General features: G+C 36.0%; 5 protein-coding genes and 1 long non-coding RNA gene across 8 annotated transcripts; 2 read left to right on the forward strand and 4 right to left on the reverse strand.

Annotated features, from left to right (window-relative positions):
• Positions 1-5396: 5396 nt before the first annotated feature.
• Positions 5397-17732, forward strand: Ubr3 (Ubr3 ubiquitin ligase). Its single transcript, XM_090162014.1, has 31 exons — positions 5397-5720; positions 5780-5993; positions 6065-6201; positions 6266-6397; positions 8087-8200; positions 8259-8392; positions 8464-8692; positions 8759-8938; positions 10347-10573; positions 10644-10981; positions 11047-11326; positions 11389-11555; positions 11621-11768; positions 11826-12426; positions 12484-12907; positions 12965-13201; positions 13259-13524; positions 13590-13732; positions 13802-13912; positions 13973-14191; positions 14254-14381; positions 14787-14860; positions 14915-15023; positions 15084-15181; positions 15252-15427; positions 16170-16259; positions 16329-16451; positions 16566-16772; positions 16836-17048; positions 17372-17511; positions 17579-17732. The coding sequence occupies exons 1-31, from the start codon at positions 5504-5506 to the stop codon at positions 17694-17696; spliced, it is 5994 nt and encodes a 1997-aa protein (XP_090018140.1). The 5' UTR covers positions 5397-5503; the 3' UTR covers positions 17697-17732.
• A 1021-nt stretch (positions 17733-18753) lies between these two features.
• Positions 18754-21494, reverse strand: LOC149926169 (cobalamin trafficking protein CblD). 2 transcript variants are annotated; one of them, XM_090159983.1, is made up of 8 exons: positions 21329-21494; positions 21013-21142; positions 20843-20940; positions 20658-20780; positions 20208-20289; positions 20011-20147; positions 19123-19209; positions 18754-19062 (listed from the first exon to the last, which is right to left on the reverse strand). In XM_090159983.1, the coding sequence occupies exons 1-8, from the start codon at positions 21338-21340 to the stop codon at positions 18850-18852; spliced, it is 882 nt and encodes a 293-aa protein (XP_090016109.1). In that variant the 5' UTR covers positions 21341-21494; the 3' UTR covers positions 18754-18849. The 2 variants fall into 2 exon arrangements, with proteins under 2 accessions (XP_090016109.1, XP_090016108.1); XM_090159982.1 differs by having other exon boundaries at positions 20843-20955.
• Positions 21495-22479: 985 nt separating this feature from the next.
• On the reverse strand, positions 22480-22990 carry LOC149926170 (uncharacterized). 2 transcript variants are annotated; one of them, XR_016477088.1, is made up of 3 exons: positions 22813-22990; positions 22604-22718; positions 22480-22549 (listed from the first exon to the last, which is right to left on the reverse strand). It is a non-coding gene; the product is annotated as an uncharacterized LOC149926170 (long non-coding RNA). The 2 variants fall into 2 exon arrangements; XR_016477089.1 differs by having other exon boundaries at positions 22525-22549; positions 22629-22718.
• A 1103-nt stretch (positions 22991-24093) lies between these two features.
• Positions 24094-26446, forward strand: LOC149926171 (uncharacterized). Its single transcript, XM_090161882.1, has 3 exons — positions 24094-24495; positions 24982-25983; positions 26054-26446. Exons 1-3 carry the CDS (start codon positions 24094-24096, stop codon positions 26444-26446), a joined length of 1797 nt encoding a protein of 598 aa, XP_090018008.1.
• A 31195-nt stretch (positions 26447-57641) lies between these two features.
• Positions 57642-59474, reverse strand: LOC149926172 (uncharacterized). The gene has a single exon (XM_090161883.1). The coding sequence runs from the start codon at positions 59472-59474 to the stop codon at positions 57642-57644; it is 1833 nt and encodes a 610-aa protein (XP_090018009.1).
• An 8942-nt stretch (positions 59475-68416) lies between these two features.
• LOC149926173 (uncharacterized) lies at positions 68417-69433 on the reverse strand. The gene has a single exon (XM_090161884.1). It carries the CDS (start codon positions 69431-69433, stop codon positions 68417-68419), a length of 1017 nt encoding a protein of 338 aa, XP_090018010.1.
• Positions 69434-72089: the final 2656 nt, after the last annotated feature.

The following is a 72089-nucleotide window of genomic DNA, read 5'->3' on the forward strand; positions in this document are numbered from 1 at the left end:
GGGTCAGGGGCGCGGCGCAACCACAAGAGTGCGCTATGATCCGTGTAGATATGAACCTCAGACCCCTCAATATATGGACGGAATTTCTCACATGCCCAAACCACGGCTAAGCACTCTTTTTCGGTGGTGGTATAATTTGGCTCCGCTCTACTTAAGGCTCTACTCGCGTACTGTATTACAAATTTATTTTCCTCAATATGCTGTTGTAAAACACATCCTACACCTACGTTACTATCGTCGGTATATAAAAGAAAGGGGTAATTATAGTGGGGGGTAGCTAAAATGGGGGCTAAACATAATTTTTCTTTAAGAGAATTAAACGGTTCGGTTTGAATAGATGACCAATAAAATGGGGTATCGTTATGTAGAAGAGAAGTTAATGGGGCAGCTATTTTGGCGAAATTTGAGACAAATCGTCTGTAATAACTCGCGGTACCTATAAATCTACGGAGGCTTCTTACATTGTGTGGGATTGGAAAGTCTCTCATCGCGCTCGTCATATCCGGGTCAACCTCTACTCCGTTCTCCGACACAATATGTCCTAAAATCTTTGTCGAGGCCTTACAGAACTGAGTCTTTGAGGCCTTGATAGTCAAACCAGACTCACGTAGTTTGCGGAAAACTTTTTCCAAAGTGGCTAAATGAGTATCAAAATCCGCTGAGGCCACAATGATATCATCAAGATAAGCGCGCACCCCCTCGTCCTGCAGGTCTCCTAGTAAGTTATTGACCATCCTTTCGAAAGTTGCTGGGCGCTGGTCAATCCAAACATCAACACCTTGGGCCTAAGCAAACCCCGATGCGTGGCGAACACCGCGACATCCCTAGAACACTCGTGGAGAGGAACCTGCCAATAGCCGGATCGCATGTCGATAGTTGTTATATATTTTGGCCTATGGAGCGAGTCGAGAATGTCATCGATACGGGCCAAAGGGTGGGCATCTTGTCTCGTCTTTTTGTTTACCATTTGATAATCGATGCACAATCTTTCGGAGTCATCGCTCTTTTTAACTAAAATTGCGGGAGAAGACCAGGGGCTATGACAAGGCTCGATTAGATCTAAGTCTAACATTTTGTTTATTATTTTATCCATGGCCGCGCGTTTCGCTGGCGAATAACGATGTGGGGAACACGACGACGGGATACTATCCCCCACATCTATGTAATGCTCTATACAATTGGTTCTATCTGGTTTCAAAGAAAAAATATCACCAAAACTAAAAACTAGAGATTCTAACCTGCCCCTGCTCGGCTTTTCTAGACTAGTCATAATTAACGCCTGCTTGATACCCACCACGTCAAAATCATCCCAACCTAAACTAAAACATCGTTTCCCAGAGCCGGTTTTCGTTACAAAACTAAAATCCTTAACTTCATCGGGTCAGCGACCAACGCTTCGGCCAAAATCAACAATTAAACTGGTCTCCGCCAACAAATCGCGTCCTAAAATACAAGCCTCAAACAAAACTGTCCTACCGGGCAGGCCAAACGGAACTTTTACCGAACCTTCCGCAGCCAAAAGTGAGGAGTCCGGCTGTACTAAGGTTACTAACTTATCTATTGTTTTGAAACCATCGAATTCCAAATTAGTTTTATATTTCAAATTTATTACAGTATGGGATGACCCCGGATCGATTAATGCAGTAACTGGCGTGTTCCCTATATAAATCTCAAGAAAGTCTAGCCCTCAGGAACACGGCTTACCAAAAATTCCTAAATCTCGACCGGGGCTAGACGAAAAAAGTTTATTGACGATAGTTTGCGAGGGCAGATCCTCCACTGGACCCCCCCCCCCCCCCCGCTGGCAGGTTTCCCTGAGCCGACGAAGCGTTACCGGCCGAACCACCTGCATTGGGATTTACTCCCCCACGGCGATTAACCCTACCCGCTCCTACGCTTCGGCCTCTGTCGGGGCACTCTCTCTGGCGATGGCCGTCGCGATTACAATGGTAACACCGAATGCTACGGTTGTCAGGAGATCGTTGATTTTGACAAACCCGTTCAATATGTCCCGCCTGACCACACTTAAAACAGATTGGCCGACCGTCTCTAGTAGAATTGTTAAACTGATTGTAAGCTGGCGGCATATGAGAGTTGTAAGAAGAATATCGGGGAGGGAAGGTACGCGGCTGGTAGTTATCACGCCTAGTATCCGCGATTTTCTTACTCTCTACCTCGATTCGGGACGCGTCGTCTAAAAGATCGCGTAGGTTATGGTATCTGTTTGTCATAATGAGCACTTTGATAGTGCTTTTCATGTTCCTTAATACGTAACGTACTTTTTCCTGACCGGTGAGACTCGTGTTTAGCTGACTAAACAAGGCCTGCATCGATTCCGCGTAGTGGATTACGGATTGGTTTTCCCCTTGTATATTTAGAACAATTTTGCTCATAACAGCCTCGTCATTTGAATAATTATTATTTGATTAATAACGGAGGCTACGATTTATTACACGCGCATTCTTGAGGCCTCGGAAAAAGGGGAGAAATGAGCCCCACCCGAGGCCATGTGTGACATATAAAAGCAAAGGCTGATTTTTTAGTGCATCGCCCCCTTTTATCTAAAATATTTTCAAGAACCTCATTAAAAAGTCATAAGAACGTTTTTTCTTAAATAAACTTATCAAAATATAAACAAACGATCCAAAAAAATTATTAAAATGCAAGTATTATTATTTATAAGGAAAAAATAATAGCGTCTGCTTTAGCCACTAATCCTCTATGTTTCCATGGCGAACCAAAGGGGGCGTAGCGATAGATTTCGGTCGTGAATTATTGGTAGCGCATGTATGTTTTCTTACTTTGTACTTTGGGCAAGAAAAAAAATACTGATTTATTGCCCTTGAACCCAGTGATGCACAAAAAAATTTCTATCTATCTTTTTCGTATCTTTTTACATAGATGGCAGCAGCTATACTATACTTTCAATTTTTTCCCTCTGAAATTTCTGTAAATATCATTTTATTTTTGATATTTTTGAGCATAGATGGCGACAAAATCATTCACAATCTTTCATTTTATTCAGTTTTGGCCCTTTGATTTTTTCACGATCTTTCAAATTTCTTTAAGATATGAGAGTTTCAATTATTTTCAATTCTTTTTTGCCCTTGCCTGAAAAATTTCAGAAGAAATCTTTAAAGATTTAGATAAGTATCATTTCAAATACTTCTTTAGTTTTCATTATATTGAAAAGTATATTTAAAAATATTTCAAGTACGTTTCACGAGAAAGTAGAATCAAATTTTTTCATATCAAAAGTTCGAAGTATTAAAATGAATATTTCAATTTTTATCTTTTGATTATTAATTCAGTAGTAAACCTTCCAATATTTGATTTTGATTTTATGGATTAGAATCGATCTTAATTTTCGTATTTTCAAAAACTAAATTATGGAAAATAAATAAAGCTATTGCATCGCCACAGCCCACGCTGCCAGTTTGCAACACACGTGACACTCTAACTGCGTGGGAGCAGTGATGGGCGCGCTCGTATCTTTGGATACTTTTAGGATACGAGATGATACTTTATCCGAAAAATAAAAATTAAAATATACGATTTTGATATGATCTTCTACATTGCAAAATGATCGCGATAGAATTTTGAAGAAATAAATTCGGGAGCGAACTATATTTGAAAAGATTCTTCTCTTACCTAGCCTAGCGAAAAAAAGAGCGGAATAGAGCTAGTGCTTCCATTTTTTATATTAGAAATTACACGATAGATTTTTTCTGGTTTCTCTTCAATTTTGTTTGTATTTGAGAGGAAATATTTTAGCGCCATCTAGATATGCCGATATACACTATTTGAGCGGCGAACGTATCTCACGTGATACCGAAATATAGCCAAACCCGAAACAATGTTAAGTGATAGAAGGGAGAGGAGCGGTCAAAGGTCGCGCCGTTTTTCTGGCTGTTTTTTAACGGGGGGGGGGGGGGATAATTCCCTCTATCCCTAGGCAGACAGAGGAGGGAAAGCAAAGACTGATTCTAGCGATAAAAAGCTGCGCCGCCTAGACTGAAAGGCGATTTCAAAACTAAAACCAAAACTTCCAAAAGTTATTTTTCCCACCGTCCCAACTCCCACGCAGTTAGAGTGTCACGTGTGTTGCAAACTGGCAGCGTGGGCTGTGGCGATGCAATAGCTTTATTTATTTTCCATAATTTAGTTTTTGAAAATACGAAAATTAAGATCGATTCTAATCCATAAAATCAAAATCAAATATTGGAAGGTTTACTACTGAATTAATAATCAAAAGATAAAAATTGAAATATTCATTTTAATACTTCGAACTTTTGATATGAAAAAATTTGATTCTACTTTCTCGTGAAACGTACTTGAAATATTTTTAAATATACTTTTCAATATAATGAAAACTAAAGAAGTATTTGAAATGATACTTATCTAAATCTTTAAAGATTTCTTCTGAAATTTTTCAGGCAAGGGCAAAAAAGAATTGAAAATAATTGAAACTCTCATATCTTAAAGAAATTTGAAAGATCGTGAAAAAATCAAAGGGCCAAAACTGAATAAAATGAAAGATTGTGAATGATTTTGTCGCCATCTATGCTCAAAAATATCAAAAATAAAATGATATTTACAGAAATTTCAGAGGGAAAAAATTGAAAGTATAGTATAGCTGCTGCCATCTATGTAAAAAGATACGAAAAAGATAGATAGAAATTTTTTTGTGCATCACTGCGTGGGAGTTGGGACGGTGGGAAAAATAACTTTTGGAAGTTTTGGTTTTAGTTTTGAAATCGCCTTTCAGTCTACGCGGCGCAGCTTTTTATCGCTAGAATCAGTCTTTGCTTTCCCTCCTCTGTCTGCCTAGGGATAGAGGGAATTATCCCCCCCCCCCGTTAAAAAACAGCCAGAAAAACGGCGCGACCTTTGACCGCTCCTCTCCCTTCTATCACTTAACATTGTTTCGGGTTTGGCTATATTTCGGTATCACGTGAGATACGTTCGCCGCTCAAATAGTGTATATCGGCATATCTAGATGGCGCTAAAATATTTCCTCTCAAATACAAACAAAATTGAAGAGAAACCAGAAAAAATCTATCGTGTAATTTCTAATATAAAAAATGGAAGCACTAGCTCTATTCCGCTCTTTTTTTCGCTAGGCTAGGTAAGAGAAGAATCTTTTCAAATATAGTTCGCTCCCGAATTTATTTCTTCAAAATTCTATCGCGATCATTTTGCAATGTAGAAGATCATATCAAAATCGTATATTTTAATTTTTATTTTTCGGATAAAGTATCATCTCGTATCCTAAAAGTATCCAAAGATACGAGCGCGCCCATCACTGCTTGAACCAAAGATCCTATATCCTTGCTTGAACTAGAGTTGCGCACTCTTCTGTTTAGCCTTGACTAAGAATCCTTGTAATATTTACATCATCCTAGCTCTCAGAGACTCAGACAGAGACCCTCGGATCCTAGATTACTTGTTTTGGCTTCCTATTTACAATGTTATTTTCTTCGCTTTTCTAATCAGTTTAAAGATGGATGTGGAAGCGGAAGTACTGTTTAAGAAAGGAAAAAGATTTGCAGCGGCATATTTACAAGTAGAATGTGCAAAATCGCCAAATCCTCCATTATTAAGAGAACTCTTAGATATTCTACTGGACACCAAAAAGTCAGTAGACAGTTGGGATACCATTGATTGGTGCCGATTTTTGATGGCTGGGGGGAAAACCCCTGATGAATATGGGCAAATTGGTGCGTAATTAAAAATATCCTGTATTAGAATACGAGCACAACTTAATTATATCATGTAGTTCGTAGGTATGACAATGCTACTACATGCGGACTTGTATGGACAGCAAACTTTGTAGCCTATAGATGTCGAACCTGTGGAATCTCCCCCTGCATGTCACTTTGTTCAGAATGTTTCTTACAAGGAAATCACGAAGGACATGATTTCAATATGTTTCGAAGCCAAGCCGGGGGTGCGTGCGATTGTGGAGACACCAGTGTTATGAAAGAATCTGGGTAACTAACACTTGCATTACAAATCTCTCTAATATTCGTTTTAAAACTACCTTTCAAATTTATAACTATAGGTTTTGTCTAAAACATGGACCAAAAGCACAAATGAATAAACCTCAAGTTCCACCGGATTTATTACGAGTAGCTGAAGCTATGATGCCCAGAATATTTCTCCGGTTAATTCAACATCTCAGAGAACAGAGTCGTTTAGGTAATAAAATTTTATTCTCTTTTTGTTGATTCAACATTTTTACAAGACCAATATGCAATTCTAGATTTCACAGCTATACAAGAAGCAGACGGATTTATTGCTATGCTTCATCAGTACAGTGAACTAGGAGGTGCCATGAGAGGGGTTATGACCCAAGCATTGATTAATCCAAATGTTTATCATGAACTAGCTGTTGGTTCGTAATTTTTTATAAAGTTTATACTTGCCAACTGCAATAATTTGAAGGGGCCACACTGATGTTTGAATTTAACAGGAATACAGCTAGAAAAATGAAATATTTCATTTAATTATCACCCAAGGTTTTTCAAATGCTGGTGTTGCCCTTTAAGTGGATTTGTCCAAGGGGGGGGGGGGGGGATTTTAAGAAGTCACCACACCATGAAGTGTTTGACTGTCATTTTCTGGTTACTGAAAGAATAAGTCTGATTTCAGTTTGAAGGGTGGTTTTTTTTAATTGGAAAAGAACTTACCTAAGGCCCACACACCATTGCTAGTCCATTGAGTAAGGAAGTAGCTAAGGATGAAATTTTTACTCAATACATTAATGTGCTCACTTCGTAAATAATTTTGGTTTTCATTCAAAAATATCATTTAATTAACAAAAATCGCCTTTGAAGTACTCTAAACATACGGCCTCCAATCGTATCTTCTCGATTGTTTTAGCACCATGGAGAAATTCTCGGTACTGTTGAGTTTCATACCATCATGGTAATGTTATTAAACCAAATGTTAACTTCCAATCATTATAACGCCAAGTCAATGATCTCAGGCTAAGTTGATGGGGTATAGGTTGCATGTGGGGTGGGGTGAAATCTACCTGCAGAGACTCCCCTGATCCAAGAGATGAGAGCAACTCTGCTCCTTTAGGCGCTGGTAAAGCTTGATGGGGACGTCCATTTATAGGACAGGATTATGGTTAGTTAATATAATATTATTCTTAGTCAGATTTAATGGAAATCATAAAGTGACTTTTCAGTCATTTTTTATTCTTGTTTCTGGGTTTTTGGGTTGTGGTAGATTAGTTGTTTTTTGTAACTTTTCGAATTTTCAAAACAGGTCCTACTTTAGTCCCCAATAAATTATGTTATATTACACATTGAACTTTGAACTCTTAAATTAAACATTAAATTTTACTTTTTTAGTTTGCCTAATTTAAGGGAGAGATATGAATGATGTTTATGAAGCATACAGGTTGTTTTGCACCTCCGCTTGGAAAGATTTGTTTCATGCTATCTAGTCAATGCTGCACAAAACAGAGTTCTTACACGATCTAGTGGCATGAAACATTACTTAACGTTCATAGGATTTATCTTTTATTTGTCTTTTGACGTTTGATTCCTTTAATATCCCTGAAACTTCACTCGCGTGTATTTGTTCTGAAGGTTAAATTTTAAAGTTCCCTAATTGGTATTTCAGCTATACATTGCATTATGACCTATAGCGAGAAAAAATAAATGCCATCTAGGGGGCCAGGCTCTAAGATTATGCCTGGGGCACAAACAACTGCTAATGCAGCCCAAGTTCAACTGAAGTATTCATGTTTTTCACTTGAAACATGTACCCATTCAGGCTTTTAAAGAAATATTCCTAGACAGTAATATATACATTTTACAGTGTTAGGTCGAGTAATAAAAGCAGAGAAATTCAAGCTGTGATATACTTCCTAAGATTGATAGGAAGTCGCGTTCATTGAAATGTGCCTCAAACCTTTTAGACGATACATGATTAATTTTTATGTCCTAGATGGATACTTTTCTCGCAACTGATATATTCCGATATTTTTTAAGGAATTGTAACTTTCCAAATTATAACGCAGAAATCAGAATTTTATATACCGCTAATAATATGAACTTTATTTGTTTAGAATGTTACGACCCAAATAATCCCGAGAAGTCCCTTATACTTAAAAGAAACTATGAGTTTTATTTATCTGCCAAGGAAAGATTGTCAAGCTATGAAGTTCCAGATGATTTACTATGTAACTATTCTAAATTAACAAAAATGTTTGTATTTTAAATTGTATTTAATTAATATAGTTATAAAGGCCATTCAACCAGAATTGAAACACAATACATTTCTTGAGGAACTTGTTTTTTGGACTGTTAAATTTGAATTTCCTCAGAAACTAGTTTGTTTCTTACTCAATATGTTACCAGATCAAAATTACAAAGTAATACTAAAACCAAAACCAAATTTCTAAAAATTAATATTTAATTTATTAAACTTATGTTATGATTTTAGGTGGCATTTACGCAAACATTTGTAAATCATTATAGTCGTGTCAGTGTAATGCTTGCCAATAGTGGCAGCTCAGACACTCTTTCCAACCGGGTTGTGCACGTTAGTGTGCAACTATTTAGCAATGAAGATTTAACACTGAAAATGACTAAGGAATTTCATTTACTTTACACTATGATAATTAGCATTAAAGCCATGATGGACAAAATTATTTTGCAAAACACTCTTCAAGGTTAGTCAGCTTTTATTATCATTTCACTGACTATGATTTCTAATCAAATATGTGGTTTCTTTTCAGATATAGAACGTAATTTTCATTTTGTGGTCGACTGCAGCCATCCCATAATGAAAGATCACTGCTATTGGCCCGTAGTTAGTGATTTAAATAATGTTCTAACTCATAGACCAGTGGCTTATGAGTTTCTGAAAGATAGTAAACTGTTGGACATGTGGTTTTCTTTTTTAATGTTATTTCAAGGTACATTGTGATTTACACTAGGATAAAAATAACAATTAGTTGGTAAGGGTGTGCGAGCACTCGTTTTAAACGAGTACTCGAAACGAGTTTGAGTCGAGTACTCGGCTCGAAACTCGCTAAGCCTTCTGTAGAAACTCTCCGACCTTTCGAGTTCAAAGTTTCGCCAAGGTCAAGCTCGCTAAGAACTCGTCAGTCAATTTAAGTGTTGCCGAGTGCTCGATTTGCTAATTTATAAGGCTCAGTTGTAAATTTAAAATTATATGACGTCACAATTTTCAACCAATCAGGGTGCTTAAAAATATTTGACATCAAATTTTTTCGGTTCCCGCCATTGGTCCATGAGTCATGAGGAAGTTTTAGTTCCAGTTTCAGTTTGGTTTTGGAAAGAACTACAACAGTATATATTACTCAAATATTAGCTCAACGTGAAAAGTTGGAAAACTTTTCTCTTTTGAAACAACTTTTAGGGGGTAAAAATTTTAAAATCGCTCAAAATTTTCAAACTCGGTAAAAATTCAAAACTCTCCTATAATTTTCAAGCTGGTTAGAAACTCGGTTCTTAAAAAAAGGGTTTAATTAAAACTCGTAAGCTCGATTAGTTTTTCAAGCTCAAACTCGAACTCGGAAAGAAAAAATTTTGAAACTCGAACTCGACTTGCTAGCCAAAAAGTGATACTCGCACACCCTTACTAGTTGGCTAACATGTTTTTTGGGTTGAAATTTTCTACCAGGAAACGGTTAGCTGATACTCTTACTAAGAACATTTTCTTATGCCTTATTTTGGTGTCTAGCCAAACTTTGATGTAAGAAACTTTATTTGGTCTATTTGAAGCAAGTTTCCTTATAACTGACTAACTGAAATTTTAATTATCATCATGGTATAGTAAGAGTTAAAGCAAATTTCCGTTTTTGGTCTGAGATATTCAAGGTAAAAGTTATAACATGGGAATCCACAACAGTTTAAACAAAGTCCGGCAATTAGTAGGTGCGAACAAATATATCAAAATTATGGGAAATTTTACCTAATTTTTAATATCAGTTGCATCAAGCAAAAAAAGGGATATTTATTTGCTTCAGTGTCAGGTAGCTAAAAGACAACTCAGTTAATTTTTACTTGGTAATGCAATTTGTCCCAACAAAATCTGTGTTAACCAACAATGACTGAATATTTTATGCTTAAAGGGACTTTCAAGGGAGGTGTGAGGGGTCAGAAGTCAATTAAAAAAACGTCACTGAAACGTCATCAGAGTGTAACTTTGTAAATTCGACGAATGGCGGCCAAATGATGTATTTTAAATGGACTTCAATCTCCCCCCCCACCCACAGCTCTCCTTTGAAAGTCCCTTTAATAAATAGTGTTTAATTACATTTTAACTTAACTGTTATTTAAATATCAATTATCCAAAAGGAATGAATGTAAATCAGAGGGAATTGAGACAACATGTCGAATTTGAGCCAAATACATACTACGCTGCTTTTCTAGCGGAATTGGAAGCTTCTGCCACGCCAATGTGGGCATTAATTGCTCATCTTAAAGAACCTGACACGGTTCACTTGACAAAACAAGTTATTCAGCGTTGCTTATTATCTCTTATTGAATGGTTTGATGCCATTGGAATGCCCAGTGGTGATATGGTATGATGTTAAAAGACCATGCTTAGTGTTCTACACCGAAAGCTAAATATTTTCCTGATTTATTCCTCAGCCAAATCCCTATCAAGTGTCTTTCCATTTGCCCCTTCATAGATACCTCTCGGTATTTTTGTGCCAAGCTATTGTTCACCAAGGAATTCCATCTTCGGAAGTCATACCTGGCCCAGAAACTTTAAAAAGTGTAATGTTGCACCCTCTGCAAGCGCAAGTAGCTTTTCACGAGATTTTGAGTGGAATGTGGGTACGGAATGGGTTGCAGATTAAAGGACAAGCTATGACATACATTCAATGTCATTTCTGTAACTCCACTGTCGATGCTGATCTCTTCTTGCTTCAACTGTGTGCTGGAAATTTGGATTCCGATTGGTTTGTTCAAACTGTTCTGGAAAGGTAATAAATAAATCTGGTTATGTTTTGAGTTATAATTGATCTTAATAATTGTTCAATTCTTATAGGTTTCAAGTATGGGAGTGGTTTTCCTTCAAAGAACTGAATAAATTAAATTATTTGGGGCAAGAGCAGTTGATGCCCATGCTAGAAGGCGCATTGACCTTCTTAGCAACTCTTGTTGATATCCACACTAATTTGGGGATGACTGAAGAAGAAATTACGCGACAAGAAATGATTGCTCTCTTGTGCATGAATGACAGAACTCATTCTCAACTGATGGAACTCTTACCAGAAAAATGTGGAACTACTTCTCAAAATAAAGATTTTGAAGCCATTCTTTCTCAGGTTTGTTAAAATGTTTTTAATAAAGAATAAATAACCAAATATATTGTTTCATCCATGTTAAGATTGCTGATTATAAAGCTCCAAACTTTGAAGCTGGTGGAAATATGGTTCAGGGAATTTATGTTCCCAAAGCGGAAATTTGGGAAAAAGAATATGATCCAATTCAAGTTTTGTTGAGGGCTGTACATCGGCGTGATTTCCAGGCTTCAGTGGATAGATATACTCATTAGTGAGAACTTTCAATTGTGAGCTCAAAAGATGTTGAGAACCTTATTTGAGAACATTTCTTTCTAGTCTCCGTCAGTCTGGTAAATATCATGGAACTGGTGCACCGTGGCTACCATTCCGTATTCCTCTAAATGTTCACAAAGAGATTAAAGATCCGAGACGCATTCTTCAATCTCAAACACTTCATGGAGTTATATTTACAATTCTTCACAGGGTATGTTAGAAAATGTAACCAAATAATTAGGCTTTCATTTAATTGGATATTTTTCAGGCTTGTAGCAATCCCCTGATCACTGAGCAAATAGTGTCTCTTTCAGTCTATTTATTGGAACTAGCTCTACGATTTCCTTCTAGTAGTGTAGCTTCTAATCATCCAGATAAAGATCACATGTCATTAGCCTCTCTCGAATGCTATGATCTGGACTATAAATCGTGGTTTCCATCAAACAACACGCTTCAAAATATTTGCCATCCAATTCACAATGTAGTGATTATGGACGAATCAGATTCCACGCTTAGCACAAGGTCCCCAACAAATGGTCTGAACTTGAGTGGTTCATTGGGAAATATAGCTCTGTTGGGTAGCGAGAATAACGAGGGTGAAGATAGCAGTCCAGTTGAGGCTATGGCTGCCACTTCTTACCATGATTCCATGGTAAATATGGTTGAAGAAATGGAAGTTGATGAAGAAATGAACAACTATATGGATGAACTTCTCATGGATCAGTTTGACAGTGTTTATGAGGTTCAGAGTCCTGTTGCTGAGGATGGAGTTGTGAGCATTCCTGGTTTGACCCTACCAACTCTAAATAATCAGTTGGCTTTGCCCTCTTCCTCTGAAACATGCACGGAACAAGCTTTAGTTCCTCTTGGTAAGTTTTGTTCACTGGTGCCTTAATCAAAATACTGAAACTAAACCATTCTTGTAGCACCTAGAGCTATAGTACCACAGAGTTCAATGGAAGGAAGTTCCGAAACAGCTTTAACTACAACATCAGAAGTGCAAGATAGCTCTCCACCAACAAGTCCAACTGGTCCATTACCAGTGGAAGCTCCAAATTCTGAACTGGAAAATAAAGGTCTGGTTTTGTCACGAAGACTAGTAGCTGGCCCACCCAGGCTTCAGTTATCTCTCCGTCAGTTGTCACTTAGAAGACACACAGTACCTAATAAACCCAGTTTATCAAACATTTGGTCATTGTCATCAATGAAGGCCCTACCAAACTGCAGCAGCAGACCTCAAGTGGAAATCCACGAGACTTTTTTCACATTACTTATGAGACTTCATTCAAAATTTTCTGGGAAACCAGATTCTTACCAGCCTCCATTTATAGGCCCAAAACCAATTTCTAGGTAGTTGGTACTTGCAGTAGAAATATAAATCTTTTTTAACAAAAATATATTTGGCAGTGAAGAAATGAAGAACACTAATGACATAGATAAAGAATCGGAAGAAACTAGAATGGGAGATGGAACTCTCTTCATAAGACAATTATTGGACCACATTATTAGGCTTTATGGATCGCAGAGACTAGGAGAGCAGTTAGTTAAGTCAGCTAGGCAAAGAATATGGCCCAACTTAGTTACCAAAGACTCCAACAATTCTCAAAATTCTAGCAAAATTCCGACAATGGATAAGGAAGAAAGGTAAATTTTTCAAAGTGTAACGGCTGCCAAAATGTAATTATTATTTAATGACCATAGGAGGCGAAAAGCCAAAGAACGACAGCAAAAGTTGATGGCAGAATTTGCATCACGACAGAAAGCATTTATGGAACAGTCCATGAAACTGAACGCTGATGGTGCGGACTGTGGAATGGATGATGGAACTGGTACATCTGCAGCTGAAGGTGATACAGACTATACTGAAGCTGAGGCCAAGGAATACGAATGCATCATTTGTGGCCAAACTACTCCAACGACATATGAAAAACCAATTGGAATGGTTGTGTTGATTCAAGCTACTAGCAGTTAGTTTTTATTAACATCATTGTTGATTTGAGGAAAATCCATATTTACCGCAATTTCATTGTAGTTTTGGGTCATTCTCATCAATTGGAAATAGAAAAGAGGCGTTTACCTTGTAATGATGAAGAAATGAGACAGTTTAAAAAAGATGGCCGTTTGGGAGTGTATATGGAAAAGAGGGTAGAACAAATGTACAAATACTTTGACAATGTACGTGTAGACTATAGTATAATTTTTGTTCAAACAAGGTTTTTTCTAATAATTATTTTCTTTAACTAGTCTTCTTGGCAATTAGCTGTTAACATTGGATGGGAAGGGGGAGTTCATGTTCAAACATGCGGTCATTACCTCCATATGGACTGTCAAAAATCATACATTCAATCGCTCAGAGTAAACTACTCAAATTAAGGTTAATTTTCAAGTTCATTGTATAAACAAATTGTCTAATAGTCTCAAAGTCATCAAACACAAAGGCAGCAGAACCTAGCAGTCGAAAGCGGGGAATATTTCTGTCCATTGTGTCGGCAATTGGCCAACTCTGTTCTGCCACTCAACCCTGAAGCATCTGTGAATGTCGAGAGTATGGCATTAATTCGTAGTCATCCCAACAAAGAGCTTCATGAACTAGCTGATGAACTAGGGCAGTTTTTTGCAGCTACTCCAGTTCCAGTAAATATAAATGAATTATTTTTCTCCTCATCAACTTGGTATTGAACCCTAATAAAATTTAGATGCCATCAATTCTTAAGAAAATGGGCAACATAATGGAAGACTTGACTGTTGCAACATATCCTCGATATAGGTCTTTTTGCAATCCTGATTCTCATGGTCTACATCTTTTTGTGTGTTCTATAGCAAGGTAGATTTAAATTGTCTTTGTGACCTTTGTTTTGATAATAATATTGTTTTGACTGATCTTGTAATTCAGTTTAGTTTTTTTTATATTTTTAACAATATGGCAAATTAATGCTGATAGCAATTTCTTACCAAATATCATCAGATTTTACCAAGGAAAATCGCATTCAATGTTAGTTATGTGAAAGTTCAAGATTATTAGGTATCACAAAGAAGCATCTATTTCCCCCTCTTGGATAAAATTGGGGTTAAATAAATTATTAAATAGTAAATTATATTGAGATTTAAGTGGTAAATATCAATAATTTGAATTGATTAATTGATGAAATTGGAATACCAGTAAATTATACCAATTGTGTCCATAAATAATATATAACTACATTCTCTATTCCTTTTTCGTTTCTTACAGAACAAATTTAGAAATGGAATTATTACTTCGTAAAGGAAGTTTATGCTCACCAGCAGTTAGGAAATCATGCTTCGGTAATGGTTTAGTTGAATTAAACAAACTTCCAATCTAAAAAAAATTTTCCATAGTTCCCTTATTTCAAGTACTTGCGTGTCATGCAAAAGTACTGGCCAGAGCACAGTTTGTCCAGTGGTGGCTCCAATTATCAGGATTGCCTCCAAAAGATCAGTTTTCCAGGCAAATTAAGCACTCAAATTTAATCATAAATACAGTCTAATCTCTAACTTTTAATTTTAGTTTAACTCCCGTTATTCAAGAAGTACCCATCTTCTTGAGGGACATTTCGTCATTGTTCATACAGTTGATTCTATCACTTCGTTCAACTGTACATAAAGGTTGGTGTTTTGGTATTCTTATTATTTTTGAAGTGGGTTAAAAGTAAAATTAATATTTGGTTTCCAATAGCATATTACAATTGCGTAGTGCAAATTCTCTTCAACGTAGCCTATGCACAAGCTTTAGCTCAACTTAGCTGCAATTTGACACTGAAACAAAGATTAAAATTTAAAGAGCGAGCAAGTGACTGTGATTCTTTGATTAATCAATCAGAAATGACTGAAAGTTCTCCTCCTTCAAATAAAGTAGGTGCTAAATAAGGTAACTGCTTCTGTTGGCATATGTTGTAATTTAACATATTCGTATATTTATACTCATTTTGAGTTTTAACCGATACCATATGTAAAATAATTCTCATAAGTATACCTCTGCATAATATTTCCATAGAGAAAATTTAGATTCAAAATCCTCAACTCTAACTTCCATTTCCCATTGGTTCATGACCTTTCTTTTTTGAAGGACATAGGTTAAAGAATAAACCTTTATGACATACTTACAGTGGCGGACTGGGTCTAATATTTTGGGCTGCCAGAAGACAAAGGGCCCCAGCTTTACAACTATAACACGCTCATGTTTGAAGGGCCCACCTGACATCGGGCAGGTTCACTCTATGGCCAGTCCGCCACTGCATACTTATGAGTTATTATATGCCAATACTGCTACTGATTTTTTGACCAATATGGCTAATAGAGGTATATACCAACTTTACCCACATCAATCCTAAAAAATTAGAAAAAGCAACCAATTTATCAGATCTGAATGTTCAAAGTTATTGCCTATGATAAACAAAATTGACTTTCAATAATTGGTAATAAATCAGTATATGTAGTTTTTTCCAAACAGTCAGTATAAACTTGTAATTTTACTGAGAACTTTGTATTTGTAACCAATACCAATCTCATATTGCTTTTTGTCCGTACAGATTTTAAATAATAATGGCCTATTGAATTTTTCCAGAAATTACTTAACATTTTTACTTATTTTCAGCTTACATTTGGAGGATTACTAGGGTCTATTATAGATTACCTTGAGCATAGTAATCTCTATGTAGATGATGATGAATTAGTGCCAGAATTGGTATACCTTTTTGAAATCATACATGTTTATATTCTATTTATATTTTAGCTAGAATTTTTGATTTTGCAGAAAAATCGTGAATGGTCAGAATCCGAATTAGAGAAAAATTTGGAAGCTTTGTGTCTACCGTTTTTGAGGATAGCATCTCTTTTACAAAGTCATTTGTATGCTGAAGATCTACCCCAAATACATGTAATATAACCAAATATTTCTTTAAACTAATATAATTGTCCATAAAAGTTTAACTGTAAACCCCCATTTAATACTGATTTTAAAGGTGTATTTCCATTTTTTTCCATGTTTCAGAATGAAGAACTGGAGTTCAACTCTCTTTGTAAATATTTAGGCTTGGGGAAAAAGGGTATGCAATCTATTCCAACTACACCAACGGGCTCTTTGGAATTAAGCTCGGCTGTTTATCTCCAATGGGCAACTCAGGAACCCTTAAATCTAATAAGCGGCTGGTGTCAAAACATGATTTGCTTTGTTAATAAATGTAGTTCTGCTGCAAGGGTTTGTATTTTACGTTATTTTTAAACACTAATTTTTAGACAATCTAATGTGGGATTTTTTCAGGGCCTTTTGGTAGAACGACCATTAAGGTGGTATCCACCAGTACTACTTCGCCTTCCGCACAATTACAATCAAATTTTCCAATACTATCATCGTATGCTCTGCGTAGTTTGTCACGGAATACCTAAGGATCCTTCATTGTGTCTAATTTGCGGCACCCTAGTCTGCTTAAGGGAAAACTGTTGCAGGCAGCAAGTTCTCTCAGAAGCAGTAGCGGTATGCTATAAAATAGAGATTATAACTGTTACATAAGTGTGTCATAGAATTTATATCATACCGCGAAAGAAAGCGCCCCTAGCAAGAAAAATACACAAATTAAAAAACAAATTATGTGTTGGTTCTACACCTTGGCATGTCTTATTTTGATAAGACAAATTGCATCTAAAATGTGTGGTCATATTAGAAATAGCTCTGTGAAAATTTTACATGAGGAAGATAGGAAACTGACACACTTATGTGAAACAACATTTACAGACTTATGATCTTATTCTTAGATTTTTCTAAATAACAAATGCTAATTTAGTGTTAATTAATTTTAGCATTCAATAAGTTGTGGGGCTGGAACTGCCATGTTCCTTACAGTAAATTCTTCAACTATTGTCGTAATTAGGGGAAAAAGAGCTTGCTTATGGGGTTCGGTGTATCTTGATAAGTTTGGAGAAGAAGACAGAGATTTAAAGTATGTATCGTTAGAAGTAGTACATTTTTACACTATTCTTTAACTTATATTCAACCATATTTTCTAGACGGGGAAAACCATTATATTTAAGTCAAGATCGCTATCGTTTACTAGAGCACCAGTGGTTAAGTCACAGCTTCGATCATACAAATAAACGCTGGGTATGGCATAGGGATAATCTTTAAGATATAAATTATTAGACATATTTAAAGCAAAAAGAACGCTAAAAAATTTAATATAGGCTAATGGTTTTTTACCCCAATGGTGGTAAGATTATTTGACTCCATATTTTTGTTTTGGAGTGTTTTTACGAAGGATAAAAAATCTCTCCTTTATAATTGTTTAAGATACTTTAAAAAAAAATTATTTCATGCTAGTCCCATAATAAAGAAACCATTTTTAAGTTTAAATTTTTTTAAATAGCCTCAACATTTTAAATTGACTTAATATGAAAAAATTCAACAACCTAGAAAACTTATCTAGAAAAATCTGGGTAAATTGAGTTTTCTTTTTGTACAGTATAGCTAAATCGTTTGGTTAATAATTTGATATTTATACTTGATTCTGTACATAATATTAAATTAAAAAGGTTTAAGTTGAGCAACCAAAGTGTATAAGTATTTACATTTTTAAATAATAGGACAGATATGGACCCACAATTTAACATTTTTACATTATTTGTAAGCCAATTTTCTCAATAACCTTTAACTTAGATATATTTGAGAATTGGTTTTGATTAAACCAAGATTGCATTTGTCAGGGTTAATATTAATTTCTCTGATATTTCCAGGTTTTCTCCTGGAAATTTCCCTGATATTTCAAGGTGCTAAAGCACCGTATGTTTTCGTTTAATCGAAAAAATTATATATAATTATTGAGGCGCTTCCAGACTCAAACGGATTTCCCTGATATATCCAGGTTTTGGTTAAATATTTTAAATTTCCCTGGTATCTCCCTGATTTTTTGGAAAGAATCTGTTTCACTGATATTTCCAGGTTCTCCAGGTTTGTATGAACCCTGATTTGTATACTTTGGGAGAATGACTGTAGAAACAATTTCTGGCGTGTCATTGGTCCCCTAATGATAGATGCTTGGGTAAAATAGACCATATCTGCGTATATTTTCTACATAGTCATTATGCCCAAATATATACATTCTTGATTAAACCTCAATATTTAACTTTAAATTGGAAACGCTTTAATTATAATATTGTTCAACCTTAATTTAAAAAAATACATTAAATCCTAATTTAAGACTTTATATACATTTACAATTTAGTGTTTTGGAAAATTCATCCAAAGAATACAAGTCACTTATTTCCTAAATATATTATACATTTTATTTATTGGCATTTCGATTTCTCTCGAGCATTCCCTGAATATGAGGACTTTCTAAGGAAGCGTTGGTAAAAATAGAGCCGAGGAATGCGTGAGTTCCCCAAAGGTGATGAGAAATCACTTTGCAACAGCCTAAATCCTCTATATCTAAACCAAAATGACGGTATCGCTCATCTGTCTCGAACATGGTTGCATTTGTATATTCACCCAAAAACTAACAGGAGAAATGGTATAATTTAAACTGTTAAAATTTAAAATTATAAGAGATATTTACAGGTCTTCCTGATGATGGATCTATGAAATCTGCCCAATAGCCTTCTTCTTTGAGGCCATCACAAATCTCTTGAGCTGCAGTCACAAACTAAATTTTAAAAAATAACCATATTTTTGTGTTTTTTTAAAGGGAGTATAATGGTGGATCAAAGATTTTAACATTTTTTTTTGCTGCAAGCATTGTTAACTGTTTCAATCCCTAATTCCAAGGCAGGCAACCCAGCCCAGTGGTCCTATAATTCCTATATTTTCAGACCTATCCTATATTCTCCTGTAATTTCTTAAGTTTGAGTTGGTTTGTTTTTGAAATACCTCGTTACTTAGCAACATAATTTATGACCAAAAAATAGCACTTAATCCTGTTTCAGTTGCCAATGGTGGATCAAAGATCTTCATGTTTGTTTTGCTTCAAGCATTGTTAACAGTTTTAACCCCTAATCCCATGGCATTCAACCCAGCCCAGTAGTCCTATAATTCCTACATTTTAAGGGGACTATATTCTCGTGTAATTTCTTAAAATTTCTTATAAGTTTGAATTAGTATAGAATTCCGAAATACTAGTTACTTAGCAACATAATTTAAGACCAAAAACTAGCACATTTAGTTGCTGACTGCCATCGATATTTGAATATTGACACAGTGAGTGAGAAATAACAAATGAACATCAAATTCTATATTTGAAAAATGTTAGTCCTACACCATTTTATAAAATTTTGTCTGTATAATCCTATAAATTTACAAATATAATCCTATTTTTCCTACACTGTATTAAATTTTTTGGCTGGGCTCTCTGCCAAGAGCGTTCCTTCAAGTTTAATGGAACATGAATAGTTCAAAGTCAATTCTGTTAAACAACTGTATAAAGTTTTCTATGTGAATTTTTACATACACAAGCCATTAGTTCCTCCCTTTCCAAGTCAGTTTCATGGCTCCAAGAACTCATGTCATTTATGGTCCTTTGGCAAAGAGTAATGACAGTTAAAGTTTCCATTGATAAATCTCGGGTGGGAAACAGATCTTGCAAATCTAATTAACATACATGATCTTTAATTTCTAAATTAAACTCCAATAGTAAAAAAAGCTGACCTTTCTTTACTAGCATAGGACAGTCTTGAGCTATACACTCCAACAATTCATTTAAAGATGAAGTCAGGCAAACATTTCGACTCTAGATAACAATGAAATATTAAAATCCTTTACAGTATTCTAGTGGGTAGGGATCGTACAAGGGCGCCAACCATTTATGTCAATGATTCCTAAGTTTTCATAGGGTGGACAATTTTCTAGACTTTTTTTCAATGTCAACTTAACCAAAATTTAATAAAAGATTTCCCTTCCAAATAAGCTGAATTTTTTTAACAACATATTAAGAAACTCAAAATCAAGGAATAATTCAAATGTATAATGATTATTGCACTATCACTAATGTGACTATTATGTAGCCCAAACCCAGTTTTCTCTTTTTATCTTTGACTGAACCCAATTAAAATCTTACCCTCATTACGATCCCTAGCCATGGAACATTTTTTTTTTTACATTTTCTACTTGATTTAAAAGCAATGTGAAATTTAAAACATTACGATGTCTATCTGGTGGTAAATCACTTTCAAATAAGTCACTTTGAACTTTTTTAATTTGATTAGAAGCACTGGCAATATGCTGTGAAGATATAAAAAGAAAATGGTTTTATTGTAATTTAGTTTCTCAAAATTAACGCTAACCATTGCAGGATAGGCATAAGATTCTGCAAGGCCGACATTTCCAGGCAGCGGAGCTCTAAAATCTTTCGGTCCTAAGAGCAATATCTCTCTTTCAGTTTCTTTTTTAATGGGGGCTATATATTAAAATAAGTTATTTAATTTGGAGGGTGTGAAAAATTTTGCATTAGTACCTTCTTTAATATCATCCACAATAACTTCTGTAGAGTTAGCAGTTGGGCCTTTAGTTGAGTACAATTTAGCATTTTGTGCAAAAGCATTGAAATTTCTGGCATATGCAACCAGACGTGGTACACGTAGAAGCTATTGAAAATATACCATGTAGTGTAAATATTTAATTTTACATTAATACTTAAGTATAAAGTTTATGGCTGGATTTGTTTAATACAATTCCAACTTATTTATACAAGTTGGGCTATCATAAATTCTTCAGAGCCTAGGCTGTAAGGATGAGTGGGAACAAAAACGAAAAAAGAAAAGAACATCTACCTTAGATCTCATATTTAAAGAGCTTGGGTAAAAGTATTAAATTAAAACCAAATTCGGTTTATAAAAAACCGAAACGGTAAACAATAATAATCCAGGAACCTTTGAAAAGTAACAGTAGTAAGTTAGTAACTGGAGATTTAGGATCTTAAGTAGCCATTTTTTCCGTACATATCAAGGACTATATAAAGATAGCTTATATAGTCTTTGGTACATATCAAAGAACTGCCTAGGACAAGTGGTATACTCTAGGCACGGCCAACTTTGATTTCGCGCTGCCGCGCTATAGCGGCCATGACACAATATTTTCCAATCCCATGTAAATAAGTAAATTGTCCCGCTAGGGCGCTACGTCTCCTCACAAAATATGTAAATTTTATTACAGGCAAAGGCGGGGGACTCGAATTAAATCCGGAAAAAACGTTTTCTCTCGTAATAACATAATTTTTCGGAAAAACACGTTGGCATAAATGAAATGAAAATAACATGTTTTAGAATTATGTTCGGGTAAAATTGCCAGATAAACTAAACTAATTAAAGGAAATGTGTTTTTTTAGTCAAAGAGGGGAGAATTTCATATAACGCGTAATTGATACAAGGCGCCATTTTTGAAAATCGGGCTTAGAAACGTCTCGAAAATTTTTGATTTATTGTTATTAATAATAAAACGTATATAAATATGAAACCATACCGTCTTGTACCTCAAATACAAAAAATATGACAGATTTGTCTTTTCACGAGTTCCCAAGCAATGAAAATCTTCGGTTATTATGGTTAAAAATCATTAAATGAAAAGATTTTCAAATGAGTGAAAATGGTAAAGATGTAGTCTACATTTCAAGGACGACGATTATATTTCAGGTTTGTATCTTTATTTAAAAAAATATTTATCAGTCATGTTGAAAGTGCTAGTGCAAGTTCTTCAGGAAAAAATATTTCTGAGGTGGCTGAAGATGAAATCGAAAAAGAAATTGTAGAAATATAAAAACTCAATAAAAGTCACCATAAATAACTTGCAATCAAAAATTTGGCGTCGAAACCTAAAATTACAGGTTAATTAAAGGTTACCAATTTTCAAGGAAAAATGGTTTCCTCAAGCTCCCATCAAAGATGACCTTGAAGAGATACGTTGGAAAAATTAATGGTGAGACGGGAGTTACAAAAGCCATCTCCTTGGTGTGATACAAGACCTTCTAAATTGTCCGACAATCAAATTCCTGAAGACTATAAAAATATTTTAGATGCCCTTTTGATCACTCCTGAAACTCAATGTTCTACCTTAAAATTAGCCTGTGAAGCATACTTAGCTGGGTATGTTTTGAGGGAATTACAAAAGAAGGAATTTTGTGGCTGCTGCGTTGTAAACATTTCCCAGCCATGTCACAGCTCTCCACTATTGGATTTGATTAAAAACCAAGATAGAGGAAATCTTAAATATCCAAGTCGACAAGTCGTCCATTCATATTAATTGTATCAAGAATAGTCACCTTTGTGCAACATTTGCGGGTCTCAAGGTGTTTACGATGAACTTGAGAAATGCATTTTGCCAAAGCACGAACTCTGTCCACTATTTTATAGTTGTGATCCAGAACCTGCCAAATTAATTGCAGGAATAGTCTGTCAGAAAATAGTCCCTCCGGTTATGGATAACATAACGCGCACAATTTCTGCTAAGCATGAAAAAGTAAAAGAGCTTGTATATAAGCAAAGATAATTTAAACTTCGTACCCTAGATTCGAATACTGAGAGCTTTCCCATTCACGGTTTTGTTACGAAGCGTTTACCCTCTTCCGGCACGTGACCTCAGAAAAATCGGCTCCATCGGTTGCGGTAGGGCGCCATATTTAGGCCTAGATTTGTTTTATTTAAAACAAGAGTATTCATAGAAACACGCTTAATTGTAAGTCATATATTTCCAATAAAAACTTACTTTAACAAATGGTAATTCTGGTGCTTGAATATCTTCTTTCGGTAATGATGCCAATCTTGAAGAATTTCTAAAATTTCAGGCAAATATTCCTTAAGAATGTCGATGTTAAACACGAACCCTATTAAAATGGTAAATGAAATTGAATGAACTATTAAGTTCAGTCAAATTATGCTTGAATCGCTTGTAAGATTATATTACTCACCTTTAGTAAGTCTTTCGATTTGAAACTTTTTTAGTGCTATAATTGTGGTCCACCATGTTTTAAAACTTCGAGTTGAACGCAAAACGCGTCAAATTACGCACCGCAACTTCCAAAAAAAAATTAGTTTCTATCCCTAGATGGCAGTAGTGCGCCACCATTGGAGCGAATTTTTTCTGAGTTCCGGCGGGAAGTGGGTAAACGCTATCGGCAACGCGCGAGAGAGTGATTTCGAATCTAGGGTACGAAGTTTAAATTATCTTTGATATAAGCCAATATCTAGAAAAGAATACCCACTTCGGCAAAAGTGAAGAACAGCCCCCCCTCCTTTTATTGGTTTTTTATTTTCTTAGATGAAAGCCCAGTGTGTAAGGAGTACGAAGGTATTTTTTTTAGTAACAGGGGGCAGCTTCGGACAAAGGGTATAAATTTAGCAGACAATTTAGGTCAGAAATCCGATTTAGAAAACCCGGATATTGATATATTGGTGGGCGCTGATTATTATCGGGCAGTAGTAGCCGATAGCATACCAGAAAGACTGGGACCCCGCACAGTAGCGATAGAAACCAAATTGGGGTGGTGTCTTAGCGGACCCGAGAAAAAAATTCAGTTGTAAAATCAAATCAATCAGTCTCCACTATGTTAATTAGTCTAGGTCAAAGGCACGTGAATGATACTCTGAAATCATTTTTTGACTTGGAAGGCTTAGGGATAAATAGTTCTGAAATTGAAGAAAACCCTAATGATAAGGCCTTAAACACATTTTTTGAAGATATAGAATTTGACCAAGCCCAAGGACGCTATAGTGTAAAATTTCCTTGGAAAGTTAGTAAACACACGCTACCTGATAATTACCAAGTCGCCCACAAAAGAATGCAAAGCCTAGAAAAAAGATTCGAAAGGGACCCAGAGTATTACCAAAAGTACAGGGAGGTAATAAAAGAACAGTTAGATACGGGGGTGGCCGAGGTAGTGCCGAACGAACAATTAGAAATAGTGAAGGCCTGGAACCTATTATCTTCCCCACCAGGCTGTCGTCAGGTTAAATGCACAAACGACGAAACTCCGCGTCGTATTAGACGCGTCGTCGCACGCGTACAGAAAACCCTCGCTTAATGATTGTTTGTTATCTGGACCAAATTTAAACCCCCCTTTACTTTTACTATTAATTAGATTTAGGTTCAATAAAATCGCGATCGTAGCAGATATTGAAAAAGCATTTCTGCAGGTCGCGTTGGACGAAGCCGATAAGGATTCAGTTAGATTTTTATGGGTACAGGAAGCTGACGGAAAAATTATTTCAGGCCAATATACTACCCTCAGAATGACTCGCGTACCCTTTGGGGTAACTTCAAGCCCTTTTCTTTTGGCGGGCACTATCAAATATCACACCAAACAAAACATTGAAATCTCGGACGTAGTTAGGGAAAAGGTAAACAATGACATTTATGTAGACGACCTAACCAGTGGGGCAAAAAACGTGAGCGAAGGGTTTGATATTCATTAGGCGCGGCAAAATTAATGAAGGAGGCCGGAATGAAGTTTAGAAAATGGGGGACTAACTCCCAAGAATTACGAAATCTATGGACAGCCCATGACAATCAGGAACAGAATAGTTTATTCGAACAAGAAACCAAAATAATCGAATCGAAGGTTTTAGGAGTTAAATGGGATTCCAACAATGATGCATTCGCTTTCGATCTGTCAAAATTAATTGAGATTGGGAAAAGCGTAAAGGCTACCAAACGTCAGGTCTTGAGTTTTGTAGCTCAAATTTTCGACCCCTTAGGCCTATTATCAGCATTCACCATTAGGGATAAGGTACTTCTACAAATATTGTGGCAATCGAAGGAGGATTGGGACAAGGAGCTTGGTCAGGAAACTAAACAAACATTTCTAACTTGGGTAAATGAATTATCTGTAATTCAAAATGTCAAAATCGATACTCATTTTTTTCACAAAACCAATGACGAGATCAAAGAAATTGAACTTCATTGTTTTTGCGATTCCAGTACAAAGGCATACGCTACACTAGTATATGTTAGGTACCAGACCATAAATGAAAAGGTAGGGGTTGCCTTGGTTACGGCGAAAGCTCGAGTTGCCCCACTGAAGGACCTTAGTTTACCAAGACTAGAGCTTATGGGCTGCCTATTAGGCGCCCGACTAACAAACAACGTCAAAGAAATATTTAAAGAAAATTTAAACGGAATCTATTATTGGAACGCCTCCACTATAGCTCTAGCCTGGGTAACTGGTAATACCAATCAATGGAAACAATTTGTTTCGAACCGCGTGTCCGAAATTCAGAATTTGACAAAGGGGGGAAACTGGAATCATTGCCCCGGAATATGCAACCCGGCCGACCTGCCAACTAGGGGGGTGAAGGCGGGGGATCTAGGAGACAGTAGCTTGTATTGGGAAGGGCCCGCGTGGCTCAAGCAGCCCAAGGGAAATTGGCCAAAAAATGGGAAACCGGAAATAGATCTAGAAACCATAGATAACGAAAAGAGAAAATTAACGTTAGCGGTAAATATTTCTCCAAAAGTAGGGGTTCAAAATTTGATTGATTTAAACAAACATTCCAATCTGAATAAAGTATTACGCAATCACCTCGTATGTCTTTCGTTTCGCAAACAATGCTAGGGGTTTAAAGAAAATTGTAGGACCGGTAGAGGCCGAAGAAATGGCCAAAGCGGAAAGGTTGTGGGTTAAATCGGTTCAAGCTGAAGAGTTTGGACCGGAAATAAGGTCGTTAAAAAGCGGAGTAGAAATCAATAGAAACTCAAAATTAGCGTCTTTACGACCAATACTTAACGAAACAGGCTTAATTTGCGTAGGTGGACGATTGGAGGAATCCTCTTTATCTTACGCCGAAAAATACCCCATCATTTTGTCAAAAGGCCAAAGACTAGCGGAACTATTAGCTATTAGAAGTCCTACGCAAGTTTTTCACAGCGGAATAAATGATACCGTAGCTCAGCTGAGGTAACGATATTGGGTGCCAGCCGCTAGGCAACTAGCTAGAACTATTGTTAAGGATTGCATAACGTGCAAACGTCTAATGGCGAAGTTGGGTGAAATGCCGATCGCTCCCTTGCCTATGGACAGGATTGAAGAGTCCCCTCCCTTTTCTATACTGGGTATAGATTTCGCGGGACCATTGATAGCCAAGAACCAAAAAAAAAAAGATCAAAAAACGTATATCTGTTTAGCGACTTGCGCGGTAACTCGCGCAATCCATTTAGAACTTATTCCCTCGCTTAGCACCGAAGATTTTCTCTTAGCTTTCAGGAGAGTTATAGCTAAGAGGGGCGTACCATCCGTTGTATATACCGACAACGCTAAGACATTTAAAAAAGCTAATTCGGACCTAAAACTCATTTGGCAAAAACTCAGTAAACCAATGTTAAAGGAATTTTTTGGTAATCACTCGATGAAATGGAAATTTATAACCGAAAGGGCCGCTTGGCATGGCGGATTTTACGAGCGTTTAGTACGTCCGACCAAAACGTGTCTTCGAAAATGCATAGGTCGAGCCCTCCTTAACTATCACGAATTAGAAAACTGTTTTAATTGAAACGGAGGCAATAATTAATTCCCGACCAATTACATATTTATATAATGACCTAAATGAACCAAAACCCCTAGCGCCTTCAGATTTCTTAGTTGGACGCAGATTAACCTCACTACCGCCTATAACCTTTCAAAAACTAAAAGTACCTACGACACGCCTTGAATTGACCAAGAGGTTAAAATACCGAGAGCGATTACTCCAACAAATATGGAAAAGGTGGCGCCATGACTACTTCATGGAGCTTAGGTCAGCCCACCACGCGAAATCTCCAAAAACTCAATCCGAATTGAAAGTTGGAGATGTGGTGTTAATTCACGCCGCGCCACATGTGGAATCTCGGGTTAATTAAAGAAATCATAGTTGGACGTGACAAAAAGGCTAGGTCATATCTAGTTAAAACCACAAATGGTAACTGTATTAAGCGCTCCATTCAGCACTTGTGCAATCTTTAGATTACTTAAAACTCAACCGCGTAATGTACCCTGGGTAATACTCACGTATTACCGAGGGAGTGTTACAAATGTAAATTCCGCGTTTTTTTTAATTAAGTGTAGAAATTAGTGTAAAATATTCGTGTATATTGTAAAATTAATTTGTGTAAGTTGTATTTTATTTTTATCAAGTGTGTAAATTTACTGTAATTAATTATTTAAAAAACATTGTATCTCATTTCCGGCTTAAGTATTTTCTTGTATTTTTAAACTCTTTTCTTTGCATTGTGTATATTTTTTAAGTGATTGTAGAATATTTAGCCGAAAAAACCCCGATGCCTGTATGGAAAACCCTCCCTCGACGCCTTGGAAAGTTTTGGAAATTCCACGAGCCAGTGCCCACTTGTATTCGGCGCCGGACTGGAGGGCCGGATATTGGCCGACGTGACGTAGAAAAACTTTCCAACGGCTAAAGGGGAGGGTTAAGGTCAATAACAAAACCCAGAACGGACCCAAAAAAAGACAGAACCGAATTTGCCATGGGAATAGTAAGGTCGCAAAATCTAGCGAAAATATTGTAGTCAGCCAGTTGCTGAAAGAAATATTTGTAGTCAGCCAGTTGCTGAAACAATAGATTATAATAAGGCTTCAATAAAATACAGTTGGAAGAGAATGCTGTAGTTTCTCATTTCATCTAAAGTAAAATCAATTCAAATAGTCGCGAAATATAATCCCGCAAATCTGAATACTGTTTCAGTCCGGTCTTCAGGTTTAAAATAGCTCTCCCCTAAAGAACCAATTAAGGAAGTAAAACAATATCGCCTTAGATAATTTCTTCAGGTGAGATTTTCTATTAATAACATTGTGAAGTTTCTCTTGATTACTTCCTTCCCCAAATATTTTAACTATGGCATTGGGAAATTCCTTTCCAAGATCAGTTAAATCTCCCATCACTAAATAAAAATAAAAATTATACTTAATATTTACAGTTCAAATGGTTAAAGATAATTTTAATTTACCTTGAATTGCTCCAAAAATAACAAAACCACGTGTTAGAGCAGAATGATTTGTCTTCTGCTCTTTATATTATTTGATATTCAATCAAAATATAATTTCATTGCACTTGTATTATAAATAGTTCTTAGATAACTTTAATACAGTTAAAATTGAAAAACTTCACAAAATCTATAATTAAATTTTCATCCATAATTAAAATTACCTAAGGACTCCGTACAATAGCGCATTTATACACCCCGACTATGAGAACACCGGTGGCATTTCTCTAGCGCGTAGGAATATTACCTCTTGTTCCAAGAAGCCTCACACGGTCGCGCTGAAGTTCCGAAAATTTCGAATTTTGATGACGTATTTTTTACCCCTTCTTCGAATTCCCCTTTTCACTTCGCGACAAGGTCGCATTGAACTGTATACCGATTTGACACACTTTTGGGTCTTATGTCGCTTTTGGTGATAGGTATAGACTCTTTTTTTTGGAATTTTATACCTATTTCAGTATAAAAAAATAAGCTTTGGTTTCTAAACCCGATTTTATAAGCCTCATCTGAATAGGGTAGAACGCGAGAAGGACTCGTAACCTAACTCATTCTTTGGTTTTTAAAAAATTGGCTTATGTTCACTCCCATTTGGTTGGTATTTTCTGAACCTTCACACATAGGGTCGATTTCTAGTATACAGGGTATTTCTTTAGGTTCGGACAAGCGATTTATTTCAAAAACTATTATAGCTATATACTACTGAAGTAAGTATGCCGGGGAACACTTTGTAGTAAAACTTCGTTAACTTTTGAAAATGTTTTCACAATTTTCAAAAACCTATTTGTTCACCACTAGGTGCTAAATCAAATTTGTCAATGAGAAAGTTGTAGAACGTCATCGAAAACGTAAGAATATCGTTGGTTCGATTCAAAATGAACAATTTTTCACGAAAAAATACTACTTTAAAACATGACAAGTCGCTCAAGATAAAATAAACTTTCACTACTTATCAATTAAACACTTATAGCATAAATAACATAATTACAATAAGGATGACACTTCCTATTGTATTATTGCTATTTTCTAACCGAACCTTTTTTCAGCACTGATACTCTTTTCACGCTGCGACTTGGATTCGCAACTTACCGTTTTCGGTGAATACTTTTAATAAGAATTTAATCCTAATATCGGAGAGCACGTTCTGGAGTCGCGAGGGGCTTTGTTTTGAAAAAAAAAAACCACTTGGGACTCGTGGCACCTATAGGAGCAACAAACACAAAGAGAACGCAGCTAGCCTTTAAACACGCTAACGAAGGGTTGTGTACGAATTTCATTGGGCAAGACAATTTCCGAATTTTCCCCTTCAGACGGCAGCAGGCGCTAAAGCGTCTAGCCAATGAAAAATGTACTCAATAAAATCCACGACTTTTGACGGGTTGCGTTCTCCTTATGTGGGGTGATGTGTTTGTTGCTCCTAGGTGGCACCGAGAAAAACTTTGTTTTTTTACCATTTACGCCTAATATTCCGTCGCTCTATTGAAAACCAGATATTTCGGCTTAGGCGGAATTCTCGCGTCTTTTAGACACTAGGGGGCTATGTGCTATCACTATGAAAATCAGTTTCGTTGTAAATCTCGTTAATTTTCATACATTGTGGTATTAAGTTACTTATGCCCATAGGAATGACTTTATTTTCTTTTTTAGTGAACGATTAATCTATTTAATAAAAACTATCCCACACGAAATGATTTTGGTAAATAAAGTACACTAGTGGCTCCATAAAAGAAGTATTTAAAGAATGATGAAGTCATTTAGTGATCGAAAAGAACCGAATGTTTATTTTAGCTTGAGCAACTTGTCAATTTTTCAAGTAGTGTTTTTTCGTGAAAAATTGTTCATTTTTAATCGGACCAATGATATTCTTACGTTTTCAATGACGCTTTACAACTTTCCCATTGACAATTTTGAGATAGCACCTAGTGGTGAAAAACAACGTTTTTGGAAAATTGTGAAAACATTTTCCGAATTTTACGAAATTTCACTACAAAGTGTCCCCCGGCATACTAACTTCACCATAACAATTTCAGATTTCTAGCTATAACAGTTTGAAATAAAAAGCAAGTCCGAACAAAAAAATACCCTGTATAACTAAGATAGCCTACAAGTGAAGAGACTGATTTCCAAATATAACACGATTCTAAATTAACTGTTCACCGAAATACCGTTATTTCACTAATAACAACGGCTTTGTTTAAAAATTACCGTAAAATCACAAGCGTTTTGAACTAAAACTCAATGATTTAACGAGGAAACAGTGTTTACAGGTATTAGTGATAATAGTTATTAGTATTACTGATAATCTTTAAGCGAGCCTCCCTGGTTCAATAAACATAAGTAAATTACAATTTAAGAAGTATTTTATAGAATCGTCTATTGGTACTGAACCTAAAATATTCATTCAACGATTTACCTTAACAACAGCACATCCAACATTGCTGTCGGTGCTTAAGAACGCATCTGGTGGCGTCTCTGAATATCCTTGTAGAGACTCAAATGGTAGTTGTAATTTTAGATTTTGTAGCAGTGCTTGCACTGGCAAGTTAAGAACGTGGGCAAAACATCTAACACGATGTTCTACATTGAAACGTATTCCCAATTCTTCGCTAATATTTTCTAGCTCAGCGATAAAAGTATCATTGCTTGACGCGTTGTCCATTGTTAGAGCCAACACCTATAAAACGAAATCAATGAATAAGTTCAATACATGAATTATGTTATATTAACCGCAGTGCACAGAGATTTTATGACTCTTAAAATACCAGGGGTGGTGGAATGGTGGGTACAGGGGTACATTGTATCCCACCAAATTGCAATTAACCCCAATTAACGTCTTTCTTATACTAAGCTGGTAATTTTTTTACAGTTTCTACCCCCTTGGCCCTTACGAAAATGACTTGATCCAATTTTGGACATTGGATCCAATTTGTATCAAGCTTTATCCCGAAGGGATCAAATAAGGATCAACTATTTCTTGATCAAATAATCTTTATCCAATTTGGATCCAAAAAATCTTTTAACTAAGAACTGGATCCAAGTTTGATCAAAATTTGTTTGATCCAATAGCATTGGATCTAAATTTCATTCAACTTTATTTGATCAAATAAATTTGTATCAAATTTAGAACTAAAGAATTTAAACTAACAATTGGATCCAAATTTGGATCCAAAATAGTTTGATCTACTAAAATGGAATCAAATTTAGATCCAAAAAATCTTTTAAATAAAAATTGAATCCAAGTTTGATCCAAATTAATTTTGTCAAATAAAACTGCATCAAATTTAGATCCAAAAAATCTTTTAAATAAAAATTGAATCCAAGTTTGATCCAAATTAATTTTGTCAAATAAAACTGCATCAAATTTGGATCCAAAAAATCTTTTAACTAAGAATTGGATCCCAGTTTGATCTAAATTGTTTTGATCCAATAGCAATGATAAAATTTGTATCCAAATTAATTTGATCAAATTAATTTGTACAAATAAAATTTTATCAATTTAAGACCCAAAAAATCTTAAATACGAATTGGATCCAAGTAGGATCCAAATTAATTTGATCAAATTAATTTGTACAAATAAAATTTTATCAATTTAAGACCCAAAAAATCTTAAATACGAATTGGATCCAAGTAGGACCCAAATTAATTTGATCAAATTAATTTGTATCAAATTTGGATCCAAGTTTCATCCAAATTAATTTGATCAAATAAAATTGTATCAAATTTGGATCCAAGTTTCATCCAAATTAATTTGATCAAATAAAATTGTATCAAATTTGAATCCAAGTTTCATCCAAATTAATTTGATCAAATAAAATTGTATAAAATTTGGATCCAAAATTGATTTCGCCGGGACACTTTCTTGGAATCGTGTATGGAATCTTGTACGGTGTTATCATCTACCGCCAGCGGTTAGAAACACCGAGAATAACTTAAGCCGGTGGCTTAAATATATTATTTCTAAAAAAAGAGGACGGCACAGTATAATGATAAATGACAGCCCCCTTAACTTGCAGTGGGGGCTTAACAAGGCTGGGTCCCCGGGGCGGCAATGTTTTGTGACACCCCCCCCCCCTCGAGCCCAAAAACATTCTTCAAGTTTAATCGTTCTGATTTACACCCCCCTCCTCGAGCTTTTCCGATGGCACCCCTGGCTACCCTGATACCCGGGGCGGACCCCCCCCCCCTTACACCGTAAATATATTTTTATTCCAATGGTTCAATTTATCGAACAACAGCAACATTTTGATAAAACTTTACAGCATAGATATCAGAATGTAACTAGAACAATTTTTACAATGGACCACGCACCGATTTGAAACTGGCGGATTAGTCAGTAACGCCCAAGGCTAGTAAAAAATGCAATAAAAGGTAGCCTCGTTTGGGTGGTTTTGGTTTACGCGTCGTCTTATTTTAAGTCTGTTCCCTGTCTTCTACAATCTAGTCCAGCCTTGGAAATAAGGTTTTTTTTTAAACTGGTCCTTATAACCAGTGACCCCCTAGCATATGAATTATGAAACTGGTCCTTATGACCAGTGACCCCCTAGCTTATGAATTGGTCTTATATAAAATGTTCTAATGTCATTTATAAACCTAAAAAAACCTACACTACATGTTTAGAAGTTAGATTATGTTGGTAACATTAACTTTATACGCGTATTCAAAATAGATAACTTTATTTTATAAGTACCACAAGAATAGTACAATATAGTACTATCTCACCTAAGACTACTACCATAGCCTTGGAGACCCTCGTAATTTACCGCGTTGCCAGGTAGCCTACCGTACTCGGGGGAAAGCGAGACTATAGGATTGAGGGTTTGAGGCCAGAGGGGGGGTTAGACAGTTCGACTCGTTGGCAGTGGTGTAGTCCTAAAATGAAAAGAACCGGGGCGCTACCTGGGTACGGCCAACTTCGATTTCGCGCGTAACCGAAGTTGGCTGTACCGGTTGCTACAAATGTAGGTCCAACTTCGATTTTTAGCGTGATCGAAGTTGGCCGTATGTTATGGTATTTTTCTGCGGGCAAAATTTATCATAAAATCACACACCCTTTTATTCGAGAAAAATGATTTACGAAATAGAAGCAAGGCGCGCCCTGGCATGTTGAAAAAAAGAGGCAGGGCGCGCCCTGGCAAAATGGAAAAACCAAGGCGGGGCGGGGCCCTGCCTTTGAAAAAAGCACCGGGGCGACGCCCTGCCCCGCCCTGGCCCGACTACACCACTGCTCGTTGGGACACTACATAAAACTTGACGTGCGGAGTCGCTGTACATAGAAATCCAGTGAATAGGGATATCAAAATTGATATAAACCTTGAATTAATAGGTCATCTCATATTATTTGGAATTATTAAACTGGTCACCTTCTGTTTTTTGGATATTATTTCGAATTAACAAACTGGATACGGTGACCAGTGACCCCCCAAATTTTAAATAAATAAACTGGTCTGAGCAATTAATTAATTGGTCTTTGACCACCTGACCACCGTTATTTCCAAGGCTGCTCTAGTCGGTTCTCTAATAGTTAGTCATCCCAAAATTGCAGTGACGTCACTCGGTTCTGGCCAATCAAATTTGTTGGTTTTATTTAATCTACCATCTAAGCGGAACCAGGGGTAAAAACAAGGGATTTGGGTGGGGACATAATTAATTGTTTTTGTTAATTTTTATGTTATATTTACCTCAATTATTTTCGTTTACCACGTTTTGAGCACTTGGAGCAGGTGATGCACGTGCCGTTTTTTGATCAGTTGCTTTATTTTAGGCCAAAGTAGACGACTTTCGACAAATATCGTACGTTTCCTAGGTTATTGGCCTAAAAATTAGCTTTTCATTATAGTACCTTATCGTTTCTTGGCATAATTTGTTATGAATGTAAGAAATTTTTCCACGAAGCTTGGTGTTGTTTTCGTCCTTTGGGTGATAATTTCTAGTCACATGTACTTCACTGTGACAGGGTGATTTACCCTCACGACCAAGTGAAAAGTGTAGTATCTGCTGTTAATATTATTTAAAAATAATTAATGCCACTAAAATAACCTCTTTTTAAAAGAATTAATTAACACCCAGATTCCGTACTTATACAGCTGGTTCCAGTCCGTATTCAAATCTCTTTGGATCACAACCGGATCCAAGTCTCATTGGGTCAAAAGCTGATCCAAATCTCTTTGAATGCCAACTGGATCCAAATCTCATTGGATCCCAACTGGATCTAATTCTCATTGGATTAAGAGCTGATCCAAATCTCATTGGATGGCGACTGGACCCGAATCTCATTGGATCCCGACTGGATCCGAATCTCATTGGATCAAGAACGGATCCAATTCTCATTGGATCAAGACCATTGGATCCCAAATAGATAACAGTTGGATCCAAAATTTAATCCAGAGAAGTCTGTAATTGGATACCCGTTTGATCTGTTCAATTTTTGATGAAATTTGGTTCAAATTTTGGTCCACCATTTTCGTAAGGGGGAAAAACGAACCTTCCGCCGATACTGCAGAATACTTACTAACCTTTGAATCAAATTTCTGTATAACAGACACGAAGGCCTCACAAATGTTTTTCCCTGTGTGTCGTACAGGGAAATAAATAAATCCCATTAATTTATTACGAAGCCGAAACTCTTCGTCAATCCAATGTCCGGTGACGCCAAGAAATGGAATTCTATTAGTAAAAGTCCACTCGTCAATTGTGAAAGACATTTGTCCTATATCAGATTTCTAAATTAATAAGCATTCACTAGTTATTATTTTAGGGCCGTACTGGTGTTTTCAGCTCGGTGGAACAGATACATTAACCACCAAAATGTCAATTACTAACAAGTTGGCAAGCCAAAATATACCTCTCCTCGGAAGAATTGTCCCTAGTGGTATTAATTTCTCGAGATGACCCTTAAAGATATCTCCGCAATTCAGAGTATTTACTAAAAACGTAATCCCGGTTCAATCCCGCCCGGTATAAATTTTAATTTTTACCTTGCCAACTTGTTAGTAATTGGCATTTTGGTGGTTAATGTATCTGTTCCACCGAGCTGAAAACACCAGTACGGCCCTAAAATAATAATGTGAATGCTTATTAATTTAGAAATCTGATATAGGACAAGTGTCTTTCACAATTGACAGATATCTACCGAAATATTGTACTCTTCCGTACTAAATCCATATGGGCAGTGGCGCCGCTAAAATTTATTCCCACATAGGCTTGGAAATTGGAGGCCCCCCATGTCTTTTTGAAGCCTCTCGAATTCTCAACATAGGCTACAGCCTATGCCAGCCTACCTGTAGCGGCGCCACTGCATATGGGCGTCAATGGCTCATCGGTAAGACGTCTGGGTGCTAACAAAGAGACTCGGTTTCAATTCCCGCTCCCGAGTTAAAATAATTTATTTTACATAATTTATATGAATAGGATAAATTGACGTTAATATCTTTATAATAGAGAGCTGCAACGGAGCGGAAATTATTCCGTTTCCGCGGACTCCGTTCCGTTCCGCGGCGCTGGAATGGAATCGGAGCAAATTTCCGAAAATTTGTTGTAACGGAACGGGATCGGAGCAAATTTCTGAAAAATCGTTGTAACGGAACGGGATCGGAGCAAATTTCCGAAAAATCGTTGTAACGGAACGGAATCGGAGCAATATTCCGAAAAATCGTTGTAACGGAACGGGATCGGAGTAAAATTTTCCAAAACCTTTGTAATGGAACGGGATTGGAGTAAATTTCCGAAAAAAAACGTCGTATATTGAAGCATGGACACTGTTTTCATTTCTCTCTTGGCTGCTGATTGGGTCTCCCACTTTTCCAGACAGTGAGATCATAATCCCCCTTCTTCACCGGCTCGTGGGAAACATAACTGCAGCTGAAGCCTTTTTCTCTACGACTACGTTGCGTACATCAATTCGCAGAATCGCAAAAATTACTTTAGGATGTTTAGCGAAAAGACGGAATAAATAGGCGGGGTGACCCGGCTTGCGGTAAAGTTTTAGTTTTACATTCAATTCAATAGAAATAATAATTGTTTCTGTAAATTTCTGTATTCAGGAAAATAAAATAATTTTTCCTCATTTTCAAGACTATAGACTCTTAAACGCGCCTTCCCAATCGACCGCCATTACCTTACAGTCTAAGGGGAGGGTGATGACTAAACCGGTTTTGGGGGGATGAAATTTCTGCGGTAGAGGGCTGGCTCGTTGGTTGTCTGTACAATAATGGCGGCGCCCAGTTTCTAAAAAGAGTGTATACTGAGGGAAAGCAAAATATAACACGGGGGCGAAAACTGAGCATAAATATTAAGTAATATAGACGATTAATGAAACTGAGCGGAACACGAACGGAAATAATATCGGAGAAACAAACGTGGCGGAAACGGACGGAAAATATTGACGATAAATGAAACGGAGAGGAAACGGACCGAAATGATAGGCGACAAACAAAACGGAGCGGAAACGGACGGAAATAACGGACGAGAAACAAAGCGGACCGGAAACGGACGGAAATAATAGGCGAGAAACTAAACGGACCGGAAACGGACGGAAACAACAGACGAGAAACAGAGCGGACCGGAAACGGATATATGTACCATACCGGGAAACAAAACGGAGTGGAAACGGTATGGTATTTTCGCTGCTCTGCAGCTCTCTACTTTATAACAGCGGCAAGGACTTATGTCAAGACAGTTTTCTAAAAACAGCACTTACTAATAAGCATCGGTGGCTCGTTGGTAGAGCACTCATCTGCTATGCAGAAGGGTCCGGGTTCAAATCGCAAATTGATAATAGGACGTAATCCGTGAACATTTGGTGGACACCCCACCTTATGGACGTTGAGTCGTTTTTCGTGACCCTCAGCATACGGTTCGTCCGAAAAGTAAATACATAGACGTTGGAAAGTAGAATACACACATATACGAAACACAATCATTACAAAAACACAACACGTCGCAAATGTACAATATATATTAACATTACAACAGCAACATACTATAATTTAATCTACATCATTTTAAATATTTATAAATTATATTAATCTTATATTTAATTAAATATTTATAAGTTATTTTAATCTTATATTTGATTAAATATTTATAAATTATATTAATCTTATAAATAATTAAATATTTATAAGTTATTTTAATCTTATATTTGATTAAATATTTATAAATTATATTAATCTTATATTTAATTAAATATTTATAAATTATATTAATCTGATATTTAATTAAATATTTATAAATTATATTAATCTGATATTTAATTAAATATTTATAAATTATATTAATCTTATATTTGATTAAATATTTATAAATTATATTAATCTTATATTTGATTAAATATTTATAAATTATATTAATCTTATATTTGATTAAATATTTATAAATTATATTAATCGGATATTTAATTAAATATTTATAAATTATATTCATCTTAAATTTAATTATAATATTTATAAATTATATTAATCGGATATTTAATTAAATATTTTTAAATTATATTCATCTTATATTTAATTAAATATTTTTAAATTATATTCATCTTATATTTAATTAAATATTTATAAATTATATTCATCTTATATTTAATTAAATATTTATAAATTATATTAATCTTATATTTAATTAAATATTTATAAATTATATTAATCTGATATTTAATTAAATATTTATAAATTATATTAATCTGATATTTAATTAAATATTTATGAATTATATTAATCTTATGTTTGATTAAATATTTATAAATTATATTAATCTTATATTTGATTAAATATTTATAAATTATATTAATCTTATATTTGATTAAATATTTATAAATTATATTAATCGGATATTTAATTAAATATTTATAAATTAAATTCATCATAAATTTAATTAAATATTTATAAATTATATTAATCGGATATTTAATTAAATATTTTTAAATTATATTCATCTTATATTTAATTAAATATTTTTAAATTATATTCATCTTATATTTAATTAAATATTTATAAATTATATTCATCTTATATTTAATTAAATATTTATAAATTATATTCATCTTATATTTAATTAAATATTTATAAATTATATTAATCTGATATTTAATTAAATATTTATAAATTATATTAATCTTATATTTGATTAAATATTTATAAATTATATTAATCTTATATTTGATTAAATATTTATAAATTATATGAATCTTATATTTGATTAAATATTTATAAATTATATTAATCGGATATTTAATTAAATATTTATAAATTATATTCATCTTAAATTTAATTAAATATTTATAAATTATATTCATCTTATATTTAATTAAATATTTTTAAATAATATTCATCTTATATTTAATTACATATTTTTAAATTATATTCATCTTATATTTAACTAAATATTTATAAATTATATTCATCTTATATTTAATTAAATATTTATAAATTATATTCATCTTATATTTAATTAAATATTTATAAATTATCTTAATCTTTTATTTAATAAAATATTTATAAATTATCTTAATCTGATATTTAATTAAATATTTATAAATTATATTAATCTTATATTTTATTAAATATTTATAAATAATATTAATCTTATATTTAATTAAATATTTATAAATTATATTAATCTTATATTTAATGAAATATTTATAAATTATATTAATCTTATATTTAATTAAATATTAATAAATTATATTAATCTTATATTTAATTAAATATTTATAAATTATATTAATCTTATATTTAATTAAATATTTATAAATTATATTAATCTGATATTTAATTAAATATTTATAAATTATATTAATCTTATATTTAATTAAATATTTATAAATTATATTAATCTTATATTTAATTAAATATTTATAATTTATATTAATCTTATATTTAATTAAATATTTATAAATTATATTTATCTTATATTTAATTAAATATTTATAAATTATATTAATCTTATATTTAATTAAATATTTATAAATTATATTAATCTTATATTTAATTAAATATTTATAAATTATATTAATCTTATATTTAATTAAATATTTATAAATTATATCAATCTTATATTTAATTAAATATTTATAAATTATATTAATCTTATATTTAATTAAATATTTATAAATTATATTAATCTTTTATTTAATTAAATATTTATAAATTATATTAATCTTTTATTTAATTAAATATTTATAAATTATATTAATCTTATATTTAATTAAATATTTATAAATTATATTAATCTTATATTTAATTAAATATTTATAAATTATATTAATCTTATATTTAATTAAATATTTATAAATTATATTAATCTTATATTTAATTAAATATTTATAAATTATATTTATCTTATATTTAATTAAATATTTAAAAATTATATTAATCTTATATTTAATTAAATATTTATAAATTATATTAATCTTATATTTAATTAAATATTTATAAATTATATTAATCTTATATTTAATTAAATATTTATAAATTATATTAATCTGATATTTAATTTAATATTTATAAATTATATTAATCTTATATTTAATTAAATATTTATAAATTATATTAATCTTATATTTAATTAAATATTTATAAATTATATTAATCTTATATTTAATTAAATATTTATAAATTATATTAATCTTATATTTAATTAAATATTTATAAATTATATTAATCTTATATTTAATTAAATATTTATAAATTATATTTATCTTATATTTAATTAAATATTTAAAAATTATATTAATCTTATATTTAATTTAATATTTATAAATTATATTAATCTTATATTTAATTAAATATTTATAAATTATATTAATCTTATATTTAATTAAATATTTATAAATTATATTAATCTTATATTTAATTAAATATTTATAATTTATATTAATCTTATATTTAATTAAATATTTATAAATTATATTAATCTTATATTTAATTAAATATTTATAAATTATATTAATCTTATATTTAATTAAATATTTATAAATTATATCAATCTTATATTTAATTAAATATTTATAAATTATATTAATCTTATATTTAATTAAATATTTATAAATTATATTAATCTTTTATTTAATTAAATATTTATAAATTATATTAATCTTTTATTTAATTAAATATTTATAAATTATATTAATCTTATATTTAATTAAATATTTATAAATTATATTAATCTTATATTTAATTAAATATTTATAAATTATATTAATCTTATATTTAATTAAATATTTATAAATTATATTAATCTTATATTTAATTAAATATTTATAAATTATATTTATCTTATATTTAATTAAATATTTAAAAATTATATTAATCTTATATTTAATTAAATATTTATAAATTATATTAATCTTATATTTAATTAAATATTTATAAATTATATTAATCTTATATTTAATTAAATATTTATAAATTATATTAATCTGATATTTAATTTAATATTTATAAATTATATTAATCTTATATTTAATTAAATATTTATAAATTATATTAATCTTATATTTAATTAAATATTTATAAATTATATTAATCTTATATTTAATTAAATATTTATAAATTATATTAATCTTATATAAAATTAAATATTTATAAATTATATTAATCTTATATTTAATTAAATATTTATAAATTATATTAATCTTATATTTAATTAAATATTTATAAATTATATTAATCTTATATTTAATTAAATATTTATAATTTATATTAATCTTATTAATCTCGTCGACATGGCCGCACGCTTTTTGGCTCTTGCTTTTTCGTTGTTATTTATTATCTAACCAAGGCTTATGAGTTTTTGTTAAGTTAAAGCTGCTTAAGGAATCTGCACGGTGTACTTTCGCTGAGTGGTGTTACTTAATTATAATCGATTTCGAATCGTAAGTTTCTTTATTTTTAAACTATTTATCAGAACTGTTTGAATTGTTGGAAATTTGGTTTATTCCTTTCGACGCCGTTCCCACGTTATGCCTTGGCTTATCTTTAGATGTTAGGAAGGACTCTGGACAGTGATTTCAAATTTTAAATGTAATGATTGCAAGATGTCGAAGACCGACGAGTCGTTACTAGAAACTCCGAACGACCAATCAAAGGTTTCGTTAACGTTGGATTCCTCTAAAAGCGAAGTCTCTGACGATGAAGAAGTTCAGTCTGAACATGCTAGTTCCGATAAAAGCAATTCAATAGGTGATACTCTGATATTGAAATCTCTACTTACAACAGTTTTGGAGTTACAAATTGAAGTTACCGCACTTAAAGCTCAGAATGAAAAAATGTGCCTGACGATGTTGGAAATACTTCAAATAACTAAGAATCCAATCGACAACCCTAACCTCTCAAGTACATTCGCATCACTCAACAACGTTGTGTCAAGTGTCCGTGACATTTCTATTCAAAATTCGCGCATTACTGATCTGACATGCGAGACCTTAAAAGTCTGCGAATCACTAACGCCTTCCCAGGATTCTAGTCAAACGTCTCCTCTGTCCGTGGACGCAACGAAACTTAAGGAAACACCAAGGGCAAATGAAGATGAATCCTGGGCGACTAAAGCGAGGCGGGTTAAAAATAAAAATAAGAGAAATACGAAATTGACAGATTCTAATAGCAACCGAAACTCTAATAAAACGAATAAAGTTGGAGAAAATAGAAAAACTACGGTAATTATGGGAAACAAAGAAAATTCACCTTTGGAAGCTGCCCCGAAGAACAATTTAACTATTCTTCAAAAAAAGGCGGTGTTTGTCTCGAAGTTTGGTCCGAGTGTCTTGAGTAAACGACTAAAAGAATGGCTCTTTGAAACTTATGACTTCAAGACTATCAACTGCTTGAAATTCCGAACCAAACATGACCAACACTCGTCCTCGTTTTACGTTTCATGTAGCAGTGACGAGTTTGATGACCTACTTGATCCTAACAAATGGCCTGTTGGAATACTCGTTAAACCATTCCGCGGACGGCTGTACCGGAATCAAATCCAACAAGAAGATGGAAAAACCTTGGACAACTTAACACCTAGATCCGAGAGCGACCAGGTAGCAGGAGAAGGAATTTCTACTACTGAGCAATCAAACCAGTGGCACCTACCTTTAGTCACGGACCCTCCAATACTGGAAAAATTGTAATACCCTTATCTACGACTTAAAGGTTGAAACAAGATTTGAACACAATGACTGAAGAGACTCTTAGACCGTTAAGAATCTTATACCAAAATGTAAATGGTTTAAGAACCAAGTTAAACCTATTGCACTCTAATTTACTCACCACTGACGCCGATATAATATGTATTACAGAGACTGGTTTAAATCATTATTTTTTTGACATAGACTTTATACCAACGAACTATAATTGTTTTCGGGCTGATCGTATCCAGATCTCGACAGATACTAGAGGTGGTGGTTCCCTTATTTTGGTTAACAAAAGCATAATCGCCATTAGACGCGCGGACTTAGAGCTGACTAACGAATGCGTGTGGATTGAAATTTCAGGCAAGAACAGAAAAAACTTTATTATAGGAAACCATTATTTCTCTCCTTTGTGCAAATTAGATATTATAACTTCGTACCTTACAGCAGTCTGTCCGAAACTTTATGACTTAGATAAAAACTATTTAGTTTTAGGAGATTTTAATGTGCCAGGTGTGGACTGGGTACTAAACAATTACGATCGATGTCCCCCGGGTATAAAACCAAGAGCGTCTGCAGTTTTAGATTTTGTAAATGATCTGGGACTTGCCCAATATAATGTCTATAAAAACGTATTTAATAATATTTTAGATCTTTTGTTAACTCATGATGTGCAAATGACAGTAGAAGTAGATTTTTGTCCTCTAATCAACGTTGACAAACCCCATCCTCCTTTATCTATTAAACTTTTATGGCCCACTCTAAGTGTTCGGTGTGAAGAGAAGGAAGTATTTGATTTCAAGAGAGGAGACTATAAAAGTCTTTATCATGATTTAACGAACAAGGACTGGTCATGTTTTAAGGATTTTTACAATGTTGACGATGCAGTGGCTCAACTCGATATTATCATTTCGAATTGCCTAGGCACACATATTCCTAAAGTAAAATTTAAGAAAGGTTCGAAACGTATAAAATATCCGCATTGGTTTTCCGATGAGTTAAAGAAATCTCTATCTCGAAAAGCGTATTATCACCGGAAACATAAAAGGTTAAGAAAAGATTATGACGGCGAACAATTTAAATTACTTCGAAAACAATCTCAAACCTTACTTTATCGTGATAGAGAATCTTTTGGTGTTTCTATAGTTGAAAATACAAGTAATAACTCAAACGCGGTTTGGTCGTATGTGAACGATAGACTTAAAAACAAAAGAAGCGAAATTATAATTGACAATGATGGCAATTTTATTACTGATAAGACCGAGTTAGCTAATATTTTTAAGGAACATTTCACGAAACCTTTTGATATTTCAAATATAAACTATGACTTAGAAAACTTCCCGATAAAAATGATTAGTTCGTTTACAAATCTGGTAATTAAGGAGAATGACGTTAGAGAGGCTATTAAAAAACTAAAACCGCATAAAGCGTTTAGCTATGACAATCTTCCGGCGTACATCGTGAAAGGTTGCATTGACGTATTTGTTCCGCTCTTATGTATTATCTTTAACCTATCGCTAAAATGTGGTCAATTTCCTAATCAATGGAAAACTTCATTGGTACTACCAGTTTATAAGAAAGGACTTAAAGGTGATATTGACAACTATCGTCCAATATCACTTATCACTGTAATAGCGAAAATATTTGAAACCATAATGTACAAATATATCTACAACTGGTTTAAAGTTTATCTCTCTCCCGAACAGCATGGGTTTTGTACGGGCCGCTCAACAACAACTAATTTAATGTCTTTTGCCACTGAAGTGGAAACATGTGTCCGAAACCGCGGGCAGGTTGATTGTATATATTTAGATTATTCTAAAGCATTCGATAGGATGAGTCATGAATTGTTACTTGGTAAATTGCACCATTATGGTATGGGGGGTAAGGTTCTAAACTGGTTAGCCAGTTATCTTGAAAACAGAACAAATGTGGTAAAAATTAACGGTCGAATTACTAATGTAAGTTACGTCACAAATATAGGTGTGCCTCAAGGTTCAGCCTTAGGTCCCTTATTATTCAATATTTTTGTGAACGATCTATTTCTAAATATAAAAAATAATTCGAATTTAAAAACATATGCGGACGATAACAAATTGTTTAAAAACATTAATAGCTCTATAGATTGTATATCCTTGCAAAAAGACCTTTGTGACCTTGATGTGTGGAGTACCAATAATGGTCTTCCATTAAATCCTATAAAAACAAACGTCATATCATACACTAAAAAAACAACTACATAGAGTTCAATTACAAAATCGCTGATAAAAGTATTACGTGATGTAACCAAATTAGTGACATCGGAATATTGTTTGACCATAAAATGTTGTATGCTAAACACATCAACAAGCTGAAGGGCGACTGTTCACGTGTATTATACGCAACTTGCAGAATTGCTAGAAATTTAAAATCTAAAATTGTATTCGTAAATCTATATATAAGCCTAGTATTATTATTATTATTATTGAGTGGGGTGGCAAGCCAAACACTTCGACCTAAGGTCCATTGTGCATCCCCAAACTGGTTGACTTAAATAAGTCCTATTGCCGACATAAAGCTTAAAATCTGCCCGGCCGTGATATTAGAGACGTCATACGTCTCCAACCGATGCATACCCAAATGCTCAAACCTCTGGGCTGCATAGTAATCGCAGCTACAGAGTACATGTGAGGCAGTTTCCTCCTCAGCTAGACAAGATCTGCAAATCGGGTCATCACTGACCCCGATAAGCGTTAAATGTCTGTTAAGATGGCAGTGACCTGTTAGTAGGCCAGTAACAATCCTAATACTGGACCTAGAGAGCGAGAGTAATTCTCTAGCTCTCTCCCTAGAAGGGCCAAGAGTGAACTCTTTGGCCTGCCTTTGACCCTCAATTTCAGACCATTGTCTGAGTTGACGATCCGACATAAACTTGGAGATTAAGCCGCGTACAAGTCCTCGGGAGATGGGGAGAGCAGGTTCTGGACCAATGAACCCAGCCCTCGCACCTTCCTTGGCCAAGGCGTCGGCCCTTTCATTCCCAAGATGCCCCTTATGCCCAGGTACCCAACAAAGTTGAACTTTATTGTGCAACCCAAGAGTGCAGAGGAGATCTAAGCAGCTAAAAACCAGTTTAGAAAGAATACTATACTGGCTGAGAGCTCTAAGAGCAGCCTGGCTATCTGAATAAATCTGGATAACCTTCCCATGATACCCCTGATGTAAACAGTGAGCAACACAGGAGCAAATTGCAAAAATTTCAGCCTGGAATACACTAGTGTGTATCCCTAGACTTTCATAAAAGCCAAAATTATTAGTAAGGCAATACATCCCCGCACCAGTGCCATAGTGTGTCTTAGACCCATCAGTGAACCAGACGATCTCTCCTCTGGTACCGAGGGTCAAGTAACTCCACTCCGCACGGCTAGGGAAGTTGACCTCAAAAGGTTTACTAAAGTGGAGTTTAGTAACCATCAGATCAGAGCCCATTGTTAAAATCGGCATCTGATTGGACATATCTCGGAAGAGCTTGGTGTGGCTATGCTCCCAATTATTAGCCTTCCACCAGCCATTTTGGTTAAGCCTATAGGCACCTAAAAGGGCAGCTTCCTCAATAAAAAGGTGGAGAGGAAGCATATTCAGGAGTATTTCCAGAGAAGCGCTTGGGGCTGTTCTCATGGCTCCTGTAATGCCGACACAAGCCAGCCTTTGCAGAGTGCGCAGATCAAACTGCACAGTCCTTAAAGTAACCCTTGGCCACCAGACCACAGCTGCATAAGACAGGATAGGTCTGATGATCATGGTGTACAGCCAGTACACAGTCCTGGGGCATAAGCCCCAGGTCTTGCTAACTGCACTTCTAGTTCTCCAAAATAACATTTTGCCCCTCTTGACTATGTAGTCAAGGTGTGGTTTCCATGTTAGTTTGCTATCCAGGATGACCCCGAGGTACTTCACCTCGGTGCTCTCCACTAGGTCCTTTCCAAATAAGGAAATACCCTCAAACATACCTTTTATCCTTCTACGAGTAAAAGCAACCAAGACAGTTTTATTAGGATTAACCATGAGGTTGACCTCCCTGCACCAGCTCTCAACTGATGCTAGGGCCCTCCTCATTACGTCCTTCACTGTTGCCGGGAATTTCCCAGTAATGATGATAGCAATATCATCGGCGTAACCGAAACAGCGGCATCCTCCCCTGTTCAACCTCCGAACGAGTTCATCCACCACCAGGCACCACAGAAGGGGAGAAAGAACGCCCCCCTGTGGGCAACCACGACTGGTGGAGACCATAAGGGAGTCACCCAGCAAGGAGGATACCACTTTTCGGTCAGTTAACATAGATTTGATCCAAAAGCACAATGTGTCATTGATACCAAACCTTTTCGCAGCCTTAAGTATAACTGCGCTGGAGACCTTATCAAAGGCTCCCTCAATATCAAGAAAAACTGCTAACGCAATTTCCTTGTGCTCAATTGCTTTTTCCAGGCAGCTGCTGATACCATGCAAGGCGGTCTCAGTAGACCTGCCCTTCTGGTAAGCATGCTGCGCAGTCGACAGAGGAGAGTTGCAAAGAACCTCCTCCCTAATGTAGTTGTCCACCATTTTCTCCAGAATTTTTAGGAGAAAAGAGGTAAGACTAATTGGCCTAAATGCCTTAGCTTCCAGGTAATCTGATTTACCAGGCTTAGGTATGAAGATCGCTTGAGAAAGCTTCCAGGTGCTAGGTAAATGCCCTAGAGCAATACAAGCCCTGTAGATTCTCAGCAGCATAGGGCATAGAATATCAATGCCCTCCTGTAAGAGGATAGGAAAAATCCCATCCGGTCCCGGGGACTTATAGGGTTTAAATGACTTTATAGCCCATATAAGTCTGGAATGCGTGGCGACCTTATTCGCCACTGCCCAATCTTCCCTTTTGGTTCGATTGATCCTCAAAAGGCGATTGTCAGTGTTACCATTGCTAGTGAGCTTAGAGTCCGGAAAGTGTACATCTAACATATGTGTCAGAGTGTCCTTACCGGACGTGGAAAAACTACCATCTTTCAACTTAATGGTGTCAAGATGCTTAGTATTATCGTGTGCCAAAATTTTCATTAATTTGGCCGTACTGGGAACATCCGCTATGTTCTCACAGAAGTCTCTCCATGAAGCCTTCTTGGCATCGCGGATAGACTTGTGGTAGGTGGTGAGGGTGCGTTTATAGGCATCCCAATCACCCCCCTTCTTTGCCCTATTAAAGAGCCTACGAGTTTCTTTGCGCAGCCTGCCAATCTCGTTGTTCCACCAAGGCACTAGCCTTGGCCGGTTGGCAGGCTTTGCCGGACAGTTGCGGTGATAGGAGTCGATAATGGACTGTTGAACGCGTTCAACAGCCAAATCAAAATCCAACACCGATGACAGCCGTGGCTTATCACCTTTTAGGAAGAAATTTAAGTCTTCCCTGTAACCGGACCAATCTGTGCCCCTAGGGTTACGAATAGTGGTACAAGCCCATACAGGTTTGACCAGAATATTGAAGCAAATGTGTCTGTGATCCGACAAAGACGGTTCGTTAGACACATGCCAGTTCTTGATTTTATCTGCGACATTTACTGTACACAGTGTGAGATCAATGACCTCACTTCTGTTAGAAGTAACAAAAGTTGGTACATTGTTCTTATTCAAAATGTGAAGTCTGGTACTAACCAGATATTCCATTAAGTCGTTACCGCGCTGGTTGCAGTCTGAGCTGCCCCAGATTTCGTGGTGCGCATTAGCATCGCAACCGATGACTAGCCTCCTCCCCGAACCCTCACAGTAGCTGACCAATCTGGTCACCCCCTGCGAGGGAGGGGGGAGAGCATCGTCGTATGGTAGGTATGCCGATGCCATAGTAACCTCCCCACCTTCCGTGATGAGCTTTACCGTGGCAATATCCCTGGAGGTGTGCACTGAGAGCGGAAGGGCATGAATGCCCTTGCGTGTCAGTGCACAAGCCCTCGGTGTAGCAGAGTTATAATCATAGAATATATTACCTGCATTTTGGAGACCAAGTATCTTTCCATTGGCAGTCCATGGCTCCTGTATGAGAGCGACGTCGAAGCTCTCCTTTGCGAACCTCCTACAGAGAACTGCAGTGGCTGCCTTGCAGTGGTGCAAATTAATTTGCAGCACTTTTACACTCATCTTAGTAAAGGTGAGCTCGGTTGCAGGCCTTAGATGTCTATTCAGACACAGTGGTGGTTGTGTTTATGGAAACCCCAACACACCCACCGGTCTGACTTACATCCCTAGCCTGCCCCCCTGTTGCACCCTCCAGTGGTACAACCTCTTTGGTCTCGTCGGTGTCCGACAAAGCAAAGGCCTTTAGCTCCTCCACGAGATTATCTTCCATTGGAATGTCCTCTCCGGAGTCCCCGCCAGCCAGAGCCTCATCTTCCATCCTTGAGATCTCCAAGGCAGAGGGTTCGACTGAACCACCCTCCTTTACAGGATCCACCGGAGCTGTCGGGTCAGGTTCATGAAGTATCTTAAAGATACCACTGTCCAGACCCGTTAAGGCTCGGTGTCCTGCCTCCTTGATAGCCTTAACCGACTCTCCATCCACCTGGAAGATCCAGCGGATGGCAGTCGGCTCATCGGCTTTATTTACGACCTTCCAACATTGCGTATTTAGCGCGTTGTTGTAGGTCCTAAGTCTACGAAGGAGGACATTGCCATCCTTGGTGTAGACGTCTTTGGTGCGGAAGGCTACCTTGAAAGGTTTCGGTAGGTCGACGGCCTTCATTACTGAAAGCCGTGACCCCCCGGAGACCAATTCCTTCTGGTTAAATCCTCCCACCAACCAATCCGCTGTAAACGCATCCTTACAGAGGTAGTGAATGGCGCCTCCAACCAGCTGAAAGTTCCCAAAACGAGGTAGAGGGTCTCCCGAAGGTGACCCATCTATCCGCTTCAGGACCTCACGCTGGATGGTGCCCATTTCGTCTGCGGAGATGGTTTTCACAGGATAGCCTTCTTTAACGATGGCCATCTTTGTGGAGCTTAAGGTTTCGCTATAGGTTTGGTCGTGAGACTTCACCTTTTTGGAAACCTGAGACTGGGAATCGGGGGAGTCATTTTCCCTGGAACGTTTTGAAAGTGATGGCGGGGGGTCGTCCTTACCAGAGACCTCCTCCTGCATCAATCTTTCCCTGCGGCGTCGATTCCGCTTTTGAGTTTTACTGAGGGGTTTCTCCCCCTTGAACCCTTGCTTCACCGACTGGGTCTTGCCAGAGGCAGACCCTTGAAGGCTAGACCGGGTTCTTGTAGGGGAAAGTCCCCCCTCCAGGTTAGAAACAGGGGGGGTAACATCCGAAGATGAACCCGCCCCTTGCTTTGGGTCGGGTTCTTTCGAACCCTCCCCTTGTTTTGGGTTGGGTCCTTTCGAACCCTCCCCTTGCTTTGGGTTGGGTCCTTCCGAACCCTCCCCTTGCTTAAGGCCGGGTTCTTTCGAACCCTTGCCCAGTTTTTGGTTTCTTTGTTTGTTTTTTTGTGTTTCCATTTTGGTCCCACGAGAAAAGAGGAAAGTAAAAAGTCACCGCCCTGAATCCTCTGTCCGGGCGGAAGGCTAAAATACAACGGGGTGTCGCCTGGTGCCCCGAGGGGATCGTTCACGATACCGTATTTACGCTTCCCCGGTACCACTCAGCCCTCAGCACGATACCTCACACCTTAGCTTAAGGAAGAAGCAGAGCCTTAGTTGGCCAGCATGAAGGGTTTCCCCTCCACCTGTTACTCCCTTCCACCACGAAGAGGTACAAGGTTGCAGTTTATTTTTCGCTTCTTGTTAATTCATTTTTTATTGGTGTGGATATTTGGACATCTACAATTCCTAATGCATTCATTGATTTCCTGGGTGTGCGAGTCATTATATGACATTGGAAATTAGACGGTATTGGTCTTTTTCATGCGGTATGTGTCACAACGTCAACAGGAAGTCTACGAGTCGTCCACTACCAGATGTCGAAAATAGCTATTCTACGGTATCTTCATCAAGGGCTAGTATTGAAATAAAATGAGCGTTAAAGATGCGGCAAGTATTTCGTAAGCGAGAAAAATACAAATACCCTCTGTAGATATTTCTTTCATTAAAATTTGCTTCGTATTATATTTCACTGATAAACTTGTTCTGTAAATAGGGTTAAATTCAATTGTGCATTGTTTTAGTACGTCTAAGTCGCTGTTGTAACTGCTTAATTTATACTATTCTGAATAAATTAAACTCGGTTGTTTCGTCTCAAAATTAATAAAAATTAAAATTTTATACCGGGCGGGATTGAACCGAAATTTAAAGGACGTCTCGAGAAATTAATACCCCTAGGGACAATTCTTCCGAGGAGAGGTATATTTTGGCTTGCCAACTTGTTTAAATTCACCGCTAAAGTTTTTAAACCCGATAAATATTCTTAAGCGTTACGTTTTACGTGGCCTAGGTCAAGCGCTCACTACTCTTCGTAACGTCTACGTTCTACTTTCCACAAGCCTTTGCTTCGTAACGGAGACAATGCCTTGTGGAAGGGAGGACGGATACGAAACGGAGAGCCAGTGGGCACCTAGCTCAAAGCGCCACCAAACTTAAATGGCGCTTTACACGTAGTACCCCAGGAATACGGAACAACTGCCGATTGTTTGCTAGTTATCGCTCCCGTATTTTTTTGGTCAAATCAAACTCCGCGTAAGGTGTCTATTTCTTTATTATGTCTATGGGTTTGACTCAGTAAAATAGCGAAGATATTAATGAGAAGGTGAAAAGGGAATGCATTAGGATAATACCATATGTATCATAATTACTCATAAGTATGCCACTGTACCTTTATTCCATTAAAAATCTTCACTAACGGTTAGTTTCACTACGAACCAATAAAAAGGTGGACTATGCTAGTTTTTAACCTTTTTATTCGTCCTAGTAATTTTGGGAGTCACACTATTGGCTACTAACATATTTATTTAAGCCAATGGAAAGCCTCTAAATTGAGAAGGAATTTTTTGCGTCGGAATTTTAGTCCGCCCAATGTAGCTTTATTAATCAAATTTGTGCGGATGAAGTTAAATAAAGAGTAGTTTAGAAAAATAATAGGTTGGGGGAAAATGACCAATACGTTTCGGTTCAGAGATCACTTTCCGAAAATTAAACAAGTAGTCGAAGTGGGATATTCCACCAGCGTTTTTAAAACCCATTACCCATACCAAGCCAAGAAGAGTTAGGCCTAGTCTCCAAAGAATCTGCCTTGTAGATGCCCCAGAAGGCCAGAAAAGCACAACCTGAATTTCAACTATTTTTTCAATAAACCTACTTTTTTATTTGACAATGCAAATTTATTTTAAAACGTGAGTCTCTGAAAACTTTATTAATTTGCATATTAATAGCATTAACATCACTGGACACTATATTGTAGTTCATTTTAGTTATTAAGCCTTGGTTGTTCAAACCGGTTTGTTTACTAAAATAATGACCGTCGGTTTATCAGAAGTAGAGCTAATTGGGCGACGGCATAATCAGCATTTGAGATTCGATTACGTCAAATATTACATCAAATATGACGTCAAATATTACGTAGGGTACGGATGACGCAATATATGTGAAACAAACCGTTAGTGAAGAAATATAGAGTTAGTGGAATACGTATAAGTAATTATGTTACATATGATAATACTAAATTGATATTGCTCAAAAGCCAAAAGTTATTTTCATTCTAACAGTTTGGAGTTATAGAAACTAAGAATAATACAATATTTACCTTTTATTATATAATCATAAAGTTAAACGTTATTTTGGGTTTCTTCCTAGTAATTTAAATATCTAAATCCAAATTACCAGTATGATACACGTGAGCCCGTGCATAAAAGTACATACTCGGACGATATTTGCAATTATATAGGTTTTTTTTTAAAGATAGAATGATAAAGATTACATTTAGTGAAGAATTTGTACAGCGAAACACCGATTTCTGATGTATATCTAGTTATATATTCCCAACTCAATGGTTTTAGATTCCGATTTTTGACAAGGGCTACCAGATTCTCCATTGATACCAGTCTCTTTGTAGCTTTACAAAAATGTAGTTTTTTCTTTATCACATTCAATTATTAGCGCAAATAAAAGATAGTTTATTTTCTACGAAATTTCATTTTCGTATAAACTCCGCACCACGTTATATTTTGGTTCAATGTCGCCGCCGACAAAAAGAGTGCGCGCACGCCGATCGTGCCGCTGCTGCCGATGAAAAATCACCGCATCGCCGCCGCCGGTCAAAAATTCGTGAGATCGGGGTCCACTCATTGAGTTGGGAATAAATAGAGTTACAACTAAATCTGGCTAGCGCTGGACCAATTTTATTCAATAAGGAGACTTTATCAACTTTATCGTTCTACCGTGGCGGCATCTGTCTCTAGTGGTGGCAACTATATTGCAATTGAATTTTTTCGCGAATCTGATCCGAAATTGAAATGTATGATTACTCGTAACAAACAAACCTTTGAAGTTGTTTAAAAATAATTTTATTCTGTCAAGACGATCCTTTTTAACTCAAGTTACGGTGAGTTAGCTAATAATTATTTATTTTTAGCCATATAACTTTACAAAATATAGATGGCGCTACCGCCTAATTACAAAGATGAATTTCGTACAGTCTTATCAGAACAGGTCCCGCGTAACCATGGCAACCGAAATCGTAATTGTAATTCTAGCACATAGAAATCTTATAACATAGAATGATTCCGTATAATTACAAAATGGGCCAATTACATTTTCGCAGGTTTCGTCATTATCAGCCAATCACGATTCAAAGAGTGACTACGGCAACGACTCGTTGCCATCTAGTTTGAGTTACCGAAAATAATAATTCGATTATGGTTTACGTCACCTTAAGAACCCGCATTTGATTGGCCCACGTCAATCGAGTCACGGCCCCCTGCTCGCGCTCACGTGAGCGCGTGCAGGGGGGCGTGATCGAGTTAAATGTAGTTTTTAAACATGGTAGACTGTTTCTTTACCCGTAAAGATTTTTCTCTTATATGCAAACGTTTTGGATAACTATTGTTATGGCTCCTCGATGTTTCATTTCCACATGTAGAAAACGATTTGCGGTGGACTGTAATGTGTCGTTGTACAGGTTTGGGTTTCCTTAAGCCTCGGGGCAATTTGAAATGTTAACAAACGGCGGGCTTTCAAATTGATGATTTGGTAAAAATTACTTCAGGAAGTTCAGTGAGCCTATTGGAACAACAACTCAGGACTATAACTACTGCAATATCCGTTTTTTTAAAAACACTTTATTTAACATTGTAAATATCGGTCTTCGTTGAGTAATATCTCTTATGTTGTTTAACAGTGGAATGTTGAATTTAAGCAGAGTGCGAGGCATTTATCTTGGCTAAGCTTCTAAGAGAAAAAGCATATTATTAAATAGAAGGTAACTTTTTGAAAAATAAGACAATTATCAGTATGATTGTTGCTGTTTAATTCAATGACTGTCGTCAATTCGTCATAAGTGTCATTCTTTAGTGTAATTTTTTTTTCTGGGATATAATTACTCTTTCATAAGGTTTTTGTTTATCTAAAGGCCTTTTCACACGAGCCAACTTTTTGACCCAACTAGATGAGTCAACTTGAGTTGAGTCAACTAGTTGGTTCGTGTGAATAAAAGTTCGATGAGTTGATCCACCAAAAAAGTACGCGAGTAAAAAATGGATCACTGATCCATTTTTGCTGACTCAGCATTTTGATTTGAAAAGTTGGCTCGTGTGAAAAGGCCTTAAGTTTCTACAAACATAATAATAAATATAATATTAAATGTGAAATAACCTTTAAATACAAAGGTTAATACTAAGGACCTTCAGTCACTGCTTCTCCCAAAACTGCCATTGGCATTGCCTGCTATTTTAAAAGTTGGGCCTATGTCAGGCCTAGGCTTAAATATTTTCAAAGCGAACCTAAACGAAATATTATTTATCTTCCTCACAATGGCATTTAAATATTCCTTATAATAAGTAAATATGAAAACAAAACTAAAAGTTCAAAAAATCTTAACACTATTATTAAATAACAAGTTGGCAAGCCAAAATATACCTCTCCTCGGAAGAATTGTCCCTAGTGGTATTAATTTCTCGAGATAACCCTTAAAGATATATCTCCGCAATTTAGAGTTATTTGTTAAAAATATTCACCAATTTCTATCCCGCCCGGTATAAAATTTTAATTATAATTAAAATAATTGAGACGAAACGACCAATTTTAATTTATTCAGAATATCATAAGTTAAGTAGTTACAACAGTAAGTTAGACGTACTATAACAATGCACAATTGAATTAAACCCTTTTACAGAACAAGTTTATCAGTTAAATATAATACGAAGCAAATTTTAATGAAATATCTACAGAGGCTTTTTGGAATTACTCGCTTACGAAATACTTGCCGCATCTTTAACGCTCATTTTATTTCAACACTCGCCCTTGATGAAGATACCGTAGATATCTGGTAGTGGACGACTCGTTCACTTCCTGTTGACGTTGTGACGCATACCACATGAAAAAGACCAATGCCGTCCAATTTCCAATATCATATAATGACTCGCACACCCAAGAAATCATTGACTGCGTTAGAAATCGTAGATATCCAAATATCCACACCAAATGTATTTACAAGAAGCAAAAACCTTACCATCAACAAAGCACAGAGAGCCACTTGACTAACCGCCAGCTTTTAAAGCAATTAACGTTAAATTATCTCCTTTGAATTAACAGAACTATATATAGGTCGTTAAGAAAGTGGACCACCCACAGGGTCTACCCTTTAACCCTCTAATCTCGGCTGACTGCGCTAAAACAAGATTTAACCTTTAAAAAATACCAGATTAGGCCTTCATAAATTCATTAATAAAAAAAGACTTTATTACCTATTATGCTTACGATGCCTGTCTTAATTTCAGTGAATCTAAGCAGCTATCGGTGGTTCTGTGGTAGAGCGCTCGACTGCCAAGCCGAATGGTCTGGGTTCGAAACCTGGGTGGCGCATTTGTTTTTAATCAATAGAGAAACGCTAAATTAGAATTTCTTCGATGCAATAATTTCAATTTCAATTCTATTTCAATTAAACCAAAATTTCGTACTCTATTAAATACGCTTCCGATAAAGCTGAAGGTCTAATTTTCAATAAGGCGTAACAAGTGTCGGTGGTTCTGTGGTAGAACGTCCGCCTGTCAATCAGGAGGTCTCGGGTTCAAATCCCGCCCGATGCGATCGCAAATTGATACTAAGACGAATACCGTGTACAACTGGTGGAAACCCTGCCATTGGACGTTGAGAGGTAGCATTACACTCAGCACTCGGTCCGTCCCAAAGTCATTAAGAAGAAGTTGGAGAGAAAACGCCCATATAAACACAACAGACTCAACATGCACATCCATCAGAACACAAACACAACAAATTCAACACTCACAACCTACGCATAAACATTACAAAAACCGTAATACACCAAACCGTCACGACGGTGAGCGAAAAAACACCATCCAAACCAAACCGCAAATGCATCCGTTAACGCTCACCGTCACACGGTGGTTTTGCCAACCCTTTGAGAAACTGCGTACGCAGTGATTACACTTTGCGCCGAAAATGCGAACGCGTTCGCAGTCCTGACAGACAGACACACCCACAGACCCACCCACAGACAGACACGGTCGTTGTATAACCCCTCGGAGAGGTAAAAATCCAAAAACGTCGAAGTGTTTCATGTGAAAAACTCTAGCAAAAACCTATGGGAATTCTGCGAGCTTGGATCGGATGAATCCTGTAAAAATCGTCTGAGATTCTATTATTTTTAACCGCCATTTTATGGCACTAGCGGCTTGCCGTAGTCAATGAATGGCCGCTGATTGGCTGAAACTTAAGCAAAGACTATATAATCATTAGTCGTTGCTACAAAATGTCTTGGCGTCAGGTTCTCCCGTAGACGGGAGCATTCTAGGTAGGAGTATAAGATTTCTATGTTCTAGCAGTATTATTCCGAATTCAATGGGTCTACTCTGTTTATCCACGGCCAACTTTGATCTCTCGCGAACAGTGCGTGATCAAAGTTGGCCGTGGTTTATCTTTCCTTCATATGGTCGATGATCTAGCATTCTCAATAGGTGTTTTCTTAAATCCGGCTATGTTGTTTTACCCCACGACAAAAATTACCCCCTCAGACTTGGATGGGAGTTCAGTTCAGTACGATCCAGTTCTAAAACCGTCGGCGCGACTCGCCTGAATGTACGTCAACAAGCTGGCAAACATGTTTCCCAAAAAATCCATAAAACCCAAAGACTACAGATATTTTCAGGTCCCTTCCTAGAGCACGGCCAACTTTGATTTCGCGCTGCCGCGCTATAGCGGCCATAACAATCGCCGTGTTTTTGCAAAATAAGATTTTTCCCGCCAGGGAGAAGTAGCGCTAGAACTCCTCACATATTTTCTCTTTTTATTGCCGCCTTCCAGTGCAATCAGCTGTTATTCTTCAAAGAAAAAGTCGTTTTTTCCCAGGTTTTATATTTTTATTTTATTAACGAAAGAGTAAATTAATATTTTAGTTATATTTAAATTATAATTTAGCTTTGAAATATTTTTAATACTCTATTTATATTCTACGACAATAAAAATAAAAAATGTGTATCTCCGGCTCTGCTCCGGCAGATGTGGTCAACACCTTATCACGGTAATGCGTAATTATGAATAGTATTTTTTATAAAACCAATAATTCAAATATTTTAAATTAGGTAATTATTTACCTACATCTTTAAAATAATGTTGTTGATAATTATTCTTGATATTAAATAGATATATTTTTAGTATAGTTGTAAAGTGAATCTTTGAATAACAAAGTAAATGTTACTGAAGTTTGGGCCAATGTGAAAAATAGCCCCCCCCTATTATATTTCGATTTTTATTCGATTTATTGGTAGCATTTTTTACGCTGAATTTAATGGTGTATTAATTATTATCCGCAAACATATAAATTAAAAGTTATCGGGAATGGGATTTTTCAATTACTTTTGCCTTCCCTAATTTTAACGTCACTCGATTTTGTAAAATCATAAGTAAGAAATTTTTGAACAATAGCTACAATTTCTACGGTTTCGCAGGGGTTTTCCCTGTTTTCAAGTGTCACCTTTACCCTTTTACGTTTCTCTTGGTGGGGGTCCTTATTCCCAAAACTAAACACGTCAAGGTCTAAATCGCTTACAATGGGAAGTTTTAATTTTTTCGCTAACTCTTCTTTAATAAAGCTACCTTGACTCCCCCCATCTAAAAAGCACGTGGCAATTTGGGAGTGTTTTGGTTGCGCGGGATTTTTGGCCACAGCTACGGCCCTTTGGAGTAAAATATTTTCGCTAGGAGTTTTTATCGGTGCCATTGCCATGGTAACGGTTTCTACCTGGTATTCCGCCTTTTTATGGGCGGGGTTTTCTTCGCACGTGGCGTAATTGTGTCGTTTTTTACACGCTGTACTATTTCTAAATTTGGACCTGCAATGACCCGCGCCATGACCCAAGCGAAGACAGATGAAACACCTCTCGCTATCCCTCACCATGGCTCTCTTTTCCTCTAGGGTATACCTATCGCAATCTAGGAGCTTATGACAAGAGTTTTTACAAAATAAGCAATAAATGCGATCGGGCTCTTTTGGAGTTACTCCGGCGGCAAACTGGGAAGTGGACGATTTATGGGGATTATAATCGGACCAATTTTTAAATTTTGACTTGTCCTGAAATTTATCAGACTTTCCTGATTTATCAACTTTCTTTTTTGTACCCCCGCTTAGCATTTCCGACATTTCTCTACACTCAACCTGCTCCCTTATAAATTCAATCAAATCTTCCGCGTCCCAATTTGACCCATTTTTGTGTTTTAGGCAAAATTCGATCCTAATTTCCTTTGGCAAACCTCCTAACATAGGTGGGCATATTAATTCGGCCTTTTCTTTCATGTCTACCCCTAAACCTTTCATACTTCTGATACTAATGTCGTACGTGTCTAGGAGATTACGAAGTGATTTTATGTCGCTAAGATCAGACACAGGCTCTAATTCCCTTATTTTATCGATATGGGATTGTATTACGAGGTCATCACGTTTATACCTCTGTTTAAGTATTTCTATAGCCTGATCGTAAGACTCATCAACTTCGTCAAACCCTACAACGGCATTAAGCGCCTCGCCTTTTAAATAACCAAGAAGATAAATAAATTTTTCTACTTTTGAGAAGATCTGCTTGTCAATCACCGCGGTGAATCTGCTCCAGAAGCTGTTCCACTTGACACGGTCTCCGGAGAAGGTCGGGATTTGGATTTCCGGTAGCTTCGGTTGAGGTCGCGGGGCGGTGGTTTGGATGACGCTGATTCTGCTGCTGGCGGCCAATTCTCCTTGACTGGAGCCCGAAAACATTGACGTATTCCTGCCGATGCCTAAGATTTTGTTGAGGGTTCTCGTGGTTTTGAGTTTGAACGTGGCGATGTTTTCCCTGAAGGCGATGGTTTCGTCAGACTCGGCCTCTTCTTCGTCGTCGATGAGGTTAAGAAGCTTCGCGTCCTGTAGAATCAAATCTTCCTCTTTCTGGTTGAGAATGGTAAGGGTATCGTCGAGATCCTCCACGTTTATAGATGTGTCCTTGAGTAGGACCTTTATCGCGCCCATTACTCGATTGGCGGCGTTCCTGGCGCTCCTCTGGGCGGCTCGAGCGAGTTTCTGCTCCTTGGTTCCAGCCGATGATTTTGCCGAAAGGCGCTCCCGATGAGTTTGCGAGGGACACCTGGTCCTCTGACTAGGATGATTTTTCGCCCGGTGGTACTTCTGTAGTACCTGCGGATTTGGCGGCATTTAACGCTGTTATGGTAGCTCTTTTCGTCAAGTTGGTAGAGTCGTCCGTTGGGTCCGGCATTTTGAAGCGGATCCCAGTCGCGTTGATGGCTGCGGATTATCCCGGATTTCGTAGCACCATGAAGAAATTATCTAAGGCGATATTGTTTTATTTCCTTAATTGGTTCTTTAGCTGAGAGCTATTTTAAACCTGAAGACCGGACTGAAACTGTATTCAGATTTGCGGGATTAAATTTCGCGACTATTTAAATTGTTTTTACTTTAGATGAAATGAGAAACTACAGCATTCGCTTCCAACTGTATTTTATTGAAGCCTTATTATAATCTATTGTTTCAGCAACTGGCTGACTACAATATTTTCGCTAGATTTTGCGACCTTACTATTCCCATTCCAAATTCGGTTCTGTCTTTTTTTGGGTCCATTCTGGTTTTTGTTATTGACCTTAAGCCTCCCCTTTAGCCGTTGGAAAGTTTTTCTACGTCACGTCGGCCAATATCCGGCCCTCCAGTCCGGCGCCGAATACAAGTGGGCACTGGCTCGTGGAATTTCCAAAACTTTCCAAGGCGTCGAGGGAGGGTTTTCCATGCAGGTATCGGGGTTTTTTCGGCTAAATATTCTACAATCACTTCAAAAATATACACAATGCAAAGAAAAGAGTTTAAAAATACAAGAAAATACTTAAGCCGGAAATGAGATACAATGTTTTTTAAATAATTAATCACAGTAAATTTACACACTTGATAAAAACAAAATACAACTTACACAAATTAATTTTACAATATACACGAATATTTTACACTAATTTCTACACCTAATTAAAAAAAACGCGGAATTTACATTTTTAACATCACCTAAGTGCAATATTAGAAAACTTTATTTCTGTTTTTAGAAGAATTTATAATATCAATAATGCCAAAAAAAAAAGTTTGGAAGACACAAGGTCTCAAAGCATAAGAACTAAAATACAGTGGCTCCGATATATTCGGAATGAGGCCTTCAATCAATACGTACCAATCTTACGCTGTATTTCAGAGGAGAAAGTTCTAAATTTTACTGCTAATGAAGATGATTTTTTGTGGTTACCACAAATATATGGAGAAGGGGTACTGAGTTTTTTTTGTTTGTCAAGGCAGAGTGAAGCTCTAAACAAAAACCAAAATGCAGCTGGCTCAAGCCAAGGAGAGAACGTTGATTAGGTATTTTTTTGTTTTCAATTTCATCTACATTGTTGTACGTATTGAATGTTTGTTTACTTTTTTATTTAATATGACTCCGAGTTATATGCCCGTTCATTATTAACGATTGGAGGTGGTTGTATGGGTGAGGTGTGGCGTGTCTCTAAAAGGCGTAGTAATTATGGAAAATACAACGGATTATCTCAAAACCAAATTGATCAAGCCGATACTCTCTATACGTCAGTGATGAAGTTAAGACGAAATGCAGATGAGAAATTAGACATTGATTTTTCCGGCATTAAACTGAGGGATAGAGGAGGCCTCTTTATCCCAAAAAGTGTCCTAAATCCGTATTTTGCTGAACTAAGTTACTTGTGCAATTCAGTTTTAAATGATTCTGGTGTAAAAACACATGGCCATACAATTTTACAAGATTGTGATATTTATCACTAGTTTAGTTCTTGAGCCAATGGATAATTTTATTTTTTTTTAATAGGCTGTGAGAGATAAAGTGGATTGCCAAAAAGAAGAATTGGAAAAACTTTTCTTGATTGGTACAGAGGGTTTAATCTCAAAAGAACAATCACAAATTTTTATCAAAGAAATACAACGCAAGTTTATTCACGCATGTACTAATGAATTTGTTACTGCGCATGATGAAAGAGAGAAGGAAGAAAAAAATATTAACAGTAAAGGATGTAGTGGGCTTAGAGATGAACTGTATGTGATTTCTAAAGGCACTTCAAATGCCACTAATAAGAAACGCAAGGCTGAAGATAAAAAGTCACTTGTCAACAAAAATGCCAAAAAAAGGAAGGAACCCTTACATGATTCATAAATGAATATTACTAGTCAAAGTTTAATTGTAAAGCAACAAGCAACACCAAAAAAAGGAGAGAAGTAGTTTGTAAGCGTATTTGTATAGAAAATAGTGATAACAGTGGTAAGTCAGAAGGTACATATATAAAACGTGTAAGAAATCGTCCTCAACACCTCAAAGGATTTGACTGTGATTAATTTGATATTTTAAATACCAAAAATGAATTAACGTTTGCTTAGAATATGAAGATGGTATCTCAGCTAGCATTATGTGCCAGTGGCAATTTTTTTTCTTTGTAGGGTAAGGGTCAGTGTCGTACATGGGTATGCGTGATGGGGGTGGACAGAGCCGTACCTAGCCCAAATGGCGCCCTGGGCAAAAAAACAAAACAAAATGGCGCCCCCAGAACCTTAGATAGAAATTTTTAATTTTTCAATATCCAATTTAAATGAAAATCTTTGATTTCGCGCCCCTAAAACTTTGGCACCCTGGGCCACTGCCCCGCTCGCCCTACTCAAGGGATGGTTCTGGGGGTGGAGGGTATAGTTCCATCTACATATTCTCAGTTAATGCTAGTTCATTCGTGTGAAAACTTACCTGATTTTATGGTTCCTATTTTAATGATTATTGGTTCCTATTTTATTGATAGTTAAAAATTAAGACTATGATAATATTACATTGTTAAAAGAAAAACTAATTTCGTGTCTCTTTGTGCAATTTATGTAAATAAATGAAGTTAAGGTTTCAAATTACAATTTCATTTTTTGCCAAATTTCTCTGCAAATGAATCTCTCACGTATAACATAGTGTCTCGGTACCCTTTACCACTTTGATGGCCTTTGGTATCCACTCTGGTGATAATATTCTTTCTAGCAGTGCTGAAATTAAGGCTTGTGACTTTTCCACCAGCATTATGTTTGATTTGGGAAAAAAGGGTTTCTACAGAGCTTCCATTGATTCTGAGTGGGCAAAAATAGTAATATTTTCCATGTACATTTAAATACTCCTCTGCAAGGCCTTTCATTCCGAATACCATTATTCTCAATAAACCCCAAGTCTATACAGAAACTAAATGTTAGTAAACAAGCCATTTGACAAATGTGGTTTGTCATCACATACCTGCCAAGATATAAAGAGTTTTTGAGTAGCGTTGCTCAGATTGAATTCTGGATCATTGTCTAATAATGTAAGTAAAAGTATGTTAAATAAAAAAAAATAAATGTTGTAAGAATTTTTCAAGTTATTTCTTACTCAGGATGTTTTTTAGCCAATCAGAAAAAAAATTCAACCCTTCCTTAAGTTTTGATCGATATGTCTGTTGGATCTTTAATGGGTGTTTTTGACAACATCCCATCTTCAAAAAGTAATTGGCAAGCTTTTAAGTAATTGTAAGTTGCCATAGTCGAATTGTAATCATTTGGTTGAACGCCAGATACTGGATGTGCATACTCATAAATGGCTGATAACACGTCGTTTTGCCACAATTAAACCGTTTAACTTAATATTTATTTTTTTAATGTAACTTCAATTAAATACCTGCATTATTCTTGCCGGTTTTACGTTTAATTTCGTCCACTCATCCCTTTTTACATAGCTTTGAAGAAGCTTTGGTACAAGTCGAGGTACTCGCAGCTTACGAAGTTCATCTTCCCGCAGCTTCAAGTCAATGATTTGTTGCCATCCGAACTCTACACCTTTTATTGTGAAGTTTTTTGATCTTTCAGTGAAAGATGACCATAATGCGTTGATCATGTTCTTTAGCTGTCATGACAAAAATTAAGTTAAGTTTCATTATAGGTAAAGCGAAGCTATTGAGGGGGAGGGGGGGCGTCAGACTTCACCAACTTTTCCATAGTTGAAATTTTTTTATTTTAGTTGGAAAAATCAAGAAGTGTTTACAAAAGCTTAAGCCTTGGCTGGAGTTCCCAAGAGTTCGCCTCCCGCTTCCCCAAACAGCTCTTCGCTACACCCCTGATTACTAGGTAATATTTCAAACCTGATGGGATGGGCAGATAATAAAATATATATTTCTCCCACTTCTGTATGGATTGGCAAAAACTGGATTTATTTCCACATCTATCTCATCACCTTTCTTCGTGTAAGGAAAGGTTCCGTTCAATTCCACTACTTGTTTTATGAGTGCTAAATTTGCACTAACCCCATCACAAATGATTGCCGAAACATTAAAACCGCAAAAGTGGAAGGCTTGAAGTACTTGAAACAAGCAATTAAAAGTAAAATAAGAATCAGCTGTTGATGAAACAGAAATATGGGCCAATAATATCATAGTTCGAAGAAAGATCTCGCCAGAGGAACTGCAACATATAATTTGCTTTAGAAATATATTTTTCAGAGTCGATTTCATCATAGAGATCTTCCAAGTAAAAATAATCTTGTATTGGCATGGCAAGCCCCGCAAACTTGTGGTTTTTTCTGTTCCAGGCAATCTTCGCAGCTACTTTGACCTCATCAAATACTAGAATGCCATCTCTATTTGACTTTGCATATCCACGTTTCAATTGTTCTTCTACAAATAAATCATAGCATCGCTTTTGTTCTTTTATCTTATCAAAGTTCACTCCGGATTCATCAAGGTTTTTTTGTGTCTTCCTTTGAATAGAACGCCAAGATGGTAGCTGCAAAATTTTGAAGCTTCGCAACGCTTCATATGCTGCGTGACTTCGACATGCTATAGCTAAAGCTAAGGGAAAAAATTTATTACTCATTTTAGAATTAAAATATTTCCTTTCCATTTTAAATTACCTATTCTGTAAGTTATAATGCTCCAACGGTTTTTCTTACTCCCAGTAGCTGCAAAAATGTGGCTAGTAAGTTCATGTTTCAAGTTATGTAGGAAACATTCGTAACATGATAAACATAAGTATGACACAGTATGAAGGAAGGTCTTCGCACTTATCTCTGCCATATAACAGCGTGTAACCCGTTTGTAACCAGCGTAGTCTGCCACTGATGGGGGTGAGGGGAAAATAGCTAAACCTGTATTTTAGCGCACATCTAACGGTCAGTATTGAAACTAATACATTTTCCTATGCGAGTCTTGAGACTAGATTTACACTAGTTTCCCCAATACACTTTGGTACGCCCTCTATTGAATCTTACAATTTTTTTAAATTTTAAGATAAATTAAAATATTAGATTATTTCTAAAATATATCTTATAATATATTTTTTTTGGGTTAGTGAAATAATGTTTTTGTATCGTTATGGTGTCAGTATAGATATCGTCAAGTAGCACGTTTAGATTTTCCAAACGGCGGGAAAACTACAAACAGGTTACATGAAAAACCCCAAGGTTCAAAGCAAAGACCATTCGTTAAAGGATCCTGGTGACGTAGCAACAGGTGTCCCCCCCCCGTTTGCATTATCTCCTGACAAATATAATTAATATAATTTATTGACCCCCCAAAGAACATGGAAATGGTTGGGTCCCCCGTAATCTCAAAGCCCTTGAGGGGTCTGCGGCATCATGGCTATGAATAAGGAGTGCCATAATTATGTTTATTATCTTACTTATGGTATAGATTATATTTACTATTATTGGCTTGGTCTTCGGCAAATTCCCTGGCCTCATTTCCTAAATATGTTGAACAATCTTCATCCCAAGCTTCCCGGAGACGTTTACGCTTTTCTTTAACAGTTTCATCCTGACCAGAGTTTTCTACCTTCAAAACAGTGTCAACATTTTCTAAAAATCTGTTTTGGATTATTGATGTTACGCTTTTCATTTCCTTATGCTGCTCATTACTCAAATGCATTTTCAGGGATTCTAACTTCTGTTGGAGTTTGTCAATTTTATGTTTCATATTTTTCTGCCTGTATTTAGTTAAACGTTTCTTTCTCAAAACACTGAACGGAGATAAATATTGTGTTGGAACGGTTGAAGATGGATCAGCTTTTCGCTTCCTAACTGGAGATGATACTGCTATTGTTCTTCGTTTGAGACACACACGTAAATACCTCATTAACCCTTTACAGTTTTTACAGATATTGCTCTTCTCCGCACTAACATTCACGGCTTTTTTTTAAAAAATTTCACATTTGGTTGAGGTGTAGTATTTTACTGGATACTTGTGGATAATCAATTGTTTAGGATTATTAGCAAGCTTGGCTAAAATGTAATTAGCATCAGACCCTAGTCCTTGACAGAAAACAAATTTTTCACTGGCAAAATCTTTAAGTATTCCTGTTATTCGATCAGTTTGGAATTCACCCTCAATAACAACACTTTCTTGATTTACTACTCCTTTAAAAATAGACCACAGCTTCATAATGCCGGTGTTCGTCAGTATAAATTTACACGAGTCTGAATTGAAAAGTTCTTCGTACAACCCTTTTCGTGATATTTCTAGATGAGACTGAAAAAGAACCATACAATAATTAGCAGTTTCCAAAAGAAACGGCTACATGAAAAAAGCAACTGACCTGTTTTTCTGTGCAAGTCAACGATTTAAATTGCCGAATAAGTTTGTAGATAGAACTTCCAAGTTCATTAGGAAACAACTCAAATACTTCATTCTCATCCGTTTGGATCATTTTATTTTCAGCGTTGATTTCAGTTTGAGCTAACGCGTTAATTTTACAATCAAGCCGACTCTCCGTCTGTACAAAAGCCTCGCGAAGCATACATAGGCTTAAAGGATAAATTTGTCACATCGTACTTCGAAATTCTTTCCTTTAACGTTTGGGTATACACATTCTTTTTTTTCTCTGCAACTGTTTGAATATGAATACTCCTTTTCTTAACAATGTTACTAACATACAAATTACATTGCATAGATTTTTCATTTGATTTATCCATGATTTCTAGCCGTCAATATTTGAATAAAATCCAAGCTGAAATCTTCTGTTGAAGCATGGTTGAAGAAAAAAACTACTTTTTATTCTAAGACTTTCTATTGGTTGATTTTGAATCTATGTCGGCCTATTAATTTTTTTTTATAAATTCGCGCCAATTGCATACACCAAAGAGCACTTGCTAGTACATTACCACATAGTAGGCTATATAGTCTATTGCACGACAAGCTCTTCCTAAAAAAATTAATAGGCGGAAAGGTAGGACTGACCCACTTTTGGGTCTTATGTCGCTTTTGCTATCACATATTTCGTATCGAAAAAGTATACGTTTTGGTGTCAATAACCGTTTCAGATCAGAACGCTTGTAACCAAACTACGATTATCCGGCCTGCGTGAGAACCAACTATCGCAACTCAATTTGTCGTTTGGTATCAACGATGTTAAAGTGGTTCTAGACGTGAAAACACGGTGGAACTCCACCTTCGCGATGCTCTCGCGAGCAATGTATTTAAAACAAGTTTTTTTAATACTTGATATTTGAACGTTTTACACCTAATGCATAGCTCAGTCTTAAGTACTTTTCGTGCGTATAGTCGTTGCAGTCAATGAGGCAGACTGACAAAGAGCTTCGAAAGTTATCTTTAACGAACACAGAATGGGAAACATTAGTGTCCGGTTGTTGGGTTAGTTTTTTTTGGAGCCCATATCTCTGAAACGAAGCACTTTGAGACCCATTGTGGAGAATAGCTCACAGTTCTGCAGGGAGAGCGTTAAATTTAAACTATTTAAATTAATACGACTAAAATAATGAAATTGGACTTGGTTTTATTTGGAATACATATACATGATTCGTTGGCACGTCCTCCTTCTCTCCTTTTCTTACAAGGAACTGTTCTTTTTCGGGCCAAGCCCTTACAAACTGGTTTTTCCCATTGCGCGTTTTTTATTCCTCTTTAACCCCCTTGGACAGTGTCCGAATTCTTCGCAAATTTTTACTGGTGCAGTATCGCCATATAGTTACACAAATATTCAAAAAAATAACTCTATTCATAACAGATTCCCCGCCATGAACGAATAGTTCATCATAACAATTCCTTAATCTGATAATTCTAGAGGGCACACTTGATTTAATTATCGACGTACGATTTTTCCAGACAATAAATTTAGATCACACGAGCGAAATTCCGTTTCTCCTTTTCCTGGGTGAAGCTTATGCACCCTCGCTAACTTCCATTTGTGACGTGGTAAGTTCTCGTCATCTAAAAACACTACATCTCCAACGGTGATCCGACGGCCAGGTGACGGTGATTGTAGCGTATGTGCCGACTTCAGCTGCAGGATGTACTCCTCTCTCCAACGTTTCCAGTAACTGTCAACCAATCGCTGTTGATACGTCAACCTCCTTCGGAATTGGTCTGCCCTCGGAACGCTATGGACGCTTCTGCTGGTATGGAAGGGTGGTAGGCTCGTGATTCTCAAGCCAATTAAGAAATGACTAGGTGTAAGTGGAGAGGGGTCATGTGGTTGGGAATTGGGATACGTGAGTGGCCGGGAATTTAATACGGCTTCAACTTCAGTGAGTATGGTGGTTACTTCTTCGAAATTCAAAATTCTCGTAGAAGACCCCCACCAGGGGCTCCTTTCCGCGATGTTCTTCCACTGCATTCTTAAATTGGCAAAAAATGCTTTTAACTTTTGGAATTCATATTTCTCCAAATGGTGGCCAATTCCTTTTGCGCGCGCTTGAAGATGGTTGCGTTATCAGAATATATAACGCTTGGCGTCTAAATATACTAGCAGGAAATACTCTGTTGTCTGATTAGAGACCAGTTCTAGATGAACTGCTCGGATGGTAGCGCAAGTGAGCAAAAGAATGTAACTCTTTAAGGTTTGCTTTCCTTCGTAAACGTATATTGGACCTGCCATATCAAGTCCTATTATGTCAAACGGCTTAGTTTCCGTTAGTCGGTCTTTGGGTAAAGGCGCTGTTTTAGGAACGCAGTGTTGGGTCTTCCATCTTCTACAAGTCTGCATCGAGAAATGGATCCAATTCGGCAACAGATGCGTTTTTGGTGCGAATTTTATTTTTTAATTGACTAATGTCTTCGGAAAATATTTCGGCTTGTACCGTTTTAATTATTTTCGGCGTTCGTCAATTCCTCGGCGGATATTGGTCCAGCGTTCCTTTCCTTTAAAGTAAGATTGTTTAGAACTCTTTTTACTATAGCGGTGACCCGGTAAATATTCCTTATATCGCTGTAGTTTTCCAGCTTCTGTAGAGCCTCCCGGTTGTCTTTCTCCGTACAGGTATTGACCGCTGTTTCCTTGGCTTTGGTTTCAGTTTCAGAGTCGATTAGATCTTGAACCTCTTCCTTTGATTTTGATTTGGTCTTAGGCCATTCATCTTGCGAAATACGTAACCAGCTTGGTCCTTCAAACCAATCTTTCTTGTGTTTTAAATCCGTTATCGTCAAACCTCTAGTTAAAGGATCGGCTGGGTTGTCGATTCCACGGCAATGATGCCAGTTCTGAGGTTCGGTCAATCGTTGGATTTCGCCTACTCTATTTGCCACGAAGGGCAGTCTGTTTCGGGCTGGTCCTCTTATCCAAAAATACGTCACGAGAGAGTCGGTCCAAAAATACACGTACGCCGGCTCGATCCCCAATGTCGCTCTTAGGTTCACGCTAATTCTAGCTCCGATTAAGGCTCCAAGTAATTCCAATCTGGGAAGCGATATAACCTTGCTAGGTGCGACTCTCGATTTGGACGTTACGAAGGATGTTCCTATTTCGTCGTTTTCCGTGATAAATATTAGGTAAGCTACCGCTCCATATGCCATTTCGCTGGCGTCACAAAATATGTGCAGTTGTTTTTCCCTGGTTTTTTGATTTCCGGTGGAATTGAAATAATACCTGGGTACTTCAATAGTCGGTAACTGTGGTAATTGGGAGCTCCAATTTTTCCATTTGTTAGTGATCTCATTGGGAAGTTCCTCGTCCCAATCCTTCTCTTCTCGCCAAATATCTTTCATAAGAATCTTCACCGTGATCGTGTAAGGCGTAATAAACCCGATAGGGTCAAATATACGCGCCGCTCCTCGGAGAACGCTCCGTTTCGTGTTTTTGTCGATTTCAACTAGAAATGTCATTAAACCAGTGACATCAAATGAAAAGCTATCTGTCTTTGGGCTCGATGATAATCCTCAGACCTTGTTATTTAACGGGTTTTGGAACACCGTCTTTCTTCTCCTAAGTTTTGGGAGAGCTCCATATTATTCTCGATGAGCTTGTCTGGAATTTTCTCAGCGTCATTCCCGCGTCCCTCAGGATAGTTTTCGATTCGTGTATAATCTTTCTAGCATGATCCTCATCCTTGGCCCCGATATGAAATCGTCTACGTACATTTCTTCCTTTAATTTTTGACAAGTCTCTGGATATTGATCTTCGTGTCTCTGGGCGTGTAACCTCATTGTGGTGGCCAAAAGATATGGGCTGCGGGTTAATCCAAACAGGACTCGGGTGAAGCGCCAAACCTTCACTCGGTCTGGGTTTTCTATTGAATCCGGCCAGAGAAATCGGACGAAGTTTCGTTCCTTCGGAGCAATAGAGATTTGCAGGAAAGCCTGCTGTATATCTGTGTCGTACAGTGGAGGGTTTCGGTTAGGTCCTGATTCGATGCATTCGTTTAACGATGACTTGTCCCTTTCGCACGCTGATCCGTCGAAAACTATTCTGACCCTTGAGGTAGTCCTATCTTCTTTTATTACTGGGTAATGTGGTAGGTAGAACGCCTTGTCCGTCTTCGTGTCCGGTTTTGAATCTAGAACTTCTTCAATTATACCATTTTTCGCGTAAACCTAAAAAATGTTGTTGTACTCTTCTAGCAATGATGGATTCAAGTGTAATTTTCTCATCAGTCCCAATGCTACTTAGGTCGTTATTGGTTGTAACTTCAAATACATCATCATCAAAATGGATTGAAAAATATCTTGCTATCGCGCGGGCGGGATGACAGCGAGGGGGGAGATTTGGTGGTACAAACGAAAATAGCTCATCGGTGCAGGCGCGAAAATTTCGAAAATAAAACGATTTGAAAATTACGCTTTCGAAGTCGATATCAACGTCTCTAAAGGGAAGTTTATTTTACTTCTATTCTTATATTTAGAACAATTTAGTTAGTTTTGAAAATTGATTTAAAATGGGTAGAACAAAACATTGTGTATATCCCAAATGTAGCAGCGATTCAAGATATGAGCACAAACCCCATATGTTAGGAGTTACATTTGTACCATTTCCAAACACAAAAAGGAAACCTGAAATTTCTAAAAAGTGGTTCAATTGGTTGAAAGAAATCAGAACTGGTTTTAAAATGGATAATATAACAAAAGACACGTATCTGTGCTCTAAGCATTTCGTTGGTAAAAATGGCCCATCAACCCAACATCCAGATCCCGTTCATATTCACTTAAGTCTTTACAAAATTGTATTGTATTGATCGCTATATTAACTAATATTTTCAATCCTAGAATGTTATATCAACTGGTGGTAAAGAACAAAATGTTAACGTAGCTGTAAGTTCTCATCAAGAAGAACCAGAAATTCCAACAAAAGCTACAGCCCAAGGAACTAGAAAATAAACTACTATTTTAACTCTTTCACAAGTTGGTTGAAATAAAATATAGTTAGTCAAAGAAGTAAATTACTTAAACGTTCATTTTTATGCAGGACATTCCATCAACATCCCAACACGCTCTTCCACCTACATCTTTTCAAGAGTCAGACCAAATAACACCAAATTTTCGTAGAGTGAATTCTGAAGATTTGGAAAATACTTGTAAATTTTATTCTGAGGTGCGGATCACGTCTACATCCGAGTTATTTGAATCTGTAACACAAACAGAAGCTGCTCCTGAAAGAATGGAAATTGTAAATTCAACTCTATCTCAGGTGGATTTAAAACGTTTAATGAAATCTAGTGGGAAAATGAAGATAATCATTTAAATATTCTCTTTTTTAGGATGCATTGTTAGCTTCATTTTTTCAAGATCAAGATCTGAACATATCAGCAATTTCTCACCAAGAGACTACTGAAGAAACTGAAAACAATCTAACTATATGCTCTGAGCCTGAGGTAACATTTACATCACAATTAATTCATTCTGTAAATGAAGAAAAAGCAGCTCTGGAAAAAATGGAAATTGTAAATGTTGTCTCTCTAGAGTCTCTGGATGAACTAGTGGTAATTATAAAATGCAAAATTAACAACATTAGCACCGCTTGTTTAGTAGATAAGTAAATGTTTATTTATATCCCTCAGGAAGTGAAACTGCAATTCAAGAAGACGACGTTGAAGAAGATTTGGAAAACACAGAAAATATTAACATGTCTCTTGTCAACAATTTTAGAGAATTTTTCAATAACGAAGAATGGTTTAAAATACAAAATGAAACAAATTGGTTTTCCACATTAAATGACACAAGACTACAACTGCTCAGAGTCGACAAAGAAAAGAACAAAATCCAAATATCAATCACAATAAATGATGAATTTAAATTGACAGCATCAGTTTTAGGTCAAAATTTTAATGATCACAATTTGATTATCTTGCCAGAGAAGGTGTGTAGTGAAGATGCATTACGAGATGTAATATTAAACTTTGACCAATTAAAAGTCTGTAAAGGAGTTCCAGAAGAAGAGCTAGTGAAATTGTTACAAGTGAAAGGTAGAGGAAAGTTCTGCTTAGATTCAGGGGTTATGCGTGAAGAAAAGTTATCGTACAAAAAAACCTGCATATTTTGTATTAAG

The sequence above is a fragment of the Leiobunum rupestre genome, chromosome 10 (genome assembly GCF_980474605.1).
Source record: "Leiobunum rupestre chromosome 10, qqLeiRupe1.1.hap1, whole genome shotgun sequence".
NCBI classification, from domain to species: domain Eukaryota; kingdom Metazoa; phylum Arthropoda; class Arachnida; order Opiliones; family Sclerosomatidae; genus Leiobunum; species Leiobunum rupestre.

Excerpts from the sequence above, each read along its gene's own strand:
- Ubr3 (XM_090162014.1), top strand. The coding sequence starts at position 5,504 with ATGGATGTGGAAGCGGAAGTACTGTTTAAGAAAGGAAAAAGATTTGCA. Across the intron at positions 8,201-8,258 it reads AGTTCCAGATGATTTACTAT|TTATAAAGGCCATTCAACCA; the intron begins GTAACTATTCTA and ends TAATTAATATAG. Across the intron at positions 14,382-14,786 it reads TTTGTGTGTTCTATAGCAAG|AACAAATTTAGAAATGGAAT; the intron begins GTAGATTTAAAT and ends CGTTTCTTACAG.
- LOC149926169 (XM_090159982.1), bottom strand. Across the intron at positions 20,781-20,842 it reads CTTATGCCTATCCTGCAATG|CATATTGCCAGTGCTTCTAA; the intron begins GTTAGCGTTAAT and ends ATATCTTCACAG. Across the intron at positions 20,290-20,657 it reads TTTTAAATCAAGTAGAAAAT|AGTCGAAATGTTTGCCTGAC; the intron begins GTAAAAAAAAAA and ends ATTGTTATCTAG.
- LOC149926171 (XM_090161882.1), top strand. The coding sequence starts at position 24,094 with ATGTTAATTAGTCTAGGTCAAAGGCACGTGAATGATACTCTGAAATCA. Across the intron at positions 24,496-24,981 it reads CCCCACCAGGCTGTCGTCAG|GAGGCCGGAATGAAGTTTAG; the intron begins GTTAAATGCACA and ends AAATTAATGAAG. Across the intron at positions 25,984-26,053 it reads AGAGAAAATTAACGTTAGCG|TATTACGCAATCACCTCGTA; the intron begins GTAAATATTTCT and ends ATCTGAATAAAG.
- LOC149926172 (XM_090161883.1), bottom strand. The coding sequence starts at position 59,474 with ATGCCGCCAAATCCGCAGGTACTACAGAAGTACCACCGGGCGAAAAAT.
- LOC149926173 (XM_090161884.1), bottom strand. The coding sequence starts at position 69,433 with ATGACATTTCTAGTTGAAATCGACAAAAACACGAAACGGAGCGTTCTC.